This window comes from Dendrobium catenatum, unplaced genomic scaffold (assembly GCF_001605985.2).
Source record: "Dendrobium catenatum unplaced genomic scaffold, ASM160598v2 fragScaff_scaffold_133, whole genome shotgun sequence".
Classification (NCBI taxonomy): Eukaryota; Viridiplantae; Streptophyta; class Magnoliopsida; order Asparagales; family Orchidaceae; genus Dendrobium; species Dendrobium catenatum.
This window is the reverse complement of record NW_021318595.1, coordinates 7,437,558-7,509,646: the sequence shown is the minus strand read 5'-3', so window position 1 is coordinate 7,509,646 and position 72,089 is coordinate 7,437,558. Positions and strand designations below refer to the sequence as shown.

The 72,089-nt window shown below is 37.1% G+C and overlaps 6 protein-coding genes and 1 long non-coding RNA gene across 10 annotated transcripts in view; 4 read left to right on the top strand and 3 right to left on the bottom strand.

Moving 5' to 3' along the window:
- Positions 1-2,649, bottom strand: part of LOC110096937 (protein FAR1-RELATED SEQUENCE 5) — a 6,202-nt gene extending 3,553 nt beyond the window's left edge. For 2 of the 3 annotated variants that reach the window (XM_020823096.2, XM_020823098.2), the window contains exon 1: positions 2,397-2,648. In XM_020823096.2, coding sequence (XP_020678755.1) covers positions 2,397-2,415 — 19 coding nt within the window. In that variant the 5' untranslated portion in view covers positions 2,416-2,648. Of the gene's footprint in view, positions 1-2,396 lie in introns of all 3 variants that reach the window. The other variant, XM_020823097.2, reaches the window with a different exon arrangement.
- A 3,213-nt stretch (positions 2,650-5,862) lies between these two features.
- On the top strand, positions 5,863-6,567 carry LOC110096922 (abietadienol/abietadienal oxidase-like). The gene has a single exon (XM_020823073.2). It carries the CDS (start codon positions 5,863-5,865, stop codon positions 6,565-6,567), a length of 705 nt encoding a protein of 234 aa, XP_020678732.1.
- Positions 6,568-9,146: 2,579 nt separating this feature from the next.
- On the top strand, positions 9,147-16,155 carry LOC110096935 (aspartate aminotransferase, mitochondrial). Its single transcript, XM_020823094.2, has 10 exons — positions 9,147-9,444; positions 9,553-9,638; positions 11,288-11,494; positions 11,686-11,791; positions 12,205-12,309; positions 12,413-12,585; positions 13,147-13,306; positions 13,448-13,543; positions 15,323-15,417; positions 15,816-16,155. Exons 1-10 carry the CDS (start codon positions 9,265-9,267, stop codon positions 15,886-15,888), a joined length of 1,281 nt encoding a protein of 426 aa, XP_020678753.1. The 5' UTR covers positions 9,147-9,264; the 3' UTR covers positions 15,889-16,155.
- A 3,365-nt stretch (positions 16,156-19,520) lies between these two features.
- LOC110096931 (probable LRR receptor-like serine/threonine-protein kinase At5g45780) lies at positions 19,521-25,000 on the bottom strand. The gene is made up of 11 exons (XM_020823088.2): positions 24,539-25,000; positions 24,336-24,468; positions 24,151-24,222; positions 22,892-23,035; positions 22,738-22,809; positions 22,600-22,659; positions 22,419-22,492; positions 22,203-22,346; positions 21,796-22,131; positions 20,676-21,067; positions 19,521-19,996 (listed from the first exon to the last, which is right to left on the bottom strand). Exons 1-11 carry the CDS (start codon positions 24,705-24,707, stop codon positions 19,685-19,687), a joined length of 1,908 nt encoding a protein of 635 aa, XP_020678747.1. The 5' UTR covers positions 24,708-25,000; the 3' UTR covers positions 19,521-19,684.
- Positions 25,001-32,228: 7,228 nt separating this feature from the next.
- On the top strand, positions 32,229-61,812 carry LOC110096933 (peroxidase P7). Of its 2 annotated transcripts, none has more exons than XM_020823092.2 (3): positions 32,229-32,492; positions 32,590-33,323; positions 61,251-61,812. In XM_020823092.2, the coding sequence occupies exons 1-3, from the start codon at positions 32,274-32,276 to the stop codon at positions 61,675-61,677; spliced, it is 1,380 nt and encodes a 459-aa protein (XP_020678751.1). In that variant the 5' UTR covers positions 32,229-32,273; the 3' UTR covers positions 61,678-61,812. The 2 variants fall into 2 exon arrangements, with proteins under 2 accessions (XP_020678751.1, XP_020678750.1); XM_020823091.2 differs by lacking the exons at positions 32,229-32,492; positions 32,590-33,323 and adding exons at positions 59,923-60,195; positions 60,274-60,465 and having other exon boundaries at positions 61,123-61,812.
- LOC114580911 lies at positions 47,928-51,242 on the bottom strand. The gene is made up of 2 exons (XR_003702592.1): positions 50,362-51,242; positions 47,928-48,249 (listed from the first exon to the last, which is right to left on the bottom strand). It is a non-coding gene; the product is annotated as an uncharacterized LOC114580911 (long non-coding RNA).
- Positions 61,813-66,944: 5,132 nt separating the features above from the next.
- On the top strand, positions 66,945-68,090 carry LOC110096932 (peroxidase P7). The gene is made up of 2 exons (XM_020823090.2): positions 66,945-67,202; positions 67,269-68,090. Exons 1-2 carry the CDS (start codon positions 66,987-66,989, stop codon positions 68,016-68,018), a joined length of 966 nt encoding a protein of 321 aa, XP_020678749.1. The 5' UTR covers positions 66,945-66,986; the 3' UTR covers positions 68,019-68,090.
- Positions 68,091-72,089: the final 3,999 nt, after the last annotated feature.

Sequence of the window (72,089 nt, the reverse complement as noted above, 5' to 3'; positions counted from 1 at the left end):
AAAAAGCAGTAAGAAAGCCGTCCCATACGAAGCCTAAGACTACTCCTTATGGTTGACCGGTCTCTACACATTACCTTTATAATTTAGATAATTTTTTGCAGGAAGTGTGAAATCAATAAATGTTTTCAGTACAGGAGACCTTCCGAGGAGGATAGCTAGGAATGATTTAGCCAGTGCGAAGCACAAAAGAGAAAGCAAACAAGCAATTATATTGATAATTATAAGGAATATTCAGGCATGTTATTAGTAATAATTGAAATGTATTGTATTTATATACAAATGTATAAGTATATGTGCATGTGAATAAACAAACATAAGTGTATATCGGCATACATATCAAGTCAATTTTGAGTTGAATCAACTTCATGTTGAGTGAATCTTATTTGAGACAAAGCAAAATTGATTTCAAATTTGATGTAGAGAGATTATTTAAAGGAGTTTTATTCTTTTGGCATAACTATCTACACAATTCACATAGGCGATCAGCAAGAGGTAAAACAAACAATGAGCTAGATAAAAGTCGCAATGCCTCATACAAGCATTGCGCCAACACAAATATAAGGCACGATGATGCTATTAAATGCAAATCGAGGGTCAGTTTGTGACCAACATGCTACTACATTGACATTTATGAATCCAAAAGCTCAAAAAAGGATAAAGGCCACTACTAGAATATTAAGAAGACAACTCTTGTTTCATATTGGAAGTAGTATTATTTTCTATTTTTATAGAAATCTTAACAATCTCGTACATGAATTTCTCCGCATTGGCTAGTACTCGATCTCCATCTAAAAGAAAAACTTTTTCTACACAAAGTGTCATGCGTCAAGACTAATCATCTATTAAATCTCGCTCAACCATAATAGAAAATTTCAAGACTCATGAAAATTAAAAAAAAAATCTAATGAACCATTCTAACATTGCTAAACCATTAGCGTTAGACTCGTTAAAAGGGAGGGTGAAAAATGCACCGAATATACTATTGGATGGACATCTATGAACTAAATAGTTAAACTTAATGTGTTAAGGCTATCATTAGAATTTCAAAGAACCCAATTCATACCCAATGTGGGACTATTCACAACACTTTTGTCTTAGTAAATTACAGAAGGAAAAAAAAGGGAAGGGGATTGTTCTTTGACATAGCAATCCAAGAGGTTAAGAGGGGGACAAAGAACACACAAGCTTGGACAACATTGAGATCCCTTGCCTATATGTTACTCCCTTCCATCCAGGGGCGGATCCACCTTAAGCTCGAGGGGCCAATTGCCCCCCTAAAATAATAAAAAAAAATTCTTTATTATATGATTCTTTAGGTAATTTGTCCCCCTCCATCTATTTTTTCTAGTCTTTATTACAAGGGTTATTAGGCAATCCCCCCCCTCCCCCCCAAAAAAAAAAGTTTTCAAATACTATGGTATTTAGGCAATTATCCCAGCATAATTAAACACATTTTGTAGATGTGTTATTGTTAAGGAATGATGAACCAAATACAAATAGAAATAGTAAAGAGAATCCAAAAAATCCTTACAACCAAAATTTATTTCGAGGGCGGGCGCTGCCCCCAGAAATCCCTGCAGAAGCCCGCGACCTAACCGGGCAGGTCGAACCCCGCCAAGGGGCGCTGCTCCCTTAGACCCCCGATATATATATGTGAAGCGTACAACGATCAAGGATATGAACCAATAGGAGTTGAGGGATAGCGCCCCCATAAAAAATTTTAGTTTTAAGGCTACTTATGAAAAAAAAAATATCTATACTTTTACTTATAAGTTTGCCCCCCTGAAAATTAAGGTTGGTTCCGCCTCCGCTTCCATCTAAACATCACCAAAAACAAAGTGAAGGGGTTTTTGGTTCATTGTTACTTAGATGCTAGTATTATTATGCCAGCGTTATCCATCAAATATTGTATGTTTTATCTTAGTGTAATTGTATTTAAATATGTCAATATTTTCAGTATTACAAGTAGTGAAATATTAAGATATCTAAACATCCCAGATGTTGGACAAATCTACATCTAGAAGCACTGAATTAAGACATTACAATTATTTATATACATCAGTAAACCAATAGATGGCATATCTTGGTAGGATGACATAATGTTGATATGACAAAGAACCAAGCGGCCCTTCATTCCTTTGCAATTTATATTTAAACAAGCTAAGGGATTTGCAGCATCTGACCAATCCATCTCTACCTTCAAAATTCCTAATTATTACCCATAAGTTCAGAGTTGGTAGCTCAAATTTACTTCCCAAGTTTCGTTTGCACCATACAATATGACAACTTTCACAGGAAATACTAACCTTTCATCGAAGTTCAAGATAAAATCATAAAAAATCCAAAATGAAATAAACACAAAATAAATGAAGATAAGATTGGCCGAGCGAAATTACCTGAAGCAGGGGGTATCATGGACGAGATGAAAGCCTGGAGCTTTCACTAATTTAATGAATCAGGACAAACGGCTTATCCCGGAGACCTTTTACCTTTGCTGGAGACGAAAAGAAACACCAAAATTTCTGATCGGCGGCGACCAGTAGCGGTGGCCGGGAAATGGCGAAGGTTTTGGGGCACAGCAGGGGATCAGAATTTCGTGATTATCTCGTAGAACGGTTCTTGCTCGATGTCCGACAGGATCGAGCCGTCGGTTCTTAGTTGTGGACCACGTGGCAAATATCCTACTCGGTTTGCTTAGAATTTTAGTGAACCGGATTTTGGACAGGGTATCGAATGTCATTGTCACAAACAATTATTATGTCCTCCGACCGAAAAACCTCGGTACACCTCGCTGCCGTAGAATTTTTGCCTGCGACCGAATATTTCTATCATTCGGTCGACCGAACCAAATAAAAACTTCATTGTCAGCGTAGAGATCTACATCTTTGATTGAGTCTTTATATTTTTAATTTTTATGTTTTGTAGGAAATTTATGTGGTGTTATTTATTTTATTATAGTTTTAAGTTTTAACATCATTTGAGGGAGCTTTTATGTTGTTTGGTCAAGGACCTTCTTGTCTTTTATTCCTTTCATGTTTTGAAGATATATATATGACTCATTGTTATCTTGTATGGATAATAAATACTTTAATATAAATTTATGATTATATGCTTCATCTTTTATATATGAGTTGAATTTGTGTGTGAAGTCCTTTAGAGAAAGGCAAAGAAGCACCTAATAACATGTGATCTCTTGGTTGATATTCTTTTCCCTCTCATCTCTTTTTTTCTTTCTCTAGCCACCAAAACAGCCTAGCACCACTACAGTAGCTTGCTGCCGCCCTTAACCACCAGCCATCTCCCTCCCTTCCTCTCTAACCACCTCCACCTTCTCCCAAAAATCATTGACCTTTATGCTTCCCAATTTTGCAATTAATTCACATTAATTGAAGATTTATCTCAAATAATTATGGCATTTGGAGATCCACAATCATTTTAACTTTTCTCCTTCCCAAGCAAGCCGCATCAGTCATTTCTCTTCCCCAAGCAATCAACCCCACCTCTTTACTTCATGAGCTGACTTCTCCCTTTCCAAGCCACTAAAATCGACCAAATCATCTCTCCCATCCTCCTTCCCATGTAGTCGGCCTAGCTTTCCCCTCCAAACTCCAAAATCGTGAACCTCTTCACTTCCAAACCCTCATCTAGCTAAAACTTTCTTTTTAATCCTCACTATTCGACCTCTCCAATGAAACATAGCTTCTACTAATGCAACAAGGACATTAATTCAACAAAGAGCAAGAATTTCAAGAGCAAGCCAAGGAGGAACTAGCAGTCATTTCATCAAGGATTCCATTATTCCCATTCATGAACTAAGTATCAAACCCTCCCCTTGTTCTTCATCTAATTAAATATTGATCTTCTCATTTTATTTATAGTAGCAACATATCATATGTGTTGATTAATCCACCAAGTTCTACTTAAATTTGAGATAACAGAAACTCTAGTGACTAGTCCCTTAATTAAATGTTGGACTTATGTCAACCCATGTTAGATAGTCTAAACTGATTCACCTTTGATTATTATTTAGCCTTTACTTATTAGTTTCATGCTATCACATGATCTAATAGTTCAAATTTTCTTATTATTCTTAATGTTTTATTGAGTAAATTTTATTTTATTTTATGTTATCTTAGCATAAATCTCTGATGCGGAGCATGTTAGCTTAAAATGTTCCTTAGACTATCTAATTTAGTTTGTTACAAGTTGTTGCATATTTTCTAGAATCATCTAGGTTTCTCTAGGTTTCTACTTGCTTTTTATATATAGATTGTAAAAGAGGAATAGAGCATGATGAATATTATCTCTTTTATGAAGCTTTGAAGCTTGTGTTACTCTTGTTCCCTGGATTGGGATTATCTTCCTTCAAGCATCCTCTTCTTCCATCGATCCAATCTACATCAGTTTGGTATCAGAGCCCGGAGCTTGCGAAGAATGATGGATTGCAGAAGAAGGTGGGCTGTCGACGATGATCGAAGCCAAAGAAGATGGGCGGCCGACGAAGATCGACGCCGAAGAAGATGGGCGGCCGACGACGTTCGACGCCGAAGAAGAATGGCGGTTGATGACGATCGACGCCATGAACCCCTTTGGGTAGCTCAAGTGATTGCATCACTTGATCGAATGGATGCTTTATGTGTTAAATTCATGCATTCAGTGGAGAGAACCATGAGCAGGTCGGCAACCATACCGGCCTCGTCGCTCCTCTGTTCCTCCAACACGCACGCACAACCAACGCAGCTCCAATGCGATCCTTCGGTCGCTGATTTCGATTTCATGGAAGAAAAACAATTCACCATGTCCCGATCAGATCCGCCTTCAGAACCCACGCCTCCACCTTCGCTCCAGGTCCCAATACTATCTCGCGATTCCCTACCCGACGAAACAACCGCCGCTGCCACTCCGCATGACCATTATTCACTCCCACTTAGCTCCTATGAACCCAAACCCACTCCAGCGTCCATCAGGGCCGCGCCTCTGCTCCCACTCCCATTCCCGCGCAACTCCCGCAATCCCATGGCCGAACCCTCACTCGAAGCCAAGGAGAAGCCCTTGCACCAAATCAGCGACGATAAGAATTATGCTTCTCCGAATCCTCCTTCCCTATACTCAAGTCCAAGCTTCGAGAGCTCAGAAGACCTTCAAAGTCAGAATATTCACTGTAGCAACATCACCAGCGTCATTGGCTCTGCAGACAACAGTAAAAATCCTGCTTATCCAAATTCCACTGAGCCCCTGCCCTCTCGGATCTGCTCTTACCTAACGTCAATCGGCTCACATTATAACATTGTTAGTTTCCTTGAAGGAAATATGTATGATCTCTTAGATCAACGCTTACATGCCACCATTGTTGAGAAAGTGGTTAAGGGAGTGAACAAAGATTCATCAGAATAAACTCTTATCCCAGTTCAAATTCGGAGCATTTACGGACCAGTGCAAGAATTAAGGATCCCATATCTGTGGAAGAGAATATTTGGGTTTGTCACCTTCCTTTACCCTGAGATCGTGAAATTGTTCCTCACTGCCGATAAACTGATCCTTGCAAAGGGCAATGCTCACTTCGTCTGTGATGCTGGAGTTCTTGTCAAACCCTATAAAGAGAAGGGAAAAGGCCTAGATATGAAGCAGCATGGTGATAAGGGAGATTTTTCTGGTTGTGAGACTCCAACAGGGCTGGATTCTAGAGATCCCTTTAACCTTCAGCCATTTGTGGCAAGAAAGTTTTATTCAAACGACAACCAGAATATTCTTCTTCGTAGAAAGCTTGAAGAATAGAGGGAGTTTCAACAAGCTATCGATCTTCAGCATAGGCGGTTCACGGGTCTCTAGTTTCTTGATCTTTCAATATTCAACCAGTATATAATGCAAAATGAAGGAAAGCTATTTCAATCTAGCTATCCAAAGTCTTTTAGAGATCTGGTTGAGAAGAATGGGGTGATTGTAGTTCATGGTGAGCAGCAGAAGAGACTTCATGCAATTGTGGTTAATATAACGAAGCTTGAGAAGATTAGTTCCAACTCAAGTGATGTGCAAATTATATTGTTTCAAACAATCAACTATCTTCTTGATAAGGAGGTTGTTGTGCTTCAGGATGTTTGCAGCAAAAAGGTGGCAATCAATTTGATGGTTAATCAACTGATGGGAGTGTCATCTGAGTCTAAAATCAAAGAGATAGCATGTTTTGGAGATGGTTGCTTATATGTCCCAATTAATTTGCCAAGATTTATCTATCACACTGCTGTGAAGGAAAGGAAAGGCATCATTGCAAAAATCAAGAATATGATAGCTAATGGGCATCAGCGGGGTGGATCTATAGAACGAAGCGGAGTTCTTGGTAGGCTGGTGGAGGAAGAGAACTTGAATGATAATCAAATTGTTGATTTCATCATAAACTTGCTCTTTGCTGGGAATAAAACTACAACTAAAATAAGGTTGTTCGTTGTTTACTTCCTCACTCAATGCCCTCAAGCATTAGAACTGTTCCTGATTGAGCATGAGTGCATCAAAAGAAGGATCCATAATGAGATTCTTGAATGGGATGACTATAGAGCCATTCTTTTCAATTAATGTGTTTTTGATTGGCAACTTTCTTCTGAAGAAACTAGCATATGCCCAAGTCCTAAGGAAGGCTTTACTTACAGTGACTTGACTGTAGTTCAACAATTCCTACATATGACTTTTTCAAGTCTCCGACATGATTGGTTTACCATTAGTAGCTTGCTTCTAGCTTTTACTCATCCAAACAAGTTTGTGGATATATATCAAAGCGGTAAAATCTTTGATCCTGGAGGATTACTCATGAGTATTACACCTATCTCCTTCTAGATGACACGCCTCGACGGAGTCGAGCTCTTTTGATGCAAGGGGAGAATGATGCGAAGCATGTTAGCTTAAAATGTTCCTTAGACTATCTAATTTAGTTTGTTACAAGTTGTTGCATATTTTCTAGAATCATCTAGGTTTCTCTAGGTTTCTACTTGCTTTTTATATATAGATTGTAAAAGAGGAATAGAGCATGATGAATATTATCTCTTTTATGAAGCTTTGAAGCTTGTGTTACTCTTGTTCCCTGGATTGGGATTATCTTCCTTCAAGCATCCTCTTCTTCCATCGATCCAATCTACATCAATCTCTATTTGCATGACTTATTTCGCTTAGTCCTGCATCAAAACTTCTTTTTTTTTTCTCTCCGATGTGAGTAGTGTGACGCCAATACTAACGTCAGACTACTCAAAATGCGAAAATGACGTTCAATTTGTCATTCATTTGAATAGACGGCTACTACAAACCGGAGAATATCGTTCGATTGGAGATGCCTAAATGCCACAGGAATGAGCCTTGAGGCAATCACCAGTTTATGCTGGGTTAATTTATAATTTATTCTATTTTCCATAAATTTTTTATATAAATTATCCAAAGATGAAATACAATAATATTAAAACATATAATATTCAACGCCTAATTCTCCTCGGTTTAAGAATAGCACGGGGGGCACATATCTCCTTCAAAAATTTAAGACATCTTTATATATCATAAATATTTATGATATTTTTAAATAACTAAAATATACATCTTTTAAAAATATTTTTGCCCCATTCATTATTTGAAATACATGATGAAATGGTGAGCACTTAACAATCAAAATGACTTATTTTCTGCCCTTTACAATCATATGAGAAATATTAAGATAAATAGTTATAACTCTTGGATGCTTTTTTTCCTTTAAATTTTTTTATTTGTTTACACCATGATTTAAAATTTCTAACATAGTCAACTTTTAATTTTTATTATTTTAACCTCTAATTAATAAATTTAAATTTAAATGGGCACAATAGAAATCATACAAAATAATTGAGTGAAAAAAATTAGAATTCAATTGAAGCTAATTGAAGAGGGAGGGATCAATGGAGCAAATATAAGATAATTATTTTATATTATAAAATAACATTTAAATTTAATATTTTTTAGATAAAATTATACTTTTGCTATATTTTCACTCAAATATTATAATATTTTTATTATGAAAAGTGTTTCCCAAGCAAAATTTAGAATTCGTTTGAGACAGCTTTCTTATTGATTTTTTAAATAATTTTTTTAACAAAAAATTTTAGTAAAAATCTATTTTAGAAAACAATAAGAAAGTTGCCCCAAATGCCATAGGCCTCACTTGTTTCTCCGTAATTTCTCCGTCAGCGGTTCGAATTGGCTCGTCAAGGATTTAAAAAAACGCACGTGTGAGAACCCAAAAAACAGTGGGTCGGGTCGGCGACTTTTCTTCATGCTACGTGGCGCTAAAATATTGGTGGCCGAACGTAGAGGAGCGTACGTTCACCGGACCGAATAAAAGTTCCATTTTCACACCCCTCGCCCACGAGAGATTATTAAGTGGGAGACCGGACACAGAGAATTGTTCGAATTTGTCTCTGTGAACAGTCAATTACATTTGATGCTCACATAGACAAATCAGACAGTTCTTTGTGTGTGATTTCCGCACGTAATAATCATCCTCGCCCACTTAGGCTTTGCTTGTCTGAACGTTTTTTTGCCTTTTACGTTTGAAAACGGGTGATTTTTTTTTGTGTTGTTTGGTTCATCGAATCATATTCCCAATAACTTCTTTTTTTCATATTTCTGCAGTTTTGAAAAAACTTTTTATATATGCTTATCCGTTAGAAAACTTCCTTTTCTAAACTATTATTTTTTAAAACTGTCTTTTACAAATGCACCAAAAAAACAAACGAAGCGTTAGCTGCCATATTTTTAAAACCCATAATAGAATCGGCTTTCATAAGCGATTATCTAGCCCGCGAGCCCCAAGTGGTTCAAACGCGTTAACCAAACGCGATTCCAATTGATAGGCACAACACACAACTGATGCGAAGCGGCCGCGAATCCAGTGAGCCCATTTAGCGGTCGCTATCTCGGATCAGAACAATCCGTTTTTCCATTTAAATTTTAACACGTGCGAAAACCCAAAACACAGTGGGTCGGGTCGGCGACTTTTCTTCAAGCTACGTGGCGTTATAACATTGGTGGCCGAACGTAGAGGAGCGTACGTTCACCGGACTAAATAATTGTTCCTCGGATCAAGCTTCTTTATCTGCAATGACGGGGTATTATTGTAAATAAGCATCAGATCGTTGCAATCTTCAACCGGACGGCTAATACATAAAAGGTCGATTCCCTTCCGTCTTCAGCCATCCGAGCTCTTCATTGGAAGAAGAACCGCCATAGAAGAAGAAGAAGAAGACTGTAAGATTTCTCATGGCTTCGTCGATTTGCCGAGGAATTATAGGCAACGGCCGACGAGCGGCTGAGTTAGGACGATCTATGTCGACGGCGTCTTGGTGGGGCCACGTCGAGCCGGCGGCGAAGGATCCGATCCTCGGAGTGACGGAGGCTTTCCTCGCTGATCCCAGCCCCAATAAAGTTAATGTTGGAGTTGTGAGTAATCATCTTCCTTTCTTCTCTGGCCTCATAGTGCTCTTCTGTTTATTGCTCTTTTGGCAAGGGTTTGAAGACCTTAAGTGGATTCCGGCTTGATGTTATTAGGGAGCTTATCGGGATGACAATGGAAAGCCGGTGGTACTAGAATGTGTGCGAGAAGCCGAAAAGAGGATTGCTGGAAACCTTAACATGTGTGTAAATTAGCTAGTTCTTTTCTTTTGTTTATTCATCTCTTGGGTTATCCTTTTAGTTACAATTTTATGTTTTCTTCCTTTTGAAATTGGCATTTTGAGTGGAGAGAATAATTATCTTCTTTTTATCTACTTGCGGCTGTGAATTCTCATTGGTCCCCTGGAATCTGCCTTTTTTGTTTTCGTTTTTTTTTTTTTTGGCCACTTGGATTGGCATTGGCTGTGGGAAATTTGTTGGATGCCTTAATGACTAGGTGAGGTGGTTTGGTTGGGTTTTTGAAATTTTCTGCCTTTCTCATTTTAAAAGGATTATAAAATTATTTCGAAACGTGAAATCTGAAGGGAAATTTGATTTCATATGATTCATTATGTACTTAATTGGAGAAATATCCTGAAAGTTCAATCCTCACAAAATTACTCCTATTGAGTCATTATCTTTTGTATTTGCTGATTACTTTTTTTGAAAAGAAGCATCAAATTTGTCCGAATTACAATGCGGTTACTTTATAAACAATGAAGTTGCATTCTAGACAATGAACATAAAGAAATAACCTTTATGAACAAACATGATACACAAGATTATTATAATTATTGGAAAACCAAATTTATGAGTCCTACAATTAATTTATGGAAGAGGGAAATGGAAGACAGGATTTGAAAAATTACTTTTTGGTTTCATCGAATCAATTTGCTTGTTTGCAAGAATTTTGAGCCAATTTTTTTGTTTGGATGATGTTTAACTGAAGAAATTGTTGACAGAAATTTGATTGTTTGCAAGAATTATGAGGCATAAATGAATTGAAATATTAGAAAGCAATGGACATATAAAAATGACGTTTAAAAAAATTTAACTTGAGTAATGTGCGTACAACATTTTGAGCTAATTTGATCAGAAGTTAGCCTCTTAAGATCTTAAATTTTCTTAAAATCTAAATTAATTCTGACTTAGTACAATTCACTACTTTGATCAATTATAATTGATATGATTTTAATTGTAAAAAGTGATTGAAAAATATTTATATAAATTGTTGTAAATGGCTCACATATAGTTTGCTAGGAAATGGTGTTATTTGCCACTAAATCATAATTGAATATGTTTTTTGTATCAATTAATGTTAATACTTCACTACAGTTAATGAGCCAAGCAAGGGATCTGGAATGATATGCTTATTATATTATAATTTGATTATGTTAATTGACTGCGATTAGTTCGTGTATAATAACCATTCATTAACCACAAATTATGCTGAAAGTGTTGCGGAGTGTTTAGTCAAAAATTACATGAAGTTGACTACTTATGAAATTTTATAGCTGCTAATTATAGGCAACCTAAATTAACCTCTAATTATCATGTTAACCCCTGAGTTAGTAATTATGAATAGTCTTTTAATTAGATTTAGTGAAAAAATTTCTACACCAATGATCTCTCTCTCTCTCTCTCTCTCTCTCTCTCTCTCTCTCTCTCTCTCTCTCTCTCTATGTGTATATATATATATATTAACGTTATAGTTGATTCTCTAAAACTTCCATTATAACTTTATGCTGGTTGATACTTAGCTTGGAAATGATTGTGGAATGTTATTTATACCGTTCAAGGCATAAATTATCCTCCAATTCAACACCAATAAAGCAGGATCCTTAATTGCCAGGGAGTACCTTCCGATGGGAGGCAGTATCAAGATGATTGAAGAGTCATTGAAGTTAGCGTATGGCGATGATTCTGAATTAATAAAAGACAAACGCATTGCAGCAGTTCAAGCTCTATCAGGAACTGGTGCATGCCGACTTTTTGCTGATTTTCAGAAACGTTTCTTGCCTGATTCACAAATTTATATACCTATACCTACCTGGGCAAAGTGAGTGCTATTTTGTGTCTTAATAATATAATATTTTTACCTGGCATATATTTTATAGCTCTATTATCTACCTGATGTATAAAAACAAGCTAGACTTACAAGCATATTCATTTATATGGCCATTAAAAAGATGTGAAAGCTACTATTATCTGAGCATATCATTGTTATTGCTGATGTGATCATTTTGCCAGTCATCATAACATTTGGAGGGATGCGCATGTGCCTCAAAGGACATTCCATTACTACCATCCAGAAACAAAGGGACTTGACTTTGCTGCCATGATGGATGATATTAAGGCAAGTGAACCACACTATTGAATTTTCAATAAACAATGTTGTTTCAGGGTAAATTTGCACATATTATTCAAACTTTATCTATTTTGGAACTTGTGTGATATTTATTCCTTCACCCACTTTCCTTTTTTCATTGTCTTTGGAAGCTCTTAAGGTTAAAGGCTCTAAGCATTCTTTTCTTAGCTTATTTAATCACTTATTGTTATCATTAAATCAGACATTCCATGTTATCTAGCTAGACATTCATTTAATTATCTTCAACAGCCTGTTTCATTAGTATAACCACATTCCACCTATATTTTAACTAGTTATTTTTTCATACTAGTTTAGACTCATGAAATTGATCTGTAATGTTTTTGCAATTGAGATTCAATTAATTTTTGAAATGGTTATGATTTAAAATGTGTTGCACTCAGAATGCGCCAAACGGTTCATTCTTTTTGCTTCATGCATGTGCGCATAATCCAACTGGGGTTGATCCATCTGAAGATCAATGGAGAGAGATATCACATCAGTTCAAGGTGAGAAATTTTATTTGGTTTTGGTTTTCAATATAATCCATTTTATTGAATATTTCTTTTCACCCTTCAGTGTTTACCTTGTCACCAATTTCTAGTTTTATAGGTTAAGAATCATTTCCCATTCTTTGATATGGCATACCAAGGCTTTGCTAGTGGTGACCCTGAAAGAGATGCCAAGGCGATTCGGATTTTCCTTGAGGACGGGCATATGATTGGTTGTGCACAATCCTTTGCCAAAAATATGGGGCTTTATGGGCAGAGAGCTGGATGCCTCAGGTATACATAGATCTTAAATTTAGGCTTCATTTGGGACGATTTTTTTGTTGTTTCTTTAAGCCGTTTTTTAGTACAAAAATTAAAAATTTTATATTAGAAAGTTGCTTTAAGAAGCAACAGAAAAATGCTTTAAGAAGCAACTAGAAAGTCATCCCAAATAAAGCCTTAATGTTTTATATAGAAGTTGACTCTAGGGATTATGAAGTTTCGTGCTGAAATAATTTGATTTCCTGTTTGCTTGGTTGATGAATTTGTATGATTTCATGGTCACATTGCATGCCAAATTTATGATGTTCGATCATACATTTTTCTACTTGTTGTAAGCGGTGAAGGTCTCAACTAGGTACCATGCATAGATCAGTTATTATGTTTTCTTTGTTTGTGAAATTACTTGTACGTTGCATGGTTACTAATGTCGGTTAGAGCCATAATCTATTCTCTATTTTTTATACAAGCAACATGGTGGTGCTACTGCTACCTTTATTTGTCCAAGTTCTCCTTCTAGGGTTTCACTAAGGATTTTTTTTTTTTCTTTTCTGTATTTGCTTGTGCTTATTGCAGCATTCTTTGTGAAAATGAGATACAAGCGGTTGCAGTGAAGAGTCAATTGCAGCAGATTGCAAGGCCTATGTATAGTAATCCACCTATTCATGGTGCACTTGTTGTTTCCATCATCCTTAGTGATTCAGTGCTAAAGAGCTTATGGTTGAAGGAAGTTAAGGTAATCATTCACATCTATATGTTCAATATTAGTTTATACCATTCTTTATTAATCCACAAGGAAGTGAGCAACAGATATACATGTGAAGATTAACAATTGAAATATCTATTTTCAGTGAAGTGCATGTGTTCATCCTTTCAGGGTATGGCGAATCGAATCATTGGAATGCGAAATGCACTACGCGAAAACATTGAAAATTTGGGGTCCAACTTGTCATGGGAGCATATAACTAATCAGGTGAGCTTGAAGCTTCAACCATCTATTGAATTTGAGGCGCATTTTCTGATTATGAAAGGATTGTTGGATATTGTTTGATTGGAAAACATGCCATCTGGTTCAATCAAAACTGCAACATCTAGAATTAATGGTTGATGATTTTGACTAATTGTCTTATCTAACCTGTTGCCCTAGGTTTTAGATGGCTTAACGGTTATTGTTGCATTTGAAATTACTTTATCATAGTTACAATATTCTCAATTGTAGATAATTGGATGAAGATACATATGGTTGTCAAAAAAGCTCATCGTTTGTGAACAGCTCTTGTTTAACTCAATAGGAAGCTCGTATTTGACTAATTGGTTAAGTGAGCCAAATACAAATGTATACTTTGAGCTAGAATTAGTTGTAATCATAGAATTTCAGCTGTAAATTTTAAATTTTCGCATATCTATTTTGATTTTAAGGTGTTTTTTTAAGAAAAGTTGAAATTTAATATTTCTCAATTAATTTAAAGCTAAATTCGAGCCAAGTATGGGCCCCACATGAACAAGCAAGTTCAAAATGAGTTCAACACAAACTTGCTATTCACGAATAATTTTAAACACTTGTCGAAATCAAATGAACAAATATTTTAACGAGCTAAACAAGAACAACCGATGAGCTCACTTGAGCTCTGCTTGATAATAGCCCTAAAGTACTTATTGAATCTCATTTCATGGTGGTGAGAGCCATGGTCGAGTGTTTAGGAGCTTTTTTCTTCCCTGCTATCTCCTTGTTCTAGTTGCACTAACTTGGACTAACCTTCAAAGTCCAAAGAAAATAAAACATCTTATTCCATGTATTAGAAGTGATATGAGCGCATGATATGACTGATCTGACAAAATTCCACCATTTTTAAGTGAAATTTTATCTGAACCGGTAGAGTTAATGCCATATGCGTCTTTGTCGATTAAAACCTCAAAAGCTCGCGCCAAATATTATTATAAGATTAATGATTATGACTAATTTACGAATCTAACCTACTTGCCTATGGTTTAAGGAACTTAGAAGTATTGCTACATTGCTTAGAGAAATGCTTCATAGGACGACTAATTTGACTTGAACTATCTTCGAAAGTGGTAAAATTTCCATAAAGCTTGACTTCTGATTTCTACATCCAAATGTTTGATCATACAAACGTTTGATCATATTCTGATTGTTAATTGTTTGACTTCATTCTCCCAAAATGGAAGCTTTATTTTAGGTGATTGCTTTTCTTTTATTCTTTTAATATTCTATAGCATAGATGGATTCAAAATGGGGGCATCGAGAGCCGGCTTAGGCTTTCTTTATTTGCGTAATTGATTGAATGGCTAAATCTGTATTATAAACCCTCTTTATTTTATGATTTACAAACAAACTATATTGAAAAACATAAAAGACCAAGGTTTTGTTTGGGATGGCTTTCTAATTGTTTTCCAATGCAACTTTTTAGTACACAAATTTCTTGAAATCAGTAAAAAAGTAGGGGCCAAAGTCTATCCCAAACGAAGCCTAGGAGAATATTACAAACACAGGTATCATAGTCCTAGAAATATCACTACATTAACACGTCATCGATATTTCATATACTTATAACCAGTGCAGTCTAGAATAGAGTTTAAGATAATAAAACTTGATTTAATTTTCCACTACAATCTATACCCATCGCATGAAATGACGCTCAGTTGAGCTGTTCACATCACCACCTTATCATGTAACTTCTTCAGGTCTCTCGATTTCCTAAGCCAAATTAATAAGTTTTGTTTTTCTTTATAGATCGGAATGTTTTGCTACAGTGGATTGACACCAGAACAAGTTGATCGCTTGACAAATGATTTCCATATTTACATGACCAGGAATGGTCGAATCAGGTATTTTGTATGTTTTTCGCGTGATTTAGACTTCATTTAGGACAACTTTTATACTGTTTTCTAAAATAAAATTTTAATATAAAATTTTGTTTAACTAAAAAATTGTTTGAGAAAATAATAAAGGTGTCCCAAATGAAACCTTAATCATAGTGCACTCTCTTGTTTATAAAATTATTTTGTGCGGATTCGGACGCCGTCCGGAGACGAATCAGAACACGTCACGTCATTTTTTTGCTGTGTACCATTATGTGCTGCGTGATGTGGCATGTTCTGATTCGCCTTCGAACTGCCGGTTGTCTGCACAAAATAATTTCTCCTCATTCTCTCTCTCTCTTAAGTACATATTTTCTAACTTGAAACAACCAAGTGATTTTGAAATAATTGGTGATTTTATGCAGCATGGCGGGAGTTACCACAGGTAATGTGGGTTACTTGGCCAATGCAATTCATGAGGTCTCCAAAGCTACATGAAACTTCCATAGTTGGTAAGTTGGAAATTCAAGTGATTTCAAGCATTTTTGGCTTTCATGAGTCTAGTTATAAAAATGAAAGGAGAATTTTTAATAAGAAAAAAAAAAAAAAAACCTGGAGGATCCAAGTGCTAGGGTTCCCCATTGCTGATGTATCACCTGACAGCATAAATGTTCACATTTTTTGACATTTGTGTCAATAATTTTTATGGGAAGATTAAATTATTGTCTTTTATGGGAGTTTGATTTGATAGCTGTTGGCTTTCAATGAGCTTTTCTCTATAATTTTTTGCTTTGTTTGATATCTGTTAGAAGTGTGTGAACGGTGTGTCCAGTTGGAATTTTTATTGCGTCCTCCCACCTGACGTAGAGATACGTCCTCCCACCGTCAAAAAACTCGGTTTTTGCTCGGTATTGCTACGTATTATTTGATAATAATGAGGAATATCATCATGTGAAGACCAATACCGAGTTATACCGAGCTATACCGAGCAATAAAAAAAATATCGAATTTTTTCTAGGAAAAATTAGGTATTTTTTTTGTATTGCTCGGTATAGCTCGATATTGGTCTTCACATGATGATATTCCTCGTTATTGTTTGGTATTGCTCGGTATTTCTCATTTTTTAACGCGATTTTAGCTCTGAGAGGACGTATCTCTAAGTCAGGTGGGAGGACGCAATAAAAATTCGTCCAGTTGACATAGAAGTTGCAATATGTATCTGAATTTTGTATGTTGAAAGCTCAAAAAAGGAGAAAACTCATGAAGATTAGTCTAGTTGAAATATTTCAGTATCAAATTCAAGATGCAAGAATTTGAGAATAATTATTTGGCTTTTACTATAAATATTACGAAATAAACGATAAAAGTTGGAGATAATTATATAATAAGAGTCTAACTATAATAACGTAACAAAGACCGGGATGGAAGTTAAATGATGGAATTGGATGTTAGTAGTCACTAGTCATGCGACGATGGTCAGCAACTCATCAATTGATGATCTTTGGGTAATGTAGTAGAGTTATGTTGATTTCTCAACTCCGGAACCTCATTTATGTCTAAAATGAAGTCTTATTTGTAGATTTTTTAAGGGCATTTTGATAAATTTGATCATAATAAAAAATACTTCTTTAAATGATCCATATTGATCACATTGATCGTATTTCTAGCATTTTAATACATCAATGACATCGATGTGATTATTTGGGGCTTGTTACGCTTGATTTGATTATAAAAATGCAAGAATTGGAGATTGTTTGGTTATCTAATTAATGGCTTAAACTTTCCAATTACATTTCAGATGTTTGAGTTGAGCTTCTTTGAAGCCGGATTGAAACACTTGTGATGTTCATGAGTTTCTCTTGTCAGGACATTCCATTAAACAAAGTTTGTTGAAATCAGAGTTTAGATGGTCTCGGATTTAAATTCAAAAACTTTCAATTAAAATATGCATCAAAATTCTTGCCTCATTCAGTTGATTTTTGATAACATTCCAGTTCTTCCCATGAAGTATTAATACAGCAAATTATTATTATTTTAAGAAATTTAGGTATAGAAGAAAATTTTGTGAGGCCTTCAAGTAAAATTCGATGAAATACTTGGGGGTAAAAATGTCCATTATCATGATATTCAATGCCCAATTGACCTTTCTTCAGTACTCTAAGATTTTTTTTTTTTAAATTATTTGTCTTTAACTTTTTGTCCTTAGTTAATAAAAGCTTATCTCCCTATTTTAAATATTATCAATTATCTTATATTATCTCTCTATTAAACATATATTGTCTCAGCGTTGGCAAGTTTGACATTGAGGTTGGGTGCATTGATTGATAATATCAACTTTTATTTTTAATCAAATAATAAGAGAGAGAACTCTCATTTCAACAAATTAATAATCAAATTAAATGTCTCGGCGAAACGAACATGTTGTTGCTACAAATGATTCGATCTGATTCCAAATGAGCTCAAATCAAGTATTTAAATAATGTTTGAAATTTTTTGAATATATTTTAATGATCCAATGACTTTCAATTTTATAATGCTTATAGTCAAATTAAGCATCTCGATGAGATAAATCAAATTCTGACATCGCTAAAGTATTCAAATGTTTGATAAATAATATATGATTAAGTGAATCACTCAATGGAGTCCTTTGGATTATGATCAAATTTATCAAAATATCTATCATAAAAACACTCTATAGATAACATTTCATTCTATACACAAGGGGAGGTGGATGAACAGAAGATAACTGAAGAGCTCTTTTGAATTTTTCGGCTATCACCGTTGTCAACAACCACTAGTAATCGTTTCACTATGTTCAATTTTGTTCGGTTCTTAACCATCTATTTGTAGACATCATAATTATGTAATCCCTACATCAAGAGTAACATAATCCCTTCTTCAAATTGTAAGAAAAAGAAGATTCTTGTAACTCCTATTCTATAGTGGGTTGTTATAATTGAGATATGTCCAATGATTTTTCTTCTTTTCTGAATTTCTATGTAAAAAATTTTCTTGTCTTCTACAATTTTTTATGTTCATGATATAATTTATATAATAATAAAAAAAAAAAAAACAACAAACAACAAAAAACACCAAGATATTAAGACAAAAATTGTTCATGATATAATTTTTTACAACATCAAGATATTAAATATCAATTATACTTACAATAATTAATATATTATAGAAATTGTATCAAAATGATATTAAAATTATAGATATTATTTTAAACTTAGTAATATGAGTAAAGAAATTTTATCATTTAAGTCAGATTTGATGTGAGAAAAGATGACTAGTTTAAAAAAATATATTTTAAAATTTTTAAGCTTAAAAATATATCAGACCATTAAAAATGTGCTTTTTAAAAGGTAGCGACAAATTAATTGCTAATGATGCTTAATTATAGTAATTATAAAAAACTTAAAATATTTACAAATGATCCAATTAGTATACCAAAACTTATATATTATTTGATAATTTATATAATATGCTTGATATTAAGAAATTTAAAAAAAAAAAACTTAAGTAAGATAAAAGATCATTTAGGTACTTTGATTAAATTGGATGTAGTAAAAGTTAAAATAATCAAATCTTAATTTAAATATCAATTAAAAAAGCTTAAAAGGTCACTTTAAGAAATTATTTGATTAGAAGTAAAATGAGTATAAAATAAAATGATCCTAAAATTTTTGAAAAATTTGATGTTTTATTGAATGAAAAAGAAATGCAAAAATAAAGCTTAATAATAGTATAAAACAGTTTACCTCATTTTTGAGATAAAGAATTCTCGCCCAATTTTGAGTGAAAATTGTTTATATCGCAAGCAAGCTCAGCCACAACCGGTTGTCGCCATCGATCACCACCTATCGCTGACCACTGCCGCCACCGACCACCACCCACTATATATCTTATAAACTTAAAATGCTAGATATCAAATGTGATTTGGAGAATAATGAGGAATGTTGAAGTGATTTGATTAATAATTTTTTTAATAAAAATATATATCAAATGATTGGATCAACATGAAATATTTTTATTTCAAAAATTATAATCAAATAAAAATATGACAGATCTAAAAAATGTATATCAGTCATGCCTCAAACAACAAAGAAGATCAGCAAGCAGTGATGTAGCATAAACAGCAATCTTTCAGAAAAAAAAACATATCAGCAAATCATCAGGCCATTAGCAAGAATATATACATTTATAATCCACATTCAAAACAAAATTCATTGTAAGACACTTAGCCATACATCATTGAGAGATTTTTACCGAGGTAAGATTTGGAATCCTGTCATCTTGGCCCTGAGAGCTCAATCGGTTCAATGACAAATGAAGAAGCTTCATTGATGTCATCATGGAATCTGGATAAACTGCAAGAAGTGCCCTGCAACACCTCATGCGATTCTTCTACTTGTTGTTCAGCTGGTCTGGCTTTTTCAAGAGCCTTCACCACTTCACACATCGTTGGTCGGATGCTTGGATTGGATTGGGTGCACAAAAGAATCACTTCTACTGCATTCTCCAGTTCAGCTGCAATGAAGAAGCCATTGAGCTTCCTGTCCACCATACTGTGTAACCTTTTCTCTTCATACAACTCTCTCACCTGTACCAATTAGACTAATGAGTCATACAAACCGCCATTGACGTCAAGAATACATCAATGAATGTGCATCAAACAGAATGTTACGCCTCAGCCCAAGCCGGCCTAGGAGGGGCCGGTTTAGACATATAGGAGGCGGACTAAGCCGCCTCCTCTAAACCCCACCGCCTGATCAAATGGGCCCCACTTCCTTGGGCGGTAATAGGAGAGAGAGAGGGAGGACGGTTTAAGCAAGAAGAGGGGGATTTGAAATTAATTTATATTAGGAAGCTTTGTATTTAAAGAACATGAGAGGGTAGGGTTAGGACATGCATGATTATTGTCTCTCTTGGAGTTCTCTTTGATGTTTTGGGCTCTAGACTTCTGGTCTAGAGATTGGGAGAGAACAAACCTCCTCTCGAAATGAAGATTAATTGTATCTCTGTTTCGTTCTTCCTTTGCTTTGATTTCTACAAGATTATCTATTGTTTTTTATTGTTTCCACCAACGTTCTTCTCTTTTTTTGTCACTGTTTTACGGATTATTGTTAGGTTTGCTTGTGAACTCAAGTATTTCCCGTTAGGGTTACTTGCGAACTCAAGTATTTCCTACCACAAAATAATCAGCAGTTTTATTAATGAAAATTTTATTAAGTACATCAAACAAAATAATCACAAGTTTATATTCTGAGAATAGTACTTACCCACTCAAGGATGACCCCCTTCTGGGTGTTGCCATTTCCAGAACATAGCGTTTTCTGTCCAGTTATCATTTCTAACAATAGAACGCCAAATCCAAAGACATCAGTTTTCTCTGAAGATTGGCCAGTTGATAGATATTCTGGTGCTATGTGTCCTACAGTTCCTCTCACTGCTGTAGTGACATGAGAATCCCTCCTATCTAAAAGCTTTGCCAGCCCAAAATCTCCTACAATGGCTTCATAGTTTTCATCAAGTAGAATATTGGCAGCTTTAACATCTCTGTGAATGATTCTAGGATTGCATTGTTCGTGCAAGTAAAGCAATCCACGAGCAGCCCCAAGTGCAATCCGCATTCGTTTGTTCCAGTCCAAAGATGGTACTCCATTATTATGATCTGTTTAAAATAATACAAAATTATGAAGAAAAAAGAATCATGGACTACTTCATTACGGTTGATACTGAGCGAGTTTGAGCAAATCAGTCTTAGGCTTCGTTTGGGACAGCTTTTTTACTACTTCTTAAAGCAATTTTCTATTATAAAAATTTTAATTTTTGTACTAAAAAGTTATTTTATGCAGTAAGAAAGCCGTTCCAAATGAAGCCTTAATTTCAAATCGAAGGTTTCAATTTATAGTCAAAAGTGATGAATTTAGAATAAACTTTCAAATTGATTTGATCCAAGCCTCTTAATTTTAATGTACTAAAAATACATCAAACCCCCTGTTCGCCTAGAAAATGGAATGAGCACAACCAAATCAATCGAATTTCTTTTTCGTTTTTAACTAAGATTACATGTCATTTGTTTGAATTGGATTTATCATTCTTTGCAGTTTTTATACGAGTTAAAAAAAGTTATTTAAGATTAACTTCTTGCAAAAAGTAATTGTTTATTCATGTTAAATCTGCATTATGACATCTAAATCCTAAATCATCCAACATCAAAATGAGAAGCAAATATGAAACATTTTCATCTTCGCAGTTTGACATACATAAGATAACATTTTAGTCGAACAATTAATTTGCATAGATTTGAAAGCAACCATTCAAAGTCTTGAATTCAAATACCACACAATTTAAATCCAATTTGCAGCAGAAAAGTTGAAAATTGTCAAAGAAACAAACCTCTTAGCCGATCAGCAACACTCCCATTTGGCATATACGGATAGATAAGTAGTCTATCATTTGATGTCATACAGAAACCATACAAGCATAAGACATTCCTATGCAATGCTAATCCAATCATCTCAACTTCTGTTTGGAACTGTACTTCCCCAGTAAAGTTGGGATCTTTCAACCTTTTTACAGCAACAACAGTTCCATTTCTGAGAACTCCTTTATAAACCACCCCAAATCCGCCTTGGCCAAGAATGTTCTTGGTACTAAAATTATCAGTAGCAACCTGCAGCTCCCGAAATGAGAACCTCTTCAATTGACCCATTCCAAATTCATATTTTTTGTCTGTGACAATTTAGTTATCAACCTCACACTTCGTCTTAGGAAAAAAACTTTATTTGTTGAGTGAAACATACCAGCAGAAGCAAAAGGCAATCGCCATCGGCATCGATGTAGCCAGCAAAAAAGCATAAGTACAAAAAGTATCAAAACGCAGATGACACTCAAAGAGACTGCAACAGCTAAATGATGGTTGCTGGATTTTCCTGAAGTGATGGGTTCTACAAATGGAGTAGATATAGTTAAGTAGGAAAAATGAATTTATGTATAAGGATCAACTGATAGCAAAATACCATTGACTACTACAGAGCCATTTGCACATCCACGTGTTGTAGATGAATTGCATAGAAAATAGTTTCCTGCAACACTGAAGTATGATAATCTCAAGTTCTCAAATAAGAAGCAATAATAGTATCTCAAGATACAAGAACACATAAGTTTCTACCGTTCAACTATATTATCAGTTTAACCAACCTATAGTCTTTTGCAGAAATCATTGGGATTGGGCCACTTAGATTATTGAAAGACAAATCTCTGTCACAAATTGTTTCCATGAGTTACATATAAGCAGTGAAATACTTAGTTAAGCTGAGGAATCGACACAGCACATACAGGAAAGTAAGGCCAGCAAGCTGTGCAACAGCTTCAGGTATAGGGCCAGAAAAATTATTCCTATCAAGTCGCCTGTATAGGAAAAATAAATAGCATTATGGCATGTGAATGATAAATCAACCAAGAGAACCTAATTGAAGTACAAGTTTCTTACAAGTAACCTAGGTGAGTCAGAAGTCCAAGGGATCCAGGAATTTGACCAGCAAATTGATTATCAGATAGGTCTAGAGTCTTGAGCTGTGATAACTTCCCAATCTCAACAGGAAGAGGACCTGTTATTTTGTTGTTCTGCAAAAGCCTGGGATAAAAAAGAAATAGAAACGTAATGATGTAACTTCTGAGCGCTTACCAAACTTTTAAACTTAAGGGCATCTCCAACCGAAAAGTCATTTTTCACTCTAAAATGCAGTAAACTTCAAAATATCGTGATTCATCTCCAATCGAACTGCATTTCTTTCTTCTTTCGTGCGCTTCTTGCGAAGATAACCATCTCGCTCCTTTTTCGCGCTCTTCTCCTCTTTCGCGCTCTTATTCGACAAATTCCGCAACTCAATTTTTTGGCGTAGGTGAACAGTCCGACGCCAATATTGGAGTCACACTGTTCACCTACCGAATTTTGGTGTGACATTTGGAGTTCGAATGTAGCGAACGGCGGACGAAATACGGTGGTATGCAGTTCAGTTGGAGATGATCAAAGAACTTGGAGTTGCAAATTTATAGTTTCATAATTTTGAGCATAATTCCTAGGTCCTGGTTGTACATTACAAACTCGTACAATTTCTCATCCAATGACATTTTGTTTGTTGAATTGTTTCACATGATAGGACAAAAGAGCTATTCAAACTTCAAGGAATGTAAATACAAATAAAAGAACAAACCCTGTTGTTCATTTCTGATGATTTCAGAAGGAAAGTCTTAGATTATATCCAATTCAGTGGAAACTTAGGGGCCGTTTCATATCCTATTTTAGGCAGGATGTATCTAAGATTTAGCTCAAATTCTGTCAAATAGAATGTTGGCATTTTTATGATCTACTTCTTTGATAAAGCTCGTTTAATTAAGCCCTGTTATTGGTTAAATATATGATTTATTAAATTCCACCATTGCGTTTAATGGATTTAAGGATCTCCCATCTCAAACATTTAAAATCCTAAAATAAATAGTCAAATAGTTAATCAAGAGTTAACAAGATTTAACAGTTGGAATGCCCAATAGTTTTCAGGTTTTAATCCTCTTGAGATATTTAGAAGATTTACTAAATCCTGTTTGGAATGCCCAAATAGCCTCATTGATTTTCCACTAAGATGAGAAAATAAAAGTGGATAGCTATCCTTAACCAACAGTAAACATTTCTTAAAATTTCAAGCAATTATAAACAACAGAATAGTTTCAAGACAGAATTGGGAGACTCACATGGTCTGAAGGTGGCTTAGGTTTCCCACACTCGCCGATAGCGTACCCGACAAGCCATTATTAGCCATATCCCTGCCATACCTCAGAAAATTCACATGAAATCCGAAAGGAAGAACCATGTTTTGCTCAAAACAATAGTACATTCTAATTCAATATGATCAGTCAAGCCTCGGATGAAGAATTACAGAGAAATAACGAGGCCATTGGGCGAGCATCCGACCATCGTCCACGTACAAGGATCCACGGAATTAATGTCCCATCCGCCCATGACCCCGGTCTCATCCCTCATCATGCTCTTCATCAACATCAACGCCACCACTGTGATCGGAAAAATAAATCTCAAAGTATAATAAGACAACGCAGCATTTAGGGATCAATAAAATGGCACCTTCGCTGTTGACGCCCTTGGGGGAGAGAGGAGGGTCAGTCGAAAGCACGAGATGCAGCAACGAGGAGAAAACCACCGCCAAGAGTAAGAGATCCGGCAGCCACTGCGCCATTGGGGGCTGAATCAAGCAGGGTTCTCTTCTTCGGTACAGAAAGCCCGAGGCTTGCATATACGAATGATGCCGGCAACGATTGCACCATTATCGTCATAAATAAAAAACTGAGTTTGCAGGAAAAGTAATTGTTGGCTTCTTTGAATCTCGAAAGCTCCGAGGACTTAAAATATCGAGCAAGTGGTCGGGAACAGAGCGAAGCAGGCGAAATTAATGAAGTCTTCTCGGCAGTTGTGGAGCTGGAGAGAGAGAGAGAGAGGGAGAAGCAGCGAAATAGCGAATGGAGTTCAGTAGGACTGCTGGTAGCCATGTCGCGCCCAAAGCCCACAAGAGGGCATCGGCCGATCGAACCATTAATTGTAGTGCGAGAGCTTGCTTCTTATGGGGTTCCGGATCGTTCCAAGGAGTCCATGTCCATAGAGGGTAGGGCGGCAAACGAATCGGGTCGAGCTGAGTATATGAGTGTCATTTAATATCAGTTTGTTCAAGTTTGGTTCATATTTGTTCGAGATTTATTGTTTGGGTTCATGTTTAGTTCATTTAAATTAATGAGTGTTTATGTTCAATTCATGTTCGTTCGTTTAGTGCTTATCGAGCTTGTTCGCGAACATATTTAACGAATTTTTTTAACTATCAAACAAACACGTTCATGAACATATCTATGAACGAACACATTTTTAATAAAAGTAATTGTCTATTTATTAATTCTATAGTCAAATATTAATTATTTTTATCGAGCTTATTCACGAGTTCAAAATCGAAAGCTTGTTCACGAACTTCAAATGATGTTGTTCGCGAACATAAATGAGCCTAAAGCATTAGTGTTCAAATTTGTTTATTTAAGAATCAAGTATTTAAAATATTGTTCAAGTTTGTTTATTTAGTTAATTAAACGATCACAAACGAGCTTTAATCGAACCGAACAACGAGTAGCTCGTCGAACGTTTGGTTCGCATGCAGCCCTAATAGATGGAAAATATTTTCATTTTTGTCTAATTATTAAATAAAAGTTGATATAAAAACAAGCTAAAATTTTAGTGGCTTAGAATAAAGCGATATATATATATATATATATATACTCCTTCAAGAATTTCAATCAATATATATTTACCTCACTAACATAAATAATTACAAGATAGTAGAGTTTGAGAGAGAATTTATTGCCTTAATTTTCAATAATGATTCACATAAAATTAAGAAATTAGAAAATAAAACACATGCATGATGTATAATTTTTTTATGAAGATATAAAAAAAGTTTTAATATCTAGATCAATAAAAATTAATTGTATTGAAGAGTCATATATTATAAAGGGCTACCACTATTTTAAATATATTAGAAAAGTTTTGCGTACAATGTAAAAGATTCGATCTCCCGTGAATATCTCTTATAGTGCTGATGAATAGAGTCTAGGTGTTTTTTGGCGTGGATATTGTAAGATAGTAGTTAGGTAGTCTCTCACATTAGTGAAGGGAGTGGATTGGATAAGCATGATGTCAAAAGGTGCTAGGAGGTGATTGGGTAGGCCTTACTCTTGAAGGAGAGAAAATTATGTGACCTTGAATTCAATAAGTGGCCGAAGGTGATAAGGGCAGTTACTCTCATAGAAGGAGAGAAAACTATGAGAGCTAGAGTAATAGGTGATTGAAGATAGAACAAAAAATCTCTCTTTTGGAAGGAAGGGAAATTGAGTGACATAGAATCACTAAGTGTAAAGGTTATTAGGGTAGAATATAGTCTTGTTGCATCCTAGAACATATGCGACGGTAGAGAGATAAAGAGCTTATCGTCCTAGCTTTGAATGCAGATTCAACATGCATACAGATAAAGATAGAGGGGTGCAAGAGTTATAAGATACCATAATTTTTACGTAAAAATTTCTAAAAAGGGAGAAAAATCACGAGGCATTGCCCAATTAACGTGAATCTACTAGTGTTTGTTGTGAATTATAAATGAAGCCATTTCTCGAGGGAAGGCGTTGGCTCAATGCACAAAATATACATTATACAGAGCACTTTACATGGTTGGGGTTGGATAAATCCAATGTCTTGAGAGATGTTCTGAAGAGATATTGGCATGTTCATTTGGTTGATAGAACTATATTTGGTTGACAAAGGTCGAAATGACTGTAGCTAGCAAGTGATGGAAGTCGAATGGACCTTAGTTGAGACTTGGGCGACGGTGGTCGGGTGGATTGTAGTTAGCAAACGATGAAGGTTGGGAGGGATCGTAATTGGCTGGTGAAGGAGGTAAGATGGACTGTAGTTGGTTGTGACAGGGGTTAGAGGGATCGTAGTAGACGAGCGATGAAGGTCGAAGGGACCATCGTTGGATGGGCAATGGTGGTTAGAGTTATCGTAGTCAACGGGCAACGAAGGTTGAATGGACCATAGTTGGATGGGTGACGATGGTTGGAGAGACAGTAGTAGGCGAGCAACGGAGGTCGAAGTGTCCATAATCGGTGGGCTACAATGATCGAAGGGACCATAATCAGGGACTATAATCAGCAAGCAACAGTGATTAGAGGGACTATAGATGACGGGTGATGGAGTTTGGACGAAGACTCGGCAGTGGTTGCCGAACAAAGGTTTGATGGCAATGGTTGGGCATAGGTCAACTAGGGCAACCTGGTAGCGAGGGTTTACCGACAATGGTGTCGGGGTGGAGCTCTGTGATGTTTCAAGCCTCAAAGCTCTCTTGAGCATCTATCCCATGGCCTAAACCTCTAAAAGTAGAAGACCCCCTTACATGTGGGAGGTAGGGGTCTATTTATAAATTTTTTAGACTAACAAGTTTTGTAAATATGGAGAAGATCAAAGACAAATTCGGAATGCTCCATTAGGTGGTCCATATCGATTCATTTAATAATAGAGTGTTCATGCATCACTTAAGTGCCTTAATTAGGGGTGTCAATATTGGACCCGACCTGAAAACCTGACCCGAACCCGATCCAAAAATTTCGGGTTTGGGTTGATCCGAACCCGAAACGGATCGGGTTCAATAATTTGACCCATTTCAAAAATCGGGTTGGGTTCGGGTTGACCCGTCAACCCGAAATTGACCCGAAAATGACCCGTTTTTGACCCGAGAACCCGAGATTGACCCAGGAACCCAAGATTGACCCGTTTTCGGCCCGTTCTTGACCCGAAAAAAGGAGTTTGGCCCATTTTTGGACCCAAAAACTAGCAGGTTTTTATCCGAATCGGGTCATTCGGGTCGGGTTCGGGTCCGGAAAACTGACCCGTTTACAGAAACGGGTCGGGTTCGGGTTGACCCGAATAGTACCGAGTCAGTTTCGGGTTCGACCCGAACCCAACCCGTGACCCGAAATTGACACCCCTAGCCTTAATGATGTCAAAATTAAGTGCCTTTGGACTTGTTGGATTTGAGCATAAACATGTCATATTTGGATATCATTTTATCATCCAACTTATACTTTGAAGTTTCCAAATATGCTTCCTTCCCTTGATTTGGGCCCACTTGGACTTAGATTTGACTTATTTTGATGTCACTCGGTTCGTCTCACTGAGAATTTCTATTTGATTATAAATTTGCTAAAATTGGAGTCCGGATGATCTCGCATGAAATTAAAAAAAAAATTACTTGAATATTCCTCTAGCTTCGTGCCCGGAGTTCGGATGGTCCTGCCTATTTTGATTGGTTGGTGATAAGAAAATACAACTCATAAGAAGGTTTAATGAACCCACTTTGGCAAGGGCTAGCTCAGGCGATTGGATGCAATTTGAGGCTATGTCATAGTGATATGAGCCATTGTTGCCAATATCTTCAATCAACATCTTTAGAAGTTGTTTAGGGTTTAAATCACAGAGATTTTGAAAGACATCGTTATGATATTAGCCGAAAGAGTAATTATTCTTAGAAAACAATAAGAAAACTATTCCAAACAAAGCAAAAAATGTGTAAAAATAGTCCATCTTTGCATTCCAACAAACAGTCGCTTAAATTAGAAGATTATTTTATTTCTTACCATCCCACATAACCTATCGATGGAATTATCTCTCAAATAACTGATATTTTTAAGTTATAAAAAACTTAAATATTAAACAAATATTGGATTTAGATCAAATAAAATAAGACATTCAATATTGAGCCTCTCTAGCTGGAGAAATTATTATGTGCCGAATCCAAATGCATTCGAACTCTAATGAAATTGCGCCATGCATGTCGTCTGCACACAGTAGTGTGTACATCTTGTACATAGTGCATAATTTGTACACACTACTGTGATATAGCATAATTTCTTTGGAGTTCAGATGCGAGCTACATTTGACTTTCCCATATAATAATTTCTCCTTTTACTGAGGAGTACTTGGAAATCTATGCGACCTCCAATCGACCAAATCACTTCATGAAATTTTTTTTTTGTCATTGATATGCGTGTTGATTAAATTGAGGCATTTATTAAAAGCTATTAATTATCATTAACTTTAGTGTTTGTTTTTAAACATAGATTCTGTAAGTACTGAGTTTTATTACAAATATTTTTGAAGTTCAATCTCCCACGCAGAAAGTCTGCATTAACTCTAATTAATTGAATTAGCATGCATTAATTGCGTTTAGCAAATAATTAAAAATTCAAATAGTCTAATCGATGCAAAAGCCAAAGCTGGATTTATATTAACAATATAAAAAAAAATTAACAATATTTATCCTTAGGGCTAAAGTGCTTCATAGTCAGTGCTGATATATAATTGTTCATTTCATAAACTTGGTATGAGAGCCAAATCAGATTCTAATTTTTTTTTTGCAAATCAAGCCCATAAATTCATCCCAAAATTTCAAATCTCACATAAAATCAAATTCAAAATATCAAAAATAGACATTGATACGTCATCTCAAAATCATCTTGATTGGCACGAATCTCGAGGCAAAATCAGTTCGGAAACTTCAAAAATTAAATTTCAGGATCATATGAACTCCGATTTCAGCGATCTTATAGTCAAACTGAGCGTCTCGGAAATACGAACCCAACGACACCAAGATCAACCCAATCCGAGCCCAAATGAGTCATAATTGATTTCATGGTAAAATTACTTTTATTAACACTCAGTTGCCTTGTCATAATTGGAATCTCATTATGGATTATGATACGGACCCACCGATGCTTTGTTTGATTGGTGGACGAGTATGGTTGGGAATCTCCCAACCTGTGTTCGATTCCCTCTGAGCGACAATGCCTCTTAAGTGGGGTCCCAATAAGTGCGGGCCAGGAGGTTATGTAGAAGTAGGTGCCTCTTTCACGTCAGCCGAGGGATTAGTCACACCACAATGTGCCTCACACAAGCTGAGGTGAAAGCAGGTAGATACCCCCGTTACTAAAAAAACTTATGATACGGTCACAATTAATAAATTAGACTTTTTTAGCATTTTTTTACCTATTACAATGATTGAAACACGTGCTAAATTCATTGTAGCAGTGCAGCAGTTTAGAAAATGCTGCAAATCCGCTGTATTTGCAAACGATGCAAACGGCTCACCCAACGCTCTTTGAACTATTGTGTTATATCCAGTTTTTGGAGGCAGTAGCTTTAACAATGGTTTTAGCATATACAATTCTAGCTTGTCTTGATATGTTGGTTGGGGGAGCTTTACCTATTAAGCAAGAGATTTTGGATTTGATGTTTACATATGTGTTGTAAGTATGTATGAGCTTGTCTTAATTGGATCAAGTGTCCAAAAAATAAATTATAAATTATGTTTATCAGACGACTAGCTAGCATGGATGGGTTGAAAGTTGTATACTTATATGTATTTTGCCCATGTAACATACTGTGTATTGGTGTATGTGTGGTGGTTTACAACATATATAGTCGATTATTAAAGCTTTATAGAGGGATTGATAAGGAATGAAGAAATACTATATATATATACTCCATATCACATGTAGAATGCATAGGGGTGTCAAAATTGGGTTTTGGGTCGGGTTCGGATCAAATTCGGAACTGACTCGAGTTCATACAACTAGGCCCTAACCCGAACCAGTTATGTAAACGGGTTAGAAATTTAGACCCGGACCCGACCCGTCGTGTTACCGGGTTGACACGACTAGACACGGTTGACGATAGCGGGACGGCGCACAATGGGGCTCGCGACGCTACACAGGCAGCCTTGGTCGGGCGCGGGCAGCTCGGACACGACGCAGGGGGCCGGGCTTAAGCAGTGCGGCCAGCTCATTTCAAACCAATTTTCGGGTCAACTCGAACCCGACCCATTTTAAAATCGGGTCGGATCTAACTCAAAATTTTTGGATCGGATTCGAGTCGTCGTGTTTTCATGTCGTGTCAAATATTGACACCCCAAAGAATACATGATGGATGCAGCTTAAAGGCGCCTTGCTTGTAGTTTTTGGTGTGATGTAGAAGGTGTGGCATTGGAGTATGAGACTATATTAAGATTTCATTTTGGAGGGTTTTCTTACTGTTTTATATTAAAGAATGCACATAATTATTTTCGTTACTTACAAAGAAAATTTGTACTAGAAATTTACTTTCTATAATAGCTTTACAAAAAAATTTTCTCTACAGCTATTTTATAAAATAGTAAAAAAATGATCCCAAAAGAAGCTTAAGCAGTAAGTTAACATAAATATGTCTTTAGATCGATAGTGAGTTGAGTAAGGATGGATACGTAAAGGTTCCACGTACAATAACTGGGAGGACAAAGCTCATGTAGGATTGCTCATGAATAGGAATTGCAAGAGTATGGAGCAGTATGGGTGGGTAATCTATGATGATAAATTTGTATATTGTTAAAAAATTGCTAAGTTTGCATTACATTTTATTAATAGGCAAGATTTCAACGAGTGACAAGAAGTTGAGGAATAGGAATTTAGCTCTAAAATCTTTATGCTGCAAGCTAAGAATAACGAGAAGAAAAATGGGAAAGAAGAAGATGGTTGAAGCAATAGATGATAAAGAGCAAGAGATAGATTAAGCTTTCATTTGGGACGGTTTTTTTTATTATTTTATAAAGCTATTTTTTAGTAAAAAAAATCTGGAAAGCAGGAAAAAAAATAGTGATCTAAAGATGCCTAAAATGAAAGAGAAATTATTATGCGTAGAGTCCGTACGTAGGGCTAGCTACATCCCGACTCCCTTATACATACTATGAAGATTTGTACACTATGTGTGTAAAATTTATACACATATATACTGTGCACACAGTTTTATTCACACTGTACACAAATGTACATAATATGTGTACATACATTCATACATAACATAGAGTCAGGATGTAGCTTTATGTTCGAACTCTGCATGTAATAATCTCTCTGAACAAAGCTTAAATTAAATTTTAATAAAAAATTTCTTTCTCACCTTGAAGTCAAACAACAACTCCGCCGTATCAAGCCAAAGGGACTTTTCTCACTTAATTAAGATGCCTAGTACGTTGACCACGTCGACCGAAATTGCAGAGCAGCTTCAATATGCTTTGAATATTAAAAATAAATACTTCTATCCTTTGCCCATCACCATGCCACCAATCATATATCCACCCACTCTCTTTGTCTATATAAGGAGCCCTTGGCTAACAAAAGCAACCAACCTCGACTAGCTTCTTTCACTTGTTAGCTTTTCAGAAAGCAAAAGTAGCATAGTCGCCATGGCTTCTCTCTCCAATTCCAGCTCACTATTCCTTGCTCTCTCCCTTCTATCCTTGCTTGCTTGCTCTGCTCAAGCCCAACTCTCTTCAAACTTCTACGCTAAAACTTGCCCAAACCTGCAATCCATTGTGAGCTCTTCCATGGCGCAAGCGGTGGCCAAAGAGCCGCGCATGGCTGCCTCCATTCTCCGCCTATTCTTCCATGACTGCTTCGTTAATGTATGATATATAATTGCACATAATCTTATACTTATATAATCATTACTTATGTTCTTCAACTGATTAATATAGTATATCTTTGTGTTACTAATTTCAGGGTTGTGATGGTTCGATTCTTCTTGATGACACAGCAACATTAACGGGAGAAAAAAATGCATTCCCAAACAAAAATTCAGCGAGAGGATTTGAAGTCATTGATGCCATTAAGTCCAGCGTCGAGGCCTCCTGCAACGCAACGGTGTCCTGTGCTGATATTCTCGCTCTTGCTTCTCGCGATGGTGTTGTTAAGCTCGGCGGGCCAACTTGGACTGTAGCTCTTGGCCGGAGAGACGCCACCACAGCCAGCCAAAGCACGGCGAACAGCGATCTCCCGGGCCCGGCGTCGAGCCTCTCCACCCTCATCTCCAAGTTCGCCTCGAAGGGTCTGAATGCGCGTGACATGACGGCGCTCTCCGGCGCGCACACCATAGGACAAGCACAGTGCCAATTCTTTCGCTCTCGCATCTACAACGACGGCAACATCAACGCCGGCTTTGCCACCCTTCGACAGGGAAGCTGCCCACAAACTTCCGGCGGAGATAGCAACTTGGCGCCGCTGGACGTACAAAGCCCGAACAAGTTTGGAGCTGAGTACTACCAGAACTTGCTCGGCTCTCGAGGCCTGCTGCATTCAGATCAAGAGCTCTTCAATAATGGAACTCAGGATGCTTTGGTGAGGCAGTACAGCCAAAACAGGAATCTTTTCTTCAGCGATTTTGCTGCTGCGATGATAAAGATGGGAGCTATTACTCCACTCACTGGAGCCAATGGAGAGATACGTTTGAATTGCAGGAAGATTAATTAACTCCTGATTTCTGATTTATACTACATAGAATTTGGCTCGTCAACTGAGCAACTTTCTTATTATGTAATTTTTTAGTTGAATTTGTGCGGGGGACCCGAAAAATTGTATTCTGATCATTCATAATAAGGATGTTTAGTAATCAAGCTGATCGTTAATTTACCTGATCTCGATCTTTTTTTTTTTTTTTGGTGGTTTAGGACAAATTTAAACACACAACACATAGCAAGTCTCAATTTCAAGATCTCTTAATTGATAGTCAAAGTTTCCAACCAACATATTAAGATGAGCCGCATGATCTCGTTCTTAGACCATCTCCAACCGAAAAACTCATTTTCCGCTCCAAAATTCAGTAACACTTAAAAATGCACTAATTCATCTGTAACTGAACCCTATTTCTTAACCTCGCGCTCTGCCTCCGCTTTCTCTGTTTCCAGAAAAAAATATATTTCATGAATAGTGCGAGATATCATGAACAGTGCGATGATCGGAGTCGCACTGTTCACAAATACGAGAATGAAGTATGTTTTGTTGTTTGATTGGTCAAAAATTGGTTGAATATGGCCTAAATAATTACATGCAGCATGCATGAAGAAAGGCTAATGCAGCAGTCGCATGCAGTTAATTGGCAACTCATGTTGAAAGTCAATACGCGTTATATGTTACTAAATATTCTCAACAGATATTCTTTTTTATGGCCACTCAAGACAAAATATTATTTTTATATAGATTTCTACTTAAAAAAATAACATATGCTGTCAGATAATCCTCACACGCCTCTTTGGAACACTTTTTAGGGTTTTATAGGATCAATATTTGATATGCATTTCACAAGAAATTATGAAGATAGTTTCTAACTTAATAATTGTAAAGGTGAAATTAATTCATATATATATTTTAAATACTCTAAAAATAAGGCTGGTAAATTTAGCCAGATCAATTTGTTTATTATTTTTAATTTTAGCAAATAAGCAATTAAGACGACTCAATGATGCATGTAATATTAATGTTTAATCTGAATGTAGATGATGAGTATAAATCAAATATTTATATGTATAATGAAAATTTTCTAAAGTTATTTGAGAAACCGAACCAACATCAAATTTTATATGATTATAATTAAAAAATAGAATTCTAATAAGTTAAATTTGATTTGTTCATGTTAACACAATCATAAATTTGTTAAGACAGTCAAATCTCATTCCAAGTTCCCTTCTCTCTCTCTAAATTTTATAACCTTAATATATGATAGAATTTCATTCAAAAAGAATATATTTTTCATAAAAAAGGAGAAAAAAGTGACGAGACACTCTCTTTCATGTGTTTTCATTTAACATAACATACCAAGTTTTTCAGGTACTTCAATTCATGCATCAAAATTAGTTCCAAAATAAAATAAAATTACTACTATAAATGCTTAACAATTTCTTTTTCTCAATCTTCAACGAATATAATATTTTCAACACAAGAAATCACTTTACAAAACACATCTTCCATATACAACTTTTTTTTTTTGGACATTTAGGCTAATCAAGGCAGACTCACACATACATTGCATACACAAGTCTTGAACCCATGATCTCTTAGTTGATAGTCTAAGCTTTCAACCAACAGACTAAGATGATCTATTTTTCTTTCATGTGTTTTCATTTAACATATGCCACAAAATTAGTTCCAAAAGAAAATAAAATTACTACTAGAAATGCTTAACAACTTATTTTTCTCAATCTTCAGCGATTACAATATTTTCAATAGAAGAAATTACTTCACAAAACACATCTTCAATATACAACTTTATTTCTTTTGGACATTTAGGCTAATCAAGGCAGACTCACACATACATTGCATACACAAGTCTTGAACCCATGATCTCTTAGTTGATAGTCTAAGCTTTCAACCAACAGACTAAGATGATCTATTTTTCTTTCATGTGTTTTCATTTAACATAACATACAAAGTGTTTTAAGTACTCCAATTCATGCCTCAAAATTGGTTCCAAAAGAAAATAAAATTACTATTAGAAATGCTTAATGATTTCTTTTTCTCAATCTTCAACGATTACATTAATATTTTCAACACAAGAAATCACATAACAAAACACATCTTTCAGACACACTTTGTTGGAATAAGAAGACTTTTAGAATGAGAGAAGACTAAAGAGATAAAAGAGAATATAAGAGGCTAGTAAGGCTAATAAGAAGATGTAAGAGGAAGAAAGAGGCTACAACTTTTATTTCATGTTTACTTGATACAAATTCAAATATATCACCATTATTTATACAAATAGTATCTCATTAGGATTGTGCCAACATAATTCAATTTAATGGTTACAAATGACTCTCTAAAATACTCTTATATCTCTATCATAAATGACATTAAATATTATTCTAGACTTTTCGAAAAAATTATTTTAGAATAAGTTTTTAGCATCTTCTATAACCGATTATTCTAGATTATGTGCTCCAATCAAAATCCTAACTCGTTAGCTCCATTGTAGTTCCTGACAGGACTTGCCACCAATATGTCTTTGGTTTCTCCTGTGCCATACCTCTCATCATGGTGGAATGACAGAAGGAGTTCATGCCAAAATTGAAGGAATATAAACTTTTCTTATTTAACTCGGGACAAAATTAATCTCTCTTATATTAGTAGATATGCATGTAATCGTTAAAAGCTTAGTTATGAATTGAAAATAACTAAAAAAGCATTAGAGGGAAGCCAATAACAATTCTAGCTAGATACTAATTGGAAGAATATCATTTAAGGATTTACAGTTACTCTTAATTACAATGCCCTTCAGAGTCCTTTAGTTTTCTTCATCGCTTATCCAATCATAGCATGGCCTCCTTTTCATTAATCCTGAGGAAGAATTATGCTTCATTTGGGACAATTTTCTTACTGTGTCTTTTAAGCAGTATTTTCATATAAAATTTTAAAATTTTGTACTAGATATCTACTTTAAGAAATAGTGAGAAAGCTGTCCCAAACGAAACCTTAGTTGGTCAAGTTCGATGCCAGCAATAGCATGACCTTCTTTTCAGTGTCGAAGAAAGGTTAATTAATTGGATAAGTTCAATGCCAGAAACTACAATGTAACAGTCCAAGCTTTAGCCACATAAAGAGCCCAAAATGGTTAGGAAGTATTAAATATATCTAATATTTTTCATTTCAATTAACAACAAGAAATCGATTGATGATCTGTGCCACAGGTATGAAAAATTAGTGAATTCTTGTAACAAAAGAAATCCCAAGAAAAACCTGCAAACATAGAACTCCTGAAACTAATTAAGGACATGTTCTATATATGAAACCAATATATGACTTCAGAAAATCTACATCATCAACACAAATTTTGAGATGATATTTGAATTGAAAACTTTTATAATTACATTTAGGAACGTAGAAATTTCAATTTTAACAAATTTATGATCGAACTGAATGTTTCAACGGGACGAACTTATTGACGCCACATAATCCAATCCAACTCTAAATGAGCTCAAATCAAACACTTGAGTTATATTTGAAAATTGTTGAATATAAATTGATAGAACAAATGACTTCTAATTATAACATACTTATCGCCAATCAAGCCACTAGACGAGACAAATTTAATGAGCATAAGATCACTTGATTCTGGCATCGTTAAGACATTCAAAGATTTAATGAATAATCTATAATCGATAAGATCAGTTTGGACTGTACGATGGAGTGCTTTGTATTCTTACCAAATTTAGAGGAATGTCTTTCTCAAAAAGTTAATTATAAATAAATCCTCATTCTTTATATATAGTGGGACATGTTCCAAACCTAAGAGAAGTAAAAAAAGATGATCTCTTGCATTTTTAAAAAATTATTGCCGGCGACCACCACAAGTAATCATCACCCCAATTGCTAAACTTCTGTCAATATTTAACTCTATTGTTAGGTTTTATGTCATTGTAGGTCCCAAGTCCTGTATACGAAAAGTGGTGGGTTGCGTTAGGTAGTTGACAACAAGCGTAAAACTTGTCGAATAATTATGACATGAATCTTTTAAAAAATTGTGCAATATCTTGGAAAAATATTTTTTAAGTCATTTTTAAAAATTGCTACATACTCATTTCATGCATTCAATCGAGCCAATCAGCATGCATTGCATTAGAAATTAATTTAAAAGTGACTCTAAAATTCTAATTGCATTTGTCTTAAGCATTTTCACCCTATATAAGTCAAGAGACCAATTAGGACAAGACCTAGATGTTGGTCCCATCTCTCAAAAAATTTAATAAAAACATCATTACCACTATTTCATAAAATAACCAAATTTATGGAATTAAAATCGCCTAGGTGATTAGTTGGCTCCCCAATCTAGGTTGGGGTAGATTCAGATTTTAATTTTAAAATGCATTAGTTAAGTTCGGGCCACCGTTGTCTGGTGCCTAATATAGATTTAGGATGTAGGGCATATTTTGAATCATAACATCCAATCTGCCGGAAATATAATATCAAATTTCTAATAAAATGTTCAATTCAAACTAAATTATTTTTCAATAAAAAATTTAAAGCCCAATATTTAGCATAGGTCGGAGCCTCATTCTCTTCTTCCTTTGACCCAAAAAATAAGTGCTCAATCTTGTTCAAATCCCATTTGAAATTTCGGTTTCACTTTCTCTGCTATCATTCCTAAAAAATCTTTAAAAAAAAATTTATTCTATGATTTTAATCAAGAGTCTTCATAGGAGACTCCGGTTTCTTACGATGTAATTAACTACAAGGGCTTACAATCTTAGGAGATTTAAAACCCACATTAATCTTTTTTAAAATTAATTTTTAAAATTCAAGAGAAAATCAAGTTGACAATGATCATTATCTTTATATTCCATCAATTGATAATAAGTTATATTTAATTTCTCTCATTGGTGAGGTATATCATTCACTATTGTGATTTAGAATATGAAATTAATGATCTCTCATCCGTAGTATAGTGGTTGAATATTGATAGAATCTTTGTTTGACCCTTCGATATCAAATGTTATTCTTATTCGAATTTGATTACTACAATTAGAATGATAACTTTAAGTTTCATTATCTGAACCCGGCCGTTAGTGAACGACACCTTTGCCGTTAGGGGCAATATATTGTTTATGATGAGGCGTTCAATTTTGCTGAGCACAGCTGAATTTGCATATAATTCTATGCTGAATCGATCAACTGATAAGTCTCCATTGAACATTCTTTACACTAAGACACAAAACCTTGCTTTGGATGCGACTGTCTTACCTAAATGCAAATCGGGAGCTGACAATAACTTCACAAATCAATATTCTCAAATGCTTGCTAACGTTCATACTCAACTGACCAAAGCAACTTAGAAATACAAGACCGCAGCCAACCTTCACCAAATGCAAACCTTGTTTAACATGGGCGGTCTAGTCATGGTGTGCATGTGTCACGAAAGATTCCCACCTAGTACCTACACCAAGCTTAGTCACTGCAAGCTTGGACCTATCCTGATCATTGCCAAGATTAACGACAATGCATATAATGTTCAATTACTTGATGACCACAATACATCTCCCACTTTCAATGTTTCATATATTTGTCCATACCACCCCACAGATGCTTCCCCAATTAGTCTTAGCTCGTCGGAGTTGAGCTCTTTAGATGCCGGAAAGGACTGATACACTGCATGTTAAGGCGAACATAACTTACCCCTATTTGCATTTCCCACCTCCATCGTACCCATTCTGTTAACATGGTACTATCATTCTTTTTTGTTCGTTACACCATTAGTAGTAAAAGACAATTACCTGATATTAGAGAAATAGTGGGAAATATTTATAGGAACAAAAGTATGTAGAAGCACATTTTTTTATCTATGATTTCAATAGAATTTCTGCTCTGAGGCCGGAGGAGCCTCTTCTCTTACTTCTTGTAAGTTTTCTCTGTTTCAGGTTTGATACGTTCGGGCACGAATCTCGAGACAAAATCAAATTGAAAACTTCAAAAATTAATTCGGAGACCATCCGAACTCCGATTTCAGCAAACTTACAGTCAAACTGAGCGTCTCGGAAATACAAACCCAACAACACCAAATTCGACTCAATCCGAGCCCAAATGGGTCCAAATCAAGGACCCGAAGCACTATTGGAAGGTTCAAACCACAAATTAGATTACCAAACGGTTTCCAAATATAACAAGCTTATACTCGAATCAAGCGGCTCGACGAGACGAATCCAACGAGCCCAAGATCGCCAAGTTCCGACAACATTAATTAAGGTCTTCAAATGTCTAAAGAACGGTGCATGATCAAGGGATTCAACATCGGCCGTTCATCCGACCACTCCCCATTTACCCTTGATCTCTCACCTATTTACAGGTCATGCCACTCCAAAAATCTATAAATAGAGCTCCCTCTCCTCTTGAGAGGGGAGGGAAGCCTAAGGAAAAAAGAGAGAGATCGGAGATCACTCTAGCTTTCTTACCTCCTCGACCACCGCCGGACTTCCGCCGGACCACCACTTGATGCCCTGTGCTCCGCCGGACCACCACCTGAGGCACTCACCTCCGCCGGACCACCGCCTGACGCCGTTGCTCTGCCGGACCACCTCCTGAGGTCCGAACTTCTTCCTGACCACCACTTGAGGCCCTCACGATCCGTCTGACCACCGCCTGACGCCTTTGCTCCGCCGGACCACCACCTGAGGCCCGGATTACTGCCGGATCACCACTTGAGGCCCTCACCTCCGCCGGACCACCTCCTGATGTCGTTGCTTCATCAGACCACCACCTGAGGCCCGGACTTCTTCCGAACCACCACTTGAGGCACTCACCTCCGCCGGACCACCGCCTGATGCCGTTGCTTCATCAGACCACCACCTGAGGCCCGTACTTCTTCCGGACCACCACTTGTGGCCCTCACCTCCGTCAGACCACCGCTTGACATAGTTGCTCTGCCAGATCACCACCTGAGGCCCAGACTTCTGCCGAACCACCACTTTAGGCCCAGACTCCGCCAGACCACCACCTTACACCAAAATTTCTACTGAAGTATCGCCATGCCGACTACGGTCCTCCCGACCTCCATCGCCTACTATGGTCCATCTGACCTCAATCAAGAGACAACGGTCTTTCTAACCCCAATCTCCTGCCGACTACGGTTATTCTGACCTCCGTCGCCTACTACGGTCATTCTGACCTCCATCATCATCATACAACGGTCTTTCAGACCCTGGTCTCCTGCCATCAATGGTCTTTCCGACCCTGGTCTCCTGCCGACTACGGTCGTCCCGACCTCTATCACCTACTACAGTCACTTCGACCTCCATCAACAAACAAAGGTCTTTCTGACCTCGATCTTTTTCCTACTACGGCTCTTCCAACCAAACAAACATGTATATGTAACTCCCACCATGTAATTCATTTTATATGATGTACATTTATTACATCAATCCAAGGTCTTCTCCCAAGGAAGGGCCTCATTTGTAATCGACTGCAAACACTAGTGGATTCATTCAAACTGGGCCAGGCCCCGTGGTTTTTCCCCCTTTTTAAGGGTTTCCACGTAAAAATTCTGGTGTCTCTTATGAACGCTACACACTCTCTCTTATCTGCTTGTGTGTTGGATCTTCATATAATGCTAAGACGTTAAACTATATATTTTATCTACCGCCGCGAATACTCCAGGACGCAACAAGGTTCTTTGCAGGATTATCCTGTTTCTCCTTTCCAGGTCTTGGGCTGCACCAGTTTTGATTCTGGTTTTGAATTTTATCACTTTGCTGGTTGGTTTGCTTCCAGTTGGAGTCTTCTGCTGCTATTGGATAACTTGGTTGCAAGCTTATTTATTTATCATTATTCTAGTAGCTGGTTATCGGAGTTGTTTTTCTGTTGGTAATTGGACATGTTGAGCTGGAATTAATTTCCATTGCTGATTCATTTTGAACATTTCTTGTTAAGGACTAGTTTTCCTAGTCTTTTTTGTTCTTTTGGTTTATTTTTCTCCATCTATTTGGAGTTTTGTTTAGATTGCTTAGCTTTTCTTTTAGAAATTTTCTTTTCTTACTTTTTAGTTTTGTGAGTTTTGTTTTTCTTGCAAGACTATTATAATTTCTTGTAACCTTTCAATTTTGGAATGAAATTGGACATATTTGCACCTATTTGTTTTTAAAAAAAAAGTTACTATCAAGTGACCAGCCCAATTTAAGGCCTTGCTCGAGTTTGACTTGTTAAATAAAGAGGCTCATACAAGGACCTCAAGCTCAATCACTCTTGCATAAAATTGGGTACAAAATAATTATTAATTTTTTTTTTGTATTTGATAATGTGTAATTTTATTATTATTATTATTGGAAAGAGATATCCTAGTGAACAATATTAAAATACATTTATTTACATTTTTTATCTCAATTCAATTATGAATGATTGATATTAACGAACAAATTAATTTGGATGGCTTGGTCCTCCAACAACCCGGGCGAATATATTGAAGCCTTCCTCATTGACTCCCTCAACAAAAATGCATGCAGTGCAGCTTCAACGTCGATAAGCTTTTGAATATTCAGCAAAGCCCGCCCTGTTTACTTCCTTTAGTGTTCCTTCACCATGCCACCAATCACTGTATCCATATATAAAGACCCCATAGCTAAGCAAAGCTCTCATCATCACAAGCAAACAACATCGACAAGCTTCTTTCACTCTTACTTCAGCCTGCAAGTACTTCTATTTATATATAGCCATGGCCTCCATGTCCAATATTGCTAGCTTATTCCTTGTTCTCTCTCTTCTATCCTTGCTTTCTTTCTCTGCTAAAGCCCAGCTCTCTGAAATTATACAATATCTTAGAAAAATATTTTTTAAAGCCATTTTTAAAAACTGTTACATACTCAATTCATGCATTCAATCGAGTCAATCAACTTGCATTATAAATTAATTTAAAAGCAAGTCTAAAATTCTAATTGCATTTGTCTTAAGCATTTTCATCCTACATAAGTCAAGATACCAATTAGGACAAGATCTAGATGTTGGTCCCATCACTCAAAAATCTTAATAAAAATATCATTACCACTATTTCATAAAATGACTAGATTTATGGATTTAAAATCGTCTAGGTGATTAGTTGGCTCCCCAATCCAAGCTGGGGTAGATCCAGATTTTACAATACATTAGTTAAGTTCGGGCCACCATTATCCGGTGCCTAATTTAGATTTAGGATGCAGGGCAGATTTTGAATCATAAGACCCCATCATTCGGGAATATAATTTTAAATTTCTAATAAAATGCTCAATTCAAATTAAATTCTTTCTCAATCCAGAATTTAAAGCCCAATATTTAGCATAGGCAAGGGCCTCAGGCTCTTTTTCCTTTGACTCAAAAAATAAGTGCTCAATCTTGTTCTAATCCCATTTGAAATTTCGGTTTCACTTCCTTTGATATCATTTCTAGAAAATCCTTAAACAAAATTTCTGTCATGATTTTAATTAAGAGTCTTGGTAAGAGACTTCAGATTCTTATGATGTAATTAACTACGATGGCTTACGATCGTTGGAGATTTAGAATCCACATTAATCTTTTTTAAAATTAATTTTTAAAATTCAAAATTAATCTTCTTTGAAAAATTGAAGTCGACAATGATCATTATCGTCATATTTCAACAATCGATAATAAGTGATATTTAATTTCTCTCCTTGGAGAGATATATCATTCATTATTGTGATTTAGAATATGAAATTAATGATCTCTCATCCGGAGTATAGTGATTGAATATTGATAGAATCTTTTTTTGACCCTTCGAGATCATATGTTATTCTTATTTGAATTCGATTACTACAATCAGAATGATAACTTTTAGTTTCATTATCTGAACCCGTTAGTGAACAATACCTTTGCCGTTATGGGCAATATATTGTTTATGATGAGGCGTTCAATTTTGAGACTGTAAACTAAAAAAAAAATCTCAAATAAGATTAAATCTTTCAAAAATCCCTTTTTTCAAAACTTTCCCCAACACTACACTAGGAGTCTCACATCTGACCGAGATGTCAAATTCCTAAACAATAGACACAGATTTGCAACTTAGTTCTGCCTATCACCCATGGTATGATGGACAAACTGAGGTGGTTAACCGAACTTTAGGTAGCATGCTTCGCTGCTTAGTACAAAACTATCCTAAACAATAGGAAGAAATGCTCAACACCGCTAAATTTGCATATAATTCTATGCTGAACCGATCAACTGGTAAGTCTCCATTCAACATTCTTTACACTAAGACGCCTAACCTTGCTTTGGATGTGTCTGTCTTACCTAAATGCAAATCAGGAGCTGACAATAACTTCACAAATCAATATTCTCAAATGCTTGCTGACGTCCACACTCAACTGACCAAAGCAACTAAGAAATACAAGACTGCAACCAACCTTCGATCACCGGAGGCAAACCTTGTTTAACATGGGCGATCTAGTCATGTTGTGCATGCGCCGTGAAAGATTCCCACCTAGAACCTGAATCAAGCTTAGTCGCTGCAAGCTTGGCCCTATCCCGATCGATCATTACCAAGATTAACGACAATGCATATATTGTTCAATTACCTTATGGCCACAATACATCTCCCACTTTCAATGTTTCATATATTTATCCTTATCACCCTCCGTATGCGTCCCTATTTAGTCTTATCTCATCAGAGTCGAGCTCTTTCGATGCACTGCACGTTAAGGAAAGCATAACTTACCCCTATTTGCATTTCCCACATCCACCGTACCCATTCTATTATCATAGTACTATGATACTATCATAGTAAATGACAACTACCTGATATTAGAGAAATAGTGGGAAATATATATAGGAACAAAAGTATGTAGAAGCACATTTTTTATCTATGTTTTCAATAGAATTTCTGCTCTGAGGCCGGAGGAGACTCTTCTCTTACTTCTTGTAAGTTTTTTTCTGTTTCAGGTTCTTTGCAGGATTATCCTGTGATGTGGATCATCTTACATGTGCGGATCATCTTACATGTGCTTTACTAGCTGAATCTCCACTACCCACATTTCCCTTTTAGTACTATGCAACTTTCTGCTATGAGTTGCTACTTTTAGCTTTCTTCTTTATACAAAAGCTGTATTACTTTAGTTCTTCGGTAGAAAAGAATATATAGACTTCTGTTTGCTGCTTAGCAAGCTCTTGCTTTAGTTTGGTGTTACTGTTCTATTCGTTTCACTGCAGGTAACTTCCTCTATCGACTACCTACGTCAGTATTGGTATCAGAGCTGGTTGCTTTGAGGAATGGCCGACGGTAGTAAACGAGGGACTGGCGACGATGATCGCAGTCTTGACACACTTTGGGAAGCCCACAACAACCTTAATCAGCGGATGGATGAGGTATCGTCTGATCTGTTCAGATTATCTGTTGATATGCGGCGGCAATTTCAGGCTCTGAGAGATGAAATGGGCGGACACCGGCCAAACCGGGCGTTACCCGCGGGGATGGCTACGTGCGACCGAGGTCGCGGACGTAGAAGGCGCATTCCAATTGTATCCGAATTCACCGAGTCAGAGGACGATGATGCTGGGTATTTCCAAGAGGAAATGCCGTCTGAATCAGATGGTGAATTTGTTCCTGTTCAGGGCCATCAAAGACGCCGTGGCAACCAGCACGCTAATCCTCAGGGAGAATTCAGGGTAAAACTCGATATTCCATTCTTTGATGGTCGATTGCATATTGAGGACTACTTGAATTGGGAGAGGTCGGTTGAAACTTTTTTTGAATACATGGATATCGAACCGGAGAAACAGGTGAAATATGTTGCTTGTAGACTGAAAGGAGGAGCTAGAGCATGGTGGTTGCAACTCCTGCAAACCCGCCGGAGAGAAGGGCGTGGTCCAGTTCGTAACTGGCATCGGATGAAACAACTTCTCCGCTCTCATTTTCTACCCACGGATTATGAACAGATGTTGTACCTTAGGTACCAACATTGTAATCAAGGGTCTCGGACTGTGAATGAATATACAGAAGAATTTTATCGCCTTAGTGCCAGGAATAATCTCAATGAAAACACCACACAGATTGTTGCTCGTTATATTGGTGGTCTTAAAGATGCTATTCAAGACAAACTTGAATTGAATTCGGTTTGGTCTTTGTCACAGGCGTTTAACTTTGCATTAAAGGCAGAAATGCAGTTGTCTCGGGCATACAAGCAGTATCCACCTAGGAGATCATATAATGATGTCAGTGCTGACATTATTAACCTATTACTCCAGTTCTTAAGCCGGTAGCTGGGCATCAAAATTCGACGTCCTCATCCCATAGTGCCCAACCAGCAGCCGCATCTAAATCTCTTGAGGATACCCGGACACAATCAAAAATGAAGGCACCAACGAGGGAGAATCCATATGCTCGGCCATCCACAATCAAGTGTTTTCGTTGTTTTCAGTTGGGACACAAGTCGAATGATTATCCAAATAGGCCGCAATTACACCTTGCCGCAGCAGATGGGGAAGAGGAGCCAGCTGAAGATGAAGAACAGAATCTTACAGTGGAAGAAGTGTCACCGGATACGGGTGAACCTTTGATCTGTATCATGGAGAAGATGTTATTGGCACCTCGACAGCAGTCCGTTTCACAACACAATTGTGAGACCTCGTTCCCTTACTGTTCCTATCTGATTTGGATTTTTCCTCTCAGGATCGTCCAGGACGATTGGAAATCGTCCAGGCCGATCGGCACTGTAGAAAATATCGACCTGAGAATAGTTCTGGGAACCGTCCAGGACGATTTTTCTAGTCTGATCGTCCCGGGACGATTTGGCGATTGGCCGGGCCGATCAGACAAATGATATATGAGAATGAGATCGTTTTGAGGAGAGAGAAAAATCATTTTTAATTAAAATATCTGTTTTGAGGAGAGAGAAAGAAAAAGGGAAAAAGAGGAAACCTGATTTTGGAGGCCGCGGAGCGCTTTTCGTCCGACGCTGCTGTTGGGAAAAGTGAAGATCTCGTGGTAAGGACTCCGAACCCTATTTCTGTTTTCAAAGATATTGAGTTTTGACCGAGTTGTGATCTGTTTTGTGTTTTCGTAGTCGAATTTTTGACGTGATTTGGATTTGGCACAACTTTCACCGCACAACTTTTGATATGTTATATATATGATTATTGCACACGATTTGACTGTATTCTACGAAGATTTTACCGGTCGGAATTGATTCTACGCGATTTTAATCGAATAGAAAATTATCGGGACTTGATTTGATTTGATTTCTATAGGGCAATAGTCTTGTATTGATGTCATCGATATTCTTCTGTAATTTGGTGAGATTTGGAATTTGTGCCTTTTTGCAGGATTTTTGTGTAAATTTGACCGACTGCCGTTACTCTGCCCGATTTTCGTACGATTTCTGATTTTCCCGAGATTGATAGATTGAATTGATATGTGTATGACTATTGATATGATTGTCCTAGATTTCTTTAACTATTGAATTTTCGTACTGCATAGACTCATTGACCATTGACTGATTCAGATTGATAGATTGACATGCATATTGATAGCATCGCCGTGCTTTGATTTCAGTTGTAGGCTTTGGTGACCTGCTGGGCTTTGTAAAGCTCATTATATGTGGTTGATAATTTCAGGTCCGAGCAAGGCAACTGGAATGGAGTTCGATCAGAATGTCAGACGAATCCTTTCACTATGGATGCCTGGGGCGTCACAGTTGGTATCAGAGCAAGTGTAGTGAAAGGATTTGATTGATAGTTTGATAGAATGGATTGTTTCAAGTGTATCGTTTTGCATACATATTGAATGACATGTGATTGACTGGATTGTGTGATTTGTATGGATTTCAACGAGTTTTGATTTTGATTCGATTCGATTCGATTTGAGTTTTGATTGGACGGATTTGCTTTGTATCGATTTTGCATTCGATCCCTTAAGGGAAATGTCGAGGACGACATTTTTTTTTAGGTGGGTAGATTGTAAAATCCTTAAAAAGCTGATTTTTTTGTGCTGTTAGTCCCGTACGATCTGACTTTAGTACTGGACGAACTGAAGAAATTTGTGAAGAAATCTGCCATTTTCGTCTGTACGAACCTGGAGCAGTCGGGACGATCCGTCTGTACGAAATCTGTCCAGAGAGCTAGTCGCCCGGGACGAATTTGGATTTCGTCTGTACGAAATTTGTCCAGAGAACCCATCGTACCAGGACGAAATTTGGATCGTCCAGGACGATCAGTGTTAATAAATATCGGATTTTAGATATTTTGGATTCATTTTGGAGAGAGAGAAAAGGCAAGAGAGAGAAAGAGAAGGAAGAGAAGAAGGAAGCTTGGTTTTGGAGGCCACGGAGCGCTTTTCGTCCGACGACGCTGTTAGAAGATTTGTTTGTCTCGCTGTAAGGACTCCGAACCCTATTTCTGTTTTCGAAGATTTTGTATTTTGATCGAGTTGTGCACTGTTTTGTGTTTTTGTAGTCGAACTTTTGACCTGATTTTGTATTGACACGACTTTCACCGCACAACTTTTAGTATGTTATAGATATGAATATTGTACACGATTTGAGTATTTTCTGCGATGATTTTACCGGTCGGAATTGATTCTACGCGATTTTAATTGAATAGAAAAATATCAGGACGTGATTTGATTTGGATTCTATAGAATAATAGTCTTATATTGATGTCGTGAATGTTCTACTGTAATTTGGAAGAATTTGGAACTTGTGCCTTTTTGCAGGATTTTTGTGTAAATTTGACCGACTGTCGTTACTCTGCCCGATTTTCGTACGATTTCTGATTTTCCCGAAATTGATAGATTAGATTGATATGCTTATGATTATTGATATAATTGCTATAGATTGCTTTAATATTGATTATTGAATTGATTATTGATTGATTATTGATACTGGAACACACGTATAACCTGGTTGAACATTGGTTGAAGATTGATATTGATACCTGTACAGGATGGTGGGCCGACGGGCTTTCCTTTAAACCATTGATCATTGATATAACGATTGGGAGTCATAAGGAGTTTATAAAAATGCCGACGGGCGAAAAGAGTGACGACTCTTATTGATAGAACCAATGTATGGATATCTACAACAGCAATATGGATTCTACAACAGCAACATAGCCAGTTGATTGTACTTGTCCAGTATATAGTATTGAATTGCATGTTTACTGTATTGATTTATGGATTCATTGTTTTATAGATTCCTGCTTTATCGACTTTGATTGGATTTACTAGATCGTACGATTTCATTGATTTCACTGATTGATTGCTGTGCATCGACATTGAGCATTGATATAGAAATGGATGGATATATATATTGTATTGATAGCATGGACATGAATAGTATAGAATTATTGACACTGTTGCCTATAGATTCATTGATTTCTGCTTATAGATTTATTGTTACTACTGCCTATGGATTTATTGATCTTGAGATTTATCGTACTGCTTTCCTCGTTTGATTTCATTGAATAAATAGTATTGATTAGACCGCATTGATTTGATTTGATAGCGATTGATTTGACGGATTGATTGATTTCCTATTGCGTACGAATTTCTTTGAGATTGACATGGATTTATTGAGTTGATTTATCGATTCGCTTGCTGCTGCATTGACTGGCTTTATTGACTATTGAATTTTCGTACTGCATAGACTCATTGACCATTGACTGATTCAGATTGATAGATTGACATGCATATTGATAGCATCGCCGTGCTTTGATTTCAGTTGTAGGCTTTGGTGACCTGCTGGGCTTTGTAAAGCTCATTATATGTGGTTGATAATTTCAGGTCCGAGCAAGGCAACTGGAATGGAGTTCGATCAGAATGTCAGACGAATCCTTTCACTATGGATGCCTGGGGCGTCACAGTTGGTATCAGAGCAAGTGTAGTGAAAGGATTTGATTGATAGTTTGATAGAATGGATTGTTTCAAGTGTATCGTTTTGCATACATATTGAATGACATGTGATTGACTGGATTGTGTGATTTGTATGGATTTCAACGAGTTTTGATTTTGATTCGATTCGATTCGATTTGAGTTTTGATTGGACGGATTTGCTTTGTATCGATTTTGCATTCGATCCCTTAAGGGAAATGTCGAGGACGACATTTTTTTTTAGGTGGGTAGATTGTAAAATCCTTAAAAAGCTGATTTTTTTGTGCTGTTAGTCCCGTACGATCTGACTTTAGTACTGGACGAACTGAAGAAATTTGTGAAGAAATCTGCCATTTTCGTCTGTACGAACCTGGAGCAGTCGGGACGATCCGTCTGTACGAAATCTGTCCAGAGAGCTAGTCGCCCGGGACGAATTTGGATTTCGTCTGTACGAAATTTGTCCAGAGAACCCATCGTACCAGGACGAAATTTGGATCGTCCAGGACGATCAGTGTTAATAAATATCGGATTTTAGATATTTTGGATTCATTTTGGAGAGAGAGAAAAGGCAAGAGAGAGAAAGAGAAGGAAGAGAAGAAGGAAGCTTGGTTTTGGAGGCCACGGAGCGCTTTTCGTCCGACGACGCTGTTAGAAGATTTGTTTGTCTCGCTGTAAGGACTCCGAACCCTATTTCTGTTTTCGAAGATTTTGTATTTTGATCGAGTTGTGCACTGTTTTGTGTTTTTGTAGTCGAACTTTTGACCTGATTTTGTATTGACACGACTTTCACCGCACAACTTTTAGTATGTTATAGATATGAATATTGTACACGATTTGAGTATTTTCTGCGATGATTTTACCGGTCGGAATTGATTCTACGCGATTTTAATTGAATAGAAAAATATCAGGACGTGATTTGATTTGGATTCTATAGAATAATAGTCTTATATTGATGTCGTGAATGTTCTACTGTAATTTGGAAGAATTTGGAACTTGTGCCTTTTTGCAGGATTTTTGTGTAAATTTGACCGACTGTCGTTACTCTGCCCGATTTTCGTACGATTTCTGATTTTCCCGAAATTGATAGATTAGATTGATATGCTTATGATTATTGATATAATTGCTATAGATTGCTTTAATATTGATTATTGAATTGATTATTGATTGATTATTGATACTGGAACACACGTATAACCTGGTTGAACATTGGTTGAAGATTGATATTGATACCTGTACAGGATGGTGGGCCGACGGGCTTTCCTTTAAACCATTGATCATTGATATAACGATTGGGAGTCATAAGGAGTTTATAAAAATGCCGACGGGCGAAAAGAGTGACGACTCTTATTGATAGAACCAATGTATGGATATCTACAACAGCAATATGGATTCTACAACAGCAACATAGCCAGTTGATTGTACTTGTCCAGTATATAGTATTGAATTGCATGTTTACTGTATTGATTTATGGATTCATTGTTTTATAGATTCCTGCTTTATCGACTTTGATTGGATTTACTAGATCGTACGATTTCATTGATTTCACTGATTGATTGCTGTGCATCGACATTGAGCATTGATATAGAAATGGATGGATATATATATTGTATTGATAGCATGGACATGAATAGTATAGAATTATTGACACTGTTGCCTATAGATTCATTGATTTCTGCTTATAGATTTATTGTTACTACTGCCTATGGATTTATTGATCTTGAGATTTATCGTACTGCTTTCCTCGTTTGATTTCATTGAATAAATAGTATTGATTAGACCGCATTGATTTGATTTGATAGCGATTGATTTGACGGATTGATTGATTTCCTATTGCGTACGAATTTCTTTGAGATTGACATGGATTTATTGAGTTGATTTATCGATTCGCTTGCTGCTGCATTGACTGGCTTTATTGACTATTGAATTTTCGTACTGCATAGACTCATTGACCATTGACTGATTCAGATTGATAGATTGACATGCATATTGATAGCATCGCCGTGCTTTGATTTCAGTTGTAGGCTTTGGTGACCTGCTGGGCTTTGTAAAGCTCATTATATGTGGTTGATAATTTCAGGTCCGAGCAAGGCAACTGGAATGGAGTTCGATCAGAATGTCAGACGAATCCTTTCACTATGGATGCCTGGGGCGTCACAGTTGGTATCAGAGCAAGTGTAGTGAAAGGATTTGATTGATAGTTTGATAGAATGGATTGTTTCAAGTGTATCGTTTTGCATACATATTGAATGACATGTGATTGACTGGATTGTGTGATTTGTATGGATTTCAACGAGTTTTGATTTTGATTCGATTCGATTCGATTTGAGTTTTGATTGGACGGATTTGCTTTGTATCGATTTTGCATTCGATCCCTTAAGGGAAATGTCGAGGACGACATTTTTTTTTAGGTGGGTAGATTGTAAAATCCTTAAAAAGCTGATTTTTTTGTGCTGTTAGTCCCGTACGATCTGACTTTAGTACTGGACGAACTGAAGAAATTTGTGAAGAAATCTGCCATTTTCGTCTGTACGAACCTGGAGCAGTCGGGACGATCCGTCTGTACGAAATCTGTCCAGAGAGCTAGTCGCCCGGGACGAATTTGGATTTCGTCTGTACGAAATTTGTCCAGAGAACCCATCGTACCAGGACGAAATTTGGATCGTCCAGGACGATCAGTGTTAATAAATATCGGATTTTAGATATTTTGGATTCATTTTGGAGAGAGAGAAAAGGCAAGAGAGAGAAAGAGAAGGAAGAGAAGAAGGAAGCTTGGTTTTGGAGGCCACGGAGCGCTTTTCGTCCGACGACGCTGTTAGAAGATTTGTTTGTCTCGCTGTAAGGACTCCGAACCCTATTTCTGTTTTCGAAGATTTTGTATTTTGATCGAGTTGTGCACTGTTTTGTGTTTTTGTAGTCGAACTTTTGACCTGATTTTGTATTGACACGACTTTCACCGCACAACTTTTAGTATGTTATAGATATGAATATTGTACACGATTTGAGTATTTTCTGCGATGATTTTACCGGTCGGAATTGATTCTACGCGATTTTAATTGAATAGAAAAATATCAGGACGTGATTTGATTTGGATTCTATAGAATAATAGTCTTATATTGATGTCGTGAATGTTCTACTGTAATTTGGAAGAATTTGGAACTTGTGCCTTTTTGCAGGATTTTTGTGTAAATTTGACCGACTGTCGTTACTCTGCCCGATTTTCGTACGATTTCTGATTTTCCCGAAATTGATAGATTAGATTGATATGCTTATGATTATTGATATAATTGCTATAGATTGCTTTAATATTGATTATTGAATTGATTATTGATTGATTATTGATACTGGAACACACGTATAACCTGGTTGAACATTGGTTGAAGATTGATATTGATACCTGTACAGGATGGTGGGCCGACGGGCTTTCCTTTAAACCATTGATCATTGATATAACGATTGGGAGTCATAAGGAGTTTATAAAAATGCCGACGGGCGAAAAGAGTGACGACTCTTATTGATAGAACCAATGTATGGATATCTACAACAGCAATATGGATTCTACAACAGCAACATAGCCAGTTGATTGTACTTGTCCAGTATATAGTATTGAATTGCATGTTTACTGTATTGATTTATGGATTCATTGTTTTATAGATTCCTGCTTTATCGACTTTGATTGGATTTACTAGATCGTACGATTTCATTGATTTCACTGATTGATTGCTGTGCATCGACATTGAGCATTGATATAGAAATGGATGGATATATATATTGTATTGATAGCATGGACATGAATAGTATAGAATTATTGACACTGTTGCCTATAGATTCATTGATTTCTGCTTATAGATTTATTGTTACTACTGCCTATGGATTTATTGATCTTGAGATTTATCGTACTGCTTTCCTCGTTTGATTTCATTGAATAAATAGTATTGATTAGACCGCATTGATTTGATTTGATAGCGATTGATTTGACGGATTGATTGATTTCCTATTGCGTACGAATTTCTTTGAGATTGACATGGATTTATTGAGTTGATTTATCGATTCGCTTGCTGCTGCATTGACTGGCTTTATTGACTATTGAATTTTCGTACTGCATAGACTCATTGACCATTGACTGATTCAGATTGATAGATTGACATGCATATTGATAGCATCGCCGTGCTTTGATTTCAGTTGTAGGCTTTGGTGACCTGCTGGGCTTTGTAAAGCTCATTATATGTGGTTGATAATTTCAGGTCCGAGCAAGGCAACTGGAATGGAGTTCGATCAGAATGTCAGACGAATCCTTTCACTATGGATGCCTGGGGCGTCACAGTTGGTATCAGAGCAAGTGTAGTGAAAGGATTTGATTGATAGTTTGATAGAATGGATTGTTTCAAGTGTATCGTTTTGCATACATATTGAATGACATGTGATTGACTGGATTGTGTGATTTGTATGGATTTCAACGAGTTTTGATTTTGATTCGATTCGATTCGATTTGAGTTTTGATTGGACGGATTTGCTTTGTATCGATTTTGCATTCGATCCCTTAAGGGAAATGTCGAGGACGACATTTTTTTTTAGGTGGGTAGATTGTAAAATCCTTAAAAAGCTGATTTTTTTGTGCTGTTAGTCCCGTACGATCTGACTTTAGTACTGGACGAACTGAAGAAATTTGTGAAGAAATCTGCCATTTTCGTCTGTACGAACCTGGAGCAGTCGGGACGATCCGTCTGTACGAAATCTGTCCAGAGAGCTAGTCGCCCGGGACGAATTTGGATTTCGTCTGTACGAAATTTGTCCAGAGAACCCATCGTACCAGGACGAAATTTGGATCGTCCAGGACGATCAGTGTTAATAAATATCGGATTTTAGATATTTTGGATTCATTTTGGAGAGAGAGAAAAGGCAAGAGAGAGAAAGAGAAGGAAGAGAAGAAGGAAGCTTGGTTTTGGAGGCCACGGAGCGCTTTTCGTCCGACGACGCTGTTAGAAGATTTGTTTGTCTCGCTGTAAGGACTCCGAACCCTATTTCTGTTTTCGAAGATTTTGTATTTTGATCGAGTTGTGCACTGTTTTGTGTTTTTGTAGTCGAACTTTTGACCTGATTTTGTATTGACACGACTTTCACCGCACAACTTTTAGTATGTTATAGATATGAATATTGTACACGATTTGAGTATTTTCTGCGATGATTTTACCGGTCGGAATTGATTCTACGCGATTTTAATTGAATAGAAAAATATCAGGACGTGATTTGATTTGGATTCTATAGAATAATAGTCTTATATTGATGTCGTGAATGTTCTACTGTAATTTGGAAGAATTTGGAACTTGTGCCTTTTTGCAGGATTTTTGTGTAAATTTGACCGACTGTCGTTACTCTGCCCGATTTTCGTACGATTTCTGATTTTCCCGAAATTGATAGATTAGATTGATATGCTTATGATTATTGATATAATTGCTATAGATTGCTTTAATATTGATTATTGAATTGATTATTGATTGATTATTGATACTGGGACACACGTATAACCTGGTTGAACATTGGTTGAAGATTGATTGATACCTGTACAGGATGGTGGGCCGACGGGCTTTCCTTTAAACCATTGATCATTGATATAACGATTGGGAGTCATAAGGAGTTTATAAAAATGCCGACGGGCGAAAAGAGTGACGACTCTTATTGATAGAACCAATGTATGGATATCTACAACAGCAATATGGATTCTACAACAGCAACATAGCCAGTTGATTGTACTTGTCCAGTATATAGTATTGAATTGCATGTTTACTGTATTGATTTATGGATTCATTGTTTTATAGATTCCTGCTTTATCGACTTTGATTGGATTTACTAGATCGTACGATTTCATTGATTTCACTGATTGATTGCTGTGCATCGACATTGAGCATTGATATAGAAATGGATGGATATATATATTGTATTGATAGCATGGACATGAATAGTATAGAATTATTGACACTGTTGCCTATAGATTCATTGATTTCTGCTTATAGATTTATTGTTACTACTGCCTATGGATTTATTGATCTTGAGATTTATCGTACTGCTTTCCTCGTTTGATTTCATTGAATAAATAGTATTGATTAGACCGCATTGATTTGATTTGATAGCGATTGATTTGACGGATTGATTGATTTCCTATTGCGTACGGATTTCTTTGAGATTGACATGGATTTATTGAGTTGATTTATCGATTCGCTTGCTGCTGCATTGACTGGCTTTATTGACTATTGAATTTTCGTACTGCATAGACTCATTGACCATTGACTGATTCAGATTGATAGATTGACATGCATATTGATAGCATCGCCGTGCTTTGATTTCAGTTGTAGGCTTTGGTGACCTGCTGGGCTTTGTAAAGCTCATTATATGTGGTTGATATTTTCAGGTCCGAGCAAGGCAACTGGAATGGAGTTCGATCAGAATGTCAGACGAATCCTTTCACTATGGATGCCTGGGGCGTCACAATTGGTATCAGAGCAAGTGTAGTGAAAGGATTTGATTGATAGTTTGGTAGAATGGATTGTTTCACGTGCATCATTTTGCATACTAGTGAATGACATGTGATTGAATGCATTGAATGACTGTATGGATTTCAACGAGTTTTGATTTTGATTCGATTCGATTCGATTTGAGTTTTGATTGGACGGATTTGCTTTGTATCGATTTTGCATTCGATCCCTTAAGGGAAATGTCGAGGACGACATTTTTTTTTTAGGTGGGTAGATTGTAAAACCCTTCAAAAAGCTGATTTTTTTTTAGTGCAGTTCGTCTGTACGAACTGGATTTAGTACTGGACGAACTGAAGAAATTTGTGAAGAAATCTGCCATTTTCGTCTGTACGAACCTGGAGCAGTCGGGACGATCCGTCTGTACGAAATCTGTCCAGAGAGCAAGTCGCCCGGGACGAATTTGGATTTCGTCTGTACGAAATTTGTCCAGAGAACCCATCGTACCAGGACGAAATTTGGATCGTCCAGGACGATCAGTGTTAATAAATATCGGATTTTAGATATTTTGGATTCATTTTGGAGAGAGAGAAAAGGCAGGAGAGAGAAAGAGAAGGAAAGAGAAGAGGAAGCTTGGTTTTGGAGCCCGTGGAGCGCTTTTCGTCCGACGACGCTGTTAGAAGATTTGTTTGTCTCGCTGTAAGGACTCCGAACCCTATTTCTGTTTTCGAAGATTTTGTATTTTGATCGAGTTGTGCACTGTTTTGTGTTTTTGTAGTCGAACTTTTGACCTGATTTTGTATTGACACGACTTTCACCGCACAACTTTTAGTATGTTATAGATATGAATATTGTACACGATTTGACTATTTTCTACGATGATTTTATCGGTCGGAATTGATTCTACGCGATTTTAATTGAATAGAAAATTATCAGGACTTGATTTGATTTGGATTCTATAGATTGATAGTCTTGCATTGATGCCGTGGTTATTCTGTTGTAATTTGGAGAAATTCAGAATTTGTCTTTTTGCAGGATTTTTGTGTAAATTCGATAGACTACTGTTACTCTGCCCGATTTTTTTTGTATGATTCCTGATTTGACTGAAATTGATAGATTGAATCGATATGCCTATGATTATTGATATGATTGCTCTAATATTGATTATTGATTGCTTATTGATACTGAAACACGTATAACCTGGTTGAACATTGGTTGGAGATGATACCTGTACAGGATGGTGGGCTGACGGGCTTTCCTTTAAATCATAGATCATGGATCATGGATATAACGATGGGAGTCATAAGGAGATTATATGCCGACGGGCAATAGAGTGACGACTCTTTTCATAGAACCAATGTATTGATATCTACAACAGCAATATGAATTCTACAACAGCAACATGACCATTGATTATACATTGTTCAGTATTATCGTATTGATTGCATGTTTAATGTATTGATTTACGGATTTTACGGATTTGATCGGGTTTACTGTATCGTACGATTTCACTGATTTCATCGATTGACTACTGAACATTGATACTACTGAGCATTGATATGGACATTGATAGATATAGATACTGTATTGATAGCATGAACATGGACATCGTACTACTGCCTACTGTTTCTGTACCGTATTGACTGTCGTATAGATTCATTGTTCCGTATTGCTTTTCTCGACTGATTTCATTGATTTGACCGTATTGATTTGATTGACGGATATTGATTGATTGAATTGAAATGATTGATTTGCCTGCCGCTGCATTGACTGGTTTTATTGACTATTGATTTTCGGATTGCATCGACTACTGATTTGATTTCCACTGCATAGACTCATTGACCATTGACTGATTCAGATTGATAGATTGACATGCATATTGATAGCATCGCCGTGCTTTGATTTCAGTTATAGGTATTAGGTGACCTGCTGGGCTTTGTAAGCTCATTATATGTGGTTAACAATTTCAGGTCCGAGCAAGGGAGCAGGAATGGATTTATTGATCAAGACTGTCGACGAATCCTTTCACTATGGATGCCTGGGGCGTCACAACACCGGCTTATATTTGCCACTTCCTGTTCCAGAGACCATATGGGAGGATCTCAGTCTGGATTTTGTCCTCGGTTTGCCACGAACAAAACGAGGTAATGATTCTATCATGGTAGTTGTAGATAGATTCTATAAAATGGCGCACTTTATCGCTTGCAAAAAAACTTGTGACGCCCTCAACATTGCCCGCTTGTTTTTTAATGAGATTGTACGATTGCATGGCATTCCTCGTAGCTTGACCTCTGACATGGATGTTAAATTTATTATCCATTTTTGGCGTGAATTATGGAAGAGGCTTAAAACTGATATTAATTTAAGCTCCGCATATCACCCACAAACGGACGGGCAGACTGAAGTTGTAAACCGCACTCTGGGGAACATCTTGAGGTGCTTAGTGCAAGAGCAGCCTCGGCAATGGGATGAACTTTTGAGCCAAGCGGAGTTCACTTACAATAGCATGTCCAACCGATCAACTGGTGCTTCTCCATTTCATGTTGTGTACACCAAGGCACCTAACCATACATTTGACGTTGAAATCCTTCTGAAGTTCCATAACCGGCAGGTAGCTATGTTAGTTGATCAATTCTCTCAAATGTTACAGAACATAAGGCTTAATCTACTATCTTCAAATGAGAACTATAAATTGGCTGCAGATTCACATCGTCGGGAACGAATTTTTAAAACAGGTGAACTAGTTATGGTTCGCATTCGACGGGAGCGCTTACCTACCGGCACATATTCTAAATTGGGTCGCCGCAAAGTTGGCCCTTTCCCCATATTGCAAAAGATCAATGACAACGCTTACGTCATAGATTTACCTCCTGAATTTGGTACGACTTCTACTTTCAATGTGACCGATATTCATTCTTATTATCCCGCAGACGAGGCGACCACGACTGTTTTTGCTGAGACAGTAGACCCTTCCTCGGCGGGGGAGTCCTGATGCGGATCATCTTACATGTGCGGATCAGCTTAACCGCAGGGAGTATCTTATCTTTCCGTTATGCTTAGTCTTAGTATTGCTTTACTAGCTGAATCTCCACTACCCACATTTCCCTTTTAGTACTATGCAACTTTCTGTTATGAGTTGCTACTTTTAGCTTTCTTCTTTATACAAAAGTTGTATTGCTTTAGTTCTTCGGTAAAAAAGAATATACATACTTCCGTTTGCTGCTTAGCAAGCTCTTGCTTTAGTTTGGTTTTACTGTTCTATTTGTTTCACTACAGGTAACTTCCTCTACCGACTACCTACGTCATCCTGTTTCTCCTTTTCAGGTCTTGGGCGCACCAGTTTTGATTATGGTTTTGAATTTTATCACTTTGTTGGTTGGTTTGCTTCGAGTTGGAGTCTTCTGGTGCTATTGGATAACTTGGTTGCAAGTTTATTTATTTATCATTATTCTAGTAGCTGGTTATCGGAGTTGTTTTTATGTTGGTAATTTGACATGTTGAGCTGGAATTAATTTCCATTGCTGATTCATTTTGAACATTTCTTGTTAAGGACTAGTTTTCCTAGTCTTTTTTGTTTTTTTGGGTTTATTTTTCTCCTTCTATATGGAGTTTTGTTTAGATTGCTTAGTTTTTCTTTTAGAATTTTTCTTTTCTTTTCTTTTAATTTTGTAAGTTTTGTTTTTCTTGCAAGACTATTATAATTTCTTGTAACCTTTCAATTTTGGAATGAAATTGGACATATTTGCACCTATTTGTTTTTAAAAAAAAAGTTACTATCAAGTGACCAGCCCAATTTAAGGCCTTGCTCAAGTTTGACTTGTTAAATAAAGAGGCTCGTACAAGGACCTCAAGCTCAATCACTCTTGCATAAAATTGAGTACAAAATAATTATTAATTTTTTTTTTGTATTTCCTAATGTGTAATATTATTATTATTATTATTGGAAAGAGATATCCTAGTGAACAATATTAAAATACATTTATTTACATTTTTTATCTCAATTCAATTATGAATGATTGATATTAACGAACAAATTAATTTGGATGGCTTGGTCCTCCAACAACCCGGGCGAATATATTGAAGCCTTCCTCATTGACTCCCTCAACAAAAATGCATGCAGTGCAGCTTCAACGTCGATAAGCTTTTGAATATTCAGCAAAGCCCGCCCTGTTTACTTCCTTTAGTGTTCCTTCACCATGCCACCAATCACTGTATCCATATATAAAGACCCCATAGCTAAGCAAAGCTCTCATCATCACAAGCAAACAACATCGACAAGCTTCTTTCACTCTTATTTCAGCCTGCAAGTACTTCTATTTATATATAGCCATGGCCTCCATGTCCAATATTGCTAGCTTATTCCTTGTTCTCTCTCTTCTATCCTTGCTTTCTTTCTCTGCTAAAGCCCAGCTCTCTGCAAACTTCTACGATGAAACTTGCCCGAACTTGCAAGCCATTGTGCGCTCTGCTATGGCGCAAGCGGTGAGCAACGAGCCGCGCATGGCGGCCTCAGTTCTCCGGTTGTTCTTTCACGACTGCTTCGTTAACGTATGATCAACGTACCTCCTTTTGACATATACGTGGATGATTATTACTTACAAATTAAAATGTAACTGATTATTTCAGGGTTGCGATGGTTCGATTCTTCTTGACGACAGCCCGACGTTTACAGGAGAGAAGAACGCATTCCCAAACAAAAAATCAGCGAGAGGATTTGAGGTCATTGATGCCATAAAGTCCAGCGTCGAGGCTTCCTGCGAAGCAACGGTGTCCTGTGCCGACATTCTCGCTCTTGCTTCTCGCGATGGTGTTATTAAGGTATATTTTGTACATCATAAATCTCTCATTGTTAGATTTAGGGGGCGTTTGGTATCAGATTTGGCTGTAGTTTTAAGTAGGATTTAACGAAATTCAGTCAAACGCATTCCGCACGTCTGTAAATCTTGCAAATCCATAAATCCGGGATTTACGGATTTACGGCATAAATCATGATAAATCCTAATCCCATTCTTCGGGGGATTATCGAGATTTGGCCAAAGAAATGCGCGGAAGGAAGAAAGTTACCTTCACAGCGAGCGAGCAAGCTTCCGATCGAAATGTTCTAACTTTCGATCCGACAGGAAGGGAACGTCGTTGAAGGATTGAAGGCGAGCAGCAAAGAAGAAGCACGACTCGTGCAATCTCTACACCTCCTGCGAAGCAACGAAGCCGAACAACAACGACGAAAAACAAAAGATGAAAAGCAAACCCAAGATTGTTTTGATTAATATAATTTAAAATATCTGTAATTAAGCAAATTAATTAAATATATGATTGATTATTTAGCATAGGATCATCTCAAATTTATAACAGATGTATTGATGTTACTTAATATTGTTCCTTCAATTTTAAATCTCCAACGAGAGGTTTAAAATAAGTTCAATCCAATCCGACATCCCCTTAGGGTTTATATAAAAGTTGCTTAACGATGTGCAGTTGGGAGGGCCAAAATGGACGGTGGCTCTTGGCCGGAGGGACGCCACCTCGGCCAGCCAAAGCACGGCGAACAACGATCTCCCAGCACCATCATCGTCCCTTTCCACCCTCATCTCCAAGTTCGCCGCAAAGGGTCTGAACGCACGCGACATGACGGCGCTCTCAGGAGCCCATACCATAGGGCAAGCCCAGTGCCAGTTCTTCCGCCCTCACATCTACAACGACAACAACACCGACCCCAGCTTTGCCACCCTCCGACAAGGAAACTGCCCGCGTTCCGGCGGAGATACCAACTTGGCACCACTCGACTTGCACAGCCCGAATAGGTTCGGATCTGAGTACTACAAGAACTTGCTCGGCTATCAAGGCCTGTTGCATTCAGATCAGGAGCTCTTCAGTAATGGAACTCAGGATGGTTTGGTGTGGCAATACAGCCAAAACAGGGATCTTTTCTTCAGCGACTTTGCTGCTGCTATGATAAAGTTGGGGGCTATTACTCCGCTTACCGGAAGTGATGGAGAAATACGTTTGAATTGCAGGAAGGTGAACTCCTGATTAGTGATTATGTAATGGAAATTTTTTACTAAAATTGTGTGGGGGTGATACATTGGCGAGCAAAATGTTCGGGATTATGCCAGAGAAATTGTAATAATCTCATTTATCAAATTTATGTTTAATTTTCGTGAACTATGTGACATTGCAGTAAATCGTGGATAGCTTATAGAGTTGACAACACGCTCTATTTTCTCTTTGAGAAATTATTTTGTGCGGACACCAGATTGTTTAGAGATGAATCAAAATACACTATATTATCCTGTACACAGCGGTACACAGCCGCTGTACATAGCTAAAAGTGACTTGACGCGTTCTAATTCGCATCCGGACGGTATATCCATACATATTAATTTCACGTTCTCCAGACACAACGTTCCATTGACGGAAAATTATTACATGCGGAGATCGACGTCCGGACGTGAAGATGTGAATTTTTTTTTTACATAGAATGTGTATGAGAGAAAAAAAAAATACACATATCTTCATGTGGTTGGACTTCAAATAAAAAGCTACGTCATAATTACGTACATGAAGGCTTACACCAACCGTGCTCTTTTCTCTAGGAGAAAGTATTCTATGCGGACACCGCACCGTCTGGAGGAAAATCAAAACATGCTATGTCATCCAATACACAGCCGCGGTATATAGCAAAAAGTGATGTGGCACATTCTGATTCGCCTCCGGATGGCATCCTTCACTACAGAAAAATTTCCAATTACTAGCGGTACTTTCCGGCGGGTTTTAAAAATACCGGCTGTTTATTAACTACCGGTATAAACCGTGTAGGAAATAAATTGCGCGGTCATTTTCCGTTGGCTAAGAGTTCGGGTGGTTAACATCAATTTATCGGCGGCCTATCTGGCAGTTTATTATTAAAAACCGTCGGTTAAACCGCAGATTGAAACATGCGGTCACACGACCGGTTTAACTGTCGGAATTACTGTCGGTAATCGGTGATTTTTTTATAGTGCTTATCTGTACAAAATAATTTCACCTTCTCCACACAACATTTCATTAATGAAAAAATTATTACATGCGAAGTCCGGGCTCCAATCATGTGAAGATGTGATTTTTTTTACATAGAATGCGCACAAGAGTTAAAAATACAGATATCATCGTGTGATTGTACTTCGGATAAAAAGTTACGTCCGAACTCCGGGCATGAAAGCTTACACCAACCAAATCAGAATTCAATATCCGAGAAAAAAAAAGACAAGGAACTAAAAGTCTCCAACCAATATTATTAAATTATTTTCACTCAAATATTTATTACTGTGTTTATATAGGAAATCCCCAGAGATAGTTTCCTTGATTGAACTTTACATGAGATACAATCAGGGGCGGAGCCAGAAATTTTTTTAAGTAGTGGCACAAATTATAAATTCTTAAAAAGCCCTCAACCTTTTTTTATCCGAGCTTGGGACCGACATCGACGATTTTAATTTTATTTTTGATAGACTTGTTATATAAAAAGATAAATTATATAATTAAAAAATTAAAAATCACATTATATTCATATTTTTCTTGCATTACACCTACAGTTTATTATTTTGAGTCTTCAGATCATACAATAGGTCTAAGTACCTAATAAAGATTACAGTACAAAACAAGAAATTTGATTAAGTCCGAGAAGGCTGTTAAGATCTCGACATGATCAACGGCATACTCCATAGGTAGGAGAAGACCTGTCCATAACAACTAGTACTGTGTTGTTTCGGGTTCATAACAAGAGGAGAAGTCAGCGGCATTAAAGCTTTGTTTGAGAGAGTTCTTATAACGCTTTGCTTTTCAAATTGCTACGGCAATTCTTTGTTTAGATGATGCTTTTTAATACTTTCAATAAATTTTGTGTTAGGAAGTTGATTTTTAGGATAATTTTCAAAAAATTATTTTCTCTCTAGTAGGTTTATAATTAACTCACTATAAAAAAACTGAAGTTTTCACAGTCTTTAACAGCAGCGGTCAGAAAACCGGTGCTATAGAAGGGTATAGGCAGCGGTTTTAACCGATGCTATGTTATTATTATAACAGCGGATTTAACCGCCGCTAAAACCGGCATTATATTCCTCCCCCCATATGCCCTAACCTAGTCATTCAACCGTGCTTGCTCAATCGACTGCTCGTTCGCTCGACGAAATGTTCGTCGTCACCTCCAAATTTCCATCCACGACCGAATCCACCAGCGTTGACGTCGAACCCATTCCCGTTGCTGAATCAGTCATCACCGACAAATTATGGGTTGCCATTCGGTTGCTCGGTCTTAGGTAATTTCCAACTCCTCTCATATGCCCTAATTTTGGTAGTCCGGTCGCCGTTTTGTATCTATTCTTTAATTTACTAAATTCTTGAATGATTCTTGTGTACTTTATAAAAAACTGCATTATCTTAGGCTTCTTTTGGGACGGCTTTCTTACTGTTTTTTAAAACAAATTTTTTGTACAAAAATTAAAATTAGTTCCATGCAGTGGTGGCGATCGGCTCGAGAGGCGGCTGGTAGGAGTGCAGATAACTGACAGTGGTGGCTCGAAGTGGCGGATGGTGATGGCGGCGGCCGACGGTGGAAATTGCAATAGTGATGCATTTGCAATGTATTTGGACATCGCTCAAATCTGAAGAAATCCAAATATAATTAAAATGCACTACCCGAGGCATTTGAAATGCACTCTTTTTACGCGCTACATTTTACTTCAAACCAACAATAAAAATTTTAAAACCCCAGACATTTGGATCACTTACACCCTAAATAGTAAATACATACAACCAAACAGCCCCTAAAACCAGGATTATCACCTTTTGATTTAAGTTTTACAAACGGTCCAAGCAAAAACCTCTAAAGTTTAGAATATATTATATAAATAATGCAAGTTAAGTGCCTCTTTTTTATTTTAAAATATATCACTTTAATAACTAAATTTCTAATTAACATTAATTTTATTTTTTCTTGTCACGCTCTATTTTCTTATATTTTATAATATTCATTAATCTTCACTACTCCGAGTAAAAATTAAAAAATCTATTATTTCATATGAAAAAATGTGTCAAAATATTTTTATATAATTTACATTATTACAATTTTGAAAATTATTGAATTAATTTTAATATTAATGCTATATAAAAAATTATATTACATTAATTTCAGAATAATTTTTATATTGAAAGAATACGAACCGTTAGTTGTTGCAATAATTGTAAGAGTTGAACAGTTCAATAAGTCCAATTTCTATGGTTGCCTTTAAAATATTATTTTAATAACTTTATGGTTGGTTAACGTTAATTTTATTTTTCTTTTTCTCCTAATATTTTTTATGTTGTTCTAATATTTATTTTTATTTCTTTTATAATAGAATCAATTATCATAAATTTAATTATTATTATTTCGTCTATTGAGTTTAAGAAATGTAATGAATTTAAATCAATTTTTTATAAAAAGAAATTAATTTATCATTACATAAATTCATTTAATATTTATTTAATGTATATAATTGATACATCATCAAAAAATTATCTTAATTAGACACGAATATTGAGGTAAAATCAAGTCAGGAGCTTCAAAAATTAAATATGGGCATATGAACACCGATTTTGACAAACTTACAATCAAACTGAACATCTCGAAAATGTGAACTCAACTACATCAAATTCAACTCAATCAGATCTCAAATGTGTCCAAATCAAAGACCTGAAACACATTTGGAAGGTTCAAACCATAATTTATATTACCAAACAGTTTCCAAACATAACATGCTTATAATCAAATCGAGCGGCTCGACGTGACGAATCCAACGAGCCCAAAACCATCAAATTTTGATATCATTAAGACATTAAAATGCTCAGTAGACAGTTTAAGATCAAGGGAGTCAATATTGGCCGTCCATTCAAACCACTGCCATCTTACCTTTAATCTTCTATTTACTAATCATGCAACTTTCAGAAAACTATAAAAAGACAACCCATTTCACATTGAAAGGGACTGAAGCATGGAAGAGAAGGAGAAACAAGAATTTTCTTGCCACCAGACTCTTGTTCGACCATCGTCGGACTTTTTCCCATCCGCCGACTGATGCTAGACTTCCACCCGACCGTCAATTGATGTTGAACTTCCTCACGGCCGCCAACTAATGCTAGACTTTTGCCTGACCGTCGATTGACGTTGGACTTTCGCTCAATCGTCAATTGAAGCTGAATTTTTGCCCGACCACCTAACGTCACCAGATTTCTGATCTTTGTTCGTAATTGGATTTCAACCCGATGGTTGATTATTCTAATTCGATCGTCCTCAATTTCAAGGACGGGTCAGTCACTTGTAATTTATTCTAACCTTGGTGGAATTATTTTGACTAAGCATGGCCCTATGGTTTTTCCCTGTACCAAGGTTTCCACGTAAAAATTTTAGTGTTTTCTTTTTCTTCTGCTTGTATGTTGGATGTTCGTACAACGCTGAGACGAAATATTCTAATTGTATCGTTGTGTATATTCTAGCTTGCAATAATAATTATTGTATATTTTATATAATAATATTATAATATTATGCCTAATTACTATCCATATTAAAACTCTTTCCAAAAAAAGCTGACCCAAAACATGGGATGACAAGTTTGGGTATATATAGAGGTGTCAATAAATAACCAGACCCAACAGCTCGACTCGGATCCAACTAGAAAATTTGGGTTCGAGTCATCCATTCTTACCCTCGTTTATTATACATATTGGGTTCGAGTTGCCCCACCACCCCGATTTTGATCAGAAAATGACATGTTTAATTTTTGTTTTCTTAAACTCTCATTTTTTATTAATTTTTCTAAAATATATGATTAATAAGTTCATACACTTGTTATTTTTCTACTAACATCAATTATTGGGTCATATTCGGGTTGTTAGCAGGTCTGTTTTGAATTCAACTTTTTTAGCCAAATTTAGGTATCCATTTTGCCATCCTAATCGTATATAATGAGGATCAAGCTGTGGCCAGTTGGTCTACATAATATTTCCCTCCCGCGTGATCCACGTTGGATACGCTTAACTGGCAAAAAAAAAAGCCCCATCTCCTTCTGATAATATGGGCAAGGGCCATAGGTTCCTTTCAAACCTTTTTGTTGAAGCCTTCGACATGGACCTCATCAACAGCAATTGCAGGGCAGCTTCGTTTGAATATTCAACAAAGCCCGCCTATCTCTTTCCATTGCCAATCATAATATCCACTCAATCACCATCTCTATATAAAGAATCAATCCACACCTTCCAATCTTCTCATCTCAAGCAAAAAATCTCAGCTACCTTCTTCCAATCTAAACTACTAGCTTTGATCAGCCATGGCCTCCATCTCCCATATTACCTCATTCCTTGCTCTCTCTCTTCTTCTCTTACTGGTTTTCTCTGCTGATGCTCAACTCTCTTCAAACTTCTACGCTGCAACTTGCCCAAACTTGCAGTCCATAGTGCGCTCCGCCATGGCCAAAGCGGTGAAGAAAGAGCCTCGCATGGCTGCCTCCATTCTCCGCCTCTTCTTCCACGACTGCTTCGTTAATGTATATAACCACATCACTTCGATCTTCGATCTTATGTAATGTAACTGATCAATATATTGATTTCAGGGTTGCGATGGTTCGATTCTGCTTGACGACACCCCGACATTTACAGGCGAGAAGAATGCATTTCCTAACCAAAACTCAGCCAGAGGATTTGAAGTCATTGATGCCATTAAGTCGAGCGTGGAGGCCTCCTGCAAAGCAACGGTGTCCTGTGCTGACATTCTCGCTCTTGCTTCTCGCGATGGAGTTGTTAAGCTCGGCGGGCCTAAATGGACTGTAGCTCTCGGCCGAAGAGACGCCACCACGGCCAGCCAAAGCTCGGCGAACAGCGATCTCCCAGGCCCGTCGTCGAGCCTCTCCACTCTCATCTCCATGTTCGCCGGAAAGGGTCTGACTGCGCGTGACATGACGGCGCTCTCCGGCGCACACACCATAGGACAGACCCAGTGCCAATTCTTTCGCTCTCGCATCTACAACGACGACAACGTCAACCCCAGCTTTGCCACCCTTCGACAGGGAAACTGCCCACAAACGTCCGGCGGAGATAGCAACTTGGCGCCGCTGGACGTACAGAGCCCGAACAAGTTTGGAGCTGAATACTACCAGAACTTGCTCGGCTCTCGAGGCCTGCTGCATTCAGATCAAGAGCTCTTCAATAATGGAACTCAGGATGCTTTGGTGAGGCAGTACAGCCAAAACAGGAATCTTTTCTTCAGCGACTTTGCTGCAGCTATGGCGAAGATGGGAGCTATTACTCCGCTTACAGGAAGCAATGGGGAGATTCGTTTGAATTGCAGGAAGGTTAATTCGTGATTGTTAATTTGTCTATTTGTCAATTGTACTATTTGTAGAACAAATTTATTATATAATTCTTTTATTGAATTTGTGTGAGGGTGATAAACAGGCCGGCAAAATGCCCAAATATAAAACCTGAAAATTTGTAATATGCTCATTTATAAATACAAATGTTCATTTTTATCAAATTTTTCTTTAATTTATGTAAACTAAGCTCTAGGCATTATACACACAGCATGCGTCATTCATATCAAATTTGGCCAACTGAAGCAGCTGTCCAAAGCTGCCAGTTGCAGCTCATGTTGAAAGTCAACACGCGTTGTGATTACTAAATATTCATTTGACTTTTTCATACCCTCTCAGACAAAACATATTCTTATATAGATTTGTATTTAAAGAAATTATTGTTGAAGTCCTGCAGACGTTTGAGCCGACCTGCAAGGATAAAAGCAGAGAAAACTACAAGGAAGAAATGAAGAAGAAAATAGCTGAAGTAAACTTCATCTTCTGTATTCCTTTCTCTTTACTGTAGCATGCTTTTTATATTACATGCCATCATGATTACATTGTAAAGTAAAGAGCACGTGGACGGACCAGATTGGTCCGTTAGAGGCCAATAGCAGGAAACGTTCGTTTGGCAGGGAGAACGTGATTTGGCAGGGAGAACGTGATTTGCGAAATGTCAGAGAAGGTGATCCTTCTTAAAACGCCCCCGCAAGCTAACCGGAGCTTCAGCAAGTGTGAGCTTGTCTCGAAGAGAAGTAAACCGGGAAATAGACAGAGATTTAGTAAATAAATCTGCTAATTGATCAGCTGTGTAGACATGAGCAATCTTCAAGACCTGATTTTTAATACAATCCCGAATGAAGTGAAAGTCAATTTCTACATGCTTAGTACGAGCATGAAAAATGGGATTGTGAGCCAAAGCAATTACTGAAATATTATCACAAAGCAGCAGTGTAGGCTTTGTGGAGGAAATGTGAAATTCAGCTAATAAACGGCGTAGCCAAATAAGATCTGTTGCTGCAGTGGCAAGAGCTCGATATTCTGCTTCGGTGGAAGAGCGAGCCACCGTTTTCTGTTTCTTGACAAACCAAGAAATAAGTGTGTCACCAAGGAACGCACAATAACCAGACGTGGATTTGCGATTGGATGGGTCACCGGCCCAATCGGAATCAGAATAAGCTATGAGTTCATGCGATCCGGAACGAACAGGAAGACCGAAGAAAATAGTTCCTTTAATGTAACGAAGCAATCGTTTGAGAAGTTTGAAGTCATCTTCAAGGGGTTGGTGCATATGTTGACACAGTTTATTCACAGTAAAGGAGATATCAGGACGAGTAATGGTTAGATATTGCAACGAACCAACCAAATGTCTGAATTGTTCGGCATCAGCTGGTACCAGCAGATGAGCAGAGGATGAAAGCACCTTGGTTGGAATGGGAGAGCTGATCGGTTTGCATTCAGTCATGCCAGCGCGAGTAAGTAGATCACGGGCATACGAAGATTGGGAAAGGTGCAAGCCATCAGAAGTATGAAGAATTTGTATACCAAGAAAATAAGACACTTGGCCTAAGTTTTTCATATGAAATTCGGTGGACAACCCAAGCAGGAGCTTCTCTATTGTTGGATTGTGATTGCCAGTTAACAAAATATCATCAACATACACCAGTATGTAAATATGAATAGAATTGCGACAATAGAGAAGAAGTGAGGGGTCTGCAGTACTATGAGTAAAGCCGAAATTTAGAAGATAAGTAGAGAAAGTTTCAAACCACTTTCGAGGTGATTGCTTCAAGCCGTAAATGGCCTTCTTTAACAGGCAAACGTGATCCGGAAAAGATGGATCAACGAAACCTTGAGGCTGAGTCATAAACACTGTATCATGAAGCCGCCCATGAAGAAAAGCATTCGACACATCAAGTTGAAGAATTTGCCAGTGATGTGTTACAGCAACTTTGAGAAAAATCCGGATGGTGGGTAATTTAGCCACCGGGCTAAAAGTGTCTTCATAATCTAGACCATACTGCTGATGACAACCACGAGCAACCAGCCGAGCCTTGTGCCGAGCAATAGAGCCATCCGAATTCAATTTAGATTTGTAAATCCACTTACAACTCAGAACATTTTGTGAAGGATGCGGAGGAACAAGTTGCCAAGTGCCTTGGTGTTGAAGGGCTTCAAACTCAGCTGACATAGCTTGTCTCCAAGCACTGGATTTCACCGCCTGAGAATAGCAGGTAGGATCAACCGGAATATGAAAATGATTCATACTCAGGATATGTTTAGGCTTTAAATTACCAGTTCTCGATCTCGTAAGCATAGGATGAGAGGGAATTTCGGAGGCTGGAGGTTCTATAACAGGAGATGATTGAGGCAGCTCGGCAGTAGAGGAAGTAGGAAGAGTGGCAGTCTCTGCAGGCGGAAGTGTAGATTGAGGAGGTGGTAATTTTGAGGAAGGTGGAGGGGAAATAGAAATGGGTTGAACCATGGTGGGTACTAAAGTTAAAGGAGGAGTATACGTAGTTGTAGAAGATTGAACAGGTTCAGGTGTAGACTGCTGAAATGGAAAAATGGTCTCAAGGAATTTAACATGCCTAGATACAATGAATTTGCCAGAGGAAATGTTATAGCAGATATAGCCTTTGGAGGAAAGTGGATAGCCAACAAAAACACATGGAATAGATTTAGGATGAAATTTAGAAAGAGCAGCTTGTGGAAGAAAAGGATAACAAAGACAACCGAAAATACGAAAAGAGTTATAATCCGGTGGTTTATTGAAGAGCATTTGGTAAGGAGAGGAAAGTTTATTTGACAGAGAGGGTAGGCGGTTTATTAGATGAACCACAGTTTGGACAGCATGTATCCAGAATTTTTGAGGGATATTCGAATGAAACAAGAGAGCACGAGTGGTTTCAATTATATGTCGGTGTTTTCGTTCAGCTAAACCATTCTGTTCCGGAGTATATGGGCAAGTGAGTTGATGAACAATACCAGAAGTGGCAAGCAATGATTGAAATTGCTTGGAAGTATATTCACCCCCACCATCAGACCGAAAAATTTTAATTTTAGCATTGAATTGTCGTTCAACTAAACGCTGAAAACGAACAAAAATTAAAGGAACCTCAGATTTCGCAGTTAATGGAAATAGCCAAGAAAAGCGAGAGAAATCATCCACAAAAATGATGTAATATTTATATCCTTGTAAAGAGATAACAGAGGACGGACCCCATACATCACTGTGTATTAACTGAAGAACAGAACTAGACCTAGATATAGACGATGTAAACGGAAGCTTGTGGCTTTTTGCAAGTTCACAAGCATTACAATGAAACGACGAAGAAACAAAAGATAACTGAGGAGAAACATATTTTTGCAGTTTTTGTAGAACTCTGTAAGAAGGGTGTCCGAGACGCCGATGCCAAAGAGACTCGGTGGAAGAAACGGCAACCAGAGCGGTATTTGGAGAAGGAGATTCAGTGAAGATTGGATAGAGTCCGTGACGAGCTTGGCCGCGAAGGAGTATGTGATTGGTCGTCGGATCCTTTATAGTATAACCCGACGAATCAAAAAGAACAGAGCAACCATTATCAGTTATTAGCTTGTTAAGAGAGAGAAGATTGTGATGAAGAGTAGGAACAAAATGAAGAGGGTTCAAGCGAAGCTTACGAGAAGGAGTGGGTAATAAGCCTTTACCAGTTTGTGTAATGGGAAGTAAATCACCATTTCCGACCATGACTTGTTGTTGTCCAGTGTATGGCTGTGAGTCATAGAGTTGAGAAAAGTCGAATGTTAAGTGAGATGTAGCTCCAGAGTCAAGCAGCCACTCGGTGGAAGGGAGCTGTGGAGACGCAGCATTGGCTTGAACAGGAGGAGGTAGCGAGAAATCAGCCCGGTACCAGCATTTATAAGCCGAGTGGCCAGATTTACCACAAATCTGGCATTCGATGGTAGGCGTAGGAGTAAATGTGCCGCGAGCAGATCCGCGACCACGAGAAGAGCGAGCACCAGAGCGGCCACGAAAACCACGGCCACGGGCTCTACCTCTTTGAGCATACATAGCAGAAACATTATCGGTTGAAGGAGATA

Coding starts and splice junctions, on each gene's coding strand:
- LOC110096922 (XM_020823073.2), top strand. CDS start 5,863: ATGCAAAATGAAGGAAAGCTATTTCAATCTAGCTATCCAAAGTCTTTT.
- LOC110096935 (XM_020823094.2), top strand. CDS start 9,265: ATGGCTTCGTCGATTTGCCGAGGAATTATAGGCAACGGCCGACGAGCG. Junction 11,495..11,685: donor CCTATACCTACCTGGGCAAA/GTGAGTGCTATT, acceptor TCATTTTGCCAG/TCATCATAACATTTGGAGGG. Junction 15,418..15,815: donor ACCAGGAATGGTCGAATCAG/GTATTTTGTATG, acceptor GATTTTATGCAG/CATGGCGGGAGTTACCACAG.
- LOC110096931 (XM_020823088.2), bottom strand. CDS start 24,707: ATGCAAGCCTCGGGCTTTCTGTACCGAAGAAGAGAACCCTGCTTGATT. Junction 22,132..22,202: donor ATTGCCTTTTGCTTCTGCTG/GTATGTTTCACT, acceptor AAATTGTCACAG/ACAAAAAATATGAATTTGGA. Junction 19,997..20,675: donor AGGGGGTCATCCTTGAGTGG/GTAAGTACTATT, acceptor TAATTGGTACAG/GTGAGAGAGTTGTATGAAGA.
- LOC110096933 (XM_020823092.2), top strand. CDS start 32,274: ATGGCTTCTCTCTCCAATTCCAGCTCACTATTCCTTGCTCTCTCCCTT. Junction 32,493..32,589: donor TCCATGACTGCTTCGTTAAT/GTATGATATATA, acceptor TACTAATTTCAG/GGTTGTGATGGTTCGATTCT. Junction 33,324..61,250: donor GAGATACGTTTGAATTGCAG/GAAGATTAATTA, acceptor CAAGTTCGCCGC/AAAGGGTCTGAACGCACGCG.
- LOC110096932 (XM_020823090.2), top strand. CDS start 66,987: ATGGCCTCCATCTCCCATATTACCTCATTCCTTGCTCTCTCTCTTCTT. Junction 67,203..67,268: donor TCCACGACTGCTTCGTTAAT/GTATATAACCAC, acceptor TATTGATTTCAG/GGTTGCGATGGTTCGATTCT.